The sequence below is a fragment of the Bubalus kerabau genome, chromosome 19, assembly GCF_029407905.1.
Source record: "Bubalus kerabau isolate K-KA32 ecotype Philippines breed swamp buffalo chromosome 19, PCC_UOA_SB_1v2, whole genome shotgun sequence".
NCBI lineage: Eukaryota > Metazoa > Chordata > Mammalia > Artiodactyla > Bovidae > Bubalus > Bubalus kerabau.
This window is the reverse complement of record NC_073642.1, coordinates 27,868,316-27,940,404: the sequence shown is the minus strand read 5'-3', so window position 1 is coordinate 27,940,404 and position 72,089 is coordinate 27,868,316. Positions and strand designations below refer to the sequence as shown.

At 42.5% G+C, this 72,089-nt stretch overlaps 2 protein-coding genes and 1 long non-coding RNA gene across 3 annotated transcripts; all 3 read right to left on the bottom strand.

The window, feature by feature from the left end:
- Positions 1–23,046: 23,046 nt before the first annotated feature.
- On the bottom strand, positions 23,047–49,547 carry LOC129633901 (uncharacterized). Its single transcript, XM_055555878.1, has 5 exons — positions 49,405–49,547; positions 39,662–39,887; positions 38,984–39,099; positions 34,752–34,859; positions 23,047–23,324 (listed from the first exon to the last, which is right to left on the bottom strand). Exons 1-5 carry the CDS (start codon positions 49,545–49,547, stop codon positions 23,096–23,098), a joined length of 822 nt encoding a protein of 273 aa, XP_055411853.1. The 3' UTR covers positions 23,047–23,095.
- Positions 49,548–49,977: 430 nt separating this feature from the next.
- Positions 49,978–51,461, bottom strand: LOC129634025 (uncharacterized). Its single transcript, XR_008705373.1, has 3 exons — positions 51,218–51,461; positions 50,239–50,325; positions 49,978–50,140 (listed from the first exon to the last, which is right to left on the bottom strand). It is a non-coding gene; the product is annotated as an uncharacterized LOC129634025 (long non-coding RNA).
- Positions 51,462–52,128: 667 nt separating this feature from the next.
- Positions 52,129–53,223, bottom strand: LOC129634024 (neugrin-like). Its single transcript, XM_055555989.1, has 2 exons — positions 53,031–53,223; positions 52,129–52,613 (listed from the first exon to the last, which is right to left on the bottom strand). Exons 1-2 carry the CDS (start codon positions 53,221–53,223, stop codon positions 52,129–52,131), a joined length of 678 nt encoding a protein of 225 aa, XP_055411964.1.
- Positions 53,224–72,089: the final 18,866 nt, after the last annotated feature.

Below are 72,089 nucleotides of genomic sequence, written 5' to 3'. Positions count from 1 at the left end.
AAGTGGCAGCACTTCTTCATACCCAACTCGGGTTCCACCTGCAACCAGAGCCTTAGGGAATGTCGACTTCCTGGACAGTGAATTAGAGTGGAAGGTGCCTGAGAAAACACCCAAGGACTTGTATCTCACCACTTCTTCCCCACTGAAGCTTCATCCTCCCCTTTAGCTTCACGCCTACATGGGGCACCGCTCCCTGGTGAGGTGCCAAGGAGGCTGCCCTCTCAGGAAGGAGTCTTGAGCTGGGGACCCCAGCACCAGGAGACCTGGGGTCTGGGCAATTTTCTGTATCCCTCCAAGTCAGAGGGTTGGGCCATTAGGATTTCAGTTCACTAGGTATTCTGGCCCCAGTTAGGGCAACCCAGACAGTACAGGTTCAAGAGGGCTCTCTATGAAGGGCACCCTGCTCGGCTGTCTCGACACCACCCCCACCCAGCCCTGGTTTAAGCCTACTCGGCTACCAAGATTCAGATAGCATCCTAAGTCAAGCACGTTGGAAGAAATAAAGTAGACATTACTTTTCTTTCCTTTATTTCATGCCAGTGCTATGTTGAAGTCTAGTCTATTTGCAGTTTTGTCATTGTCCACAGTGTACAGTGGACTTATTCAGCTACAACCCATGCATATGGGCTTTAGTACTTTTTATTGATTATTTTGCCATACAGTTTATTGAACAAGGTGGAGTAAAGTTCTCTGTGCTGAACATCAGGTCCCTGTGGAACATTTATTAGAGGTACAGTTTTTTTTTCTATGTGTGCAAGGAATGAAGGAAGGAGATAGTCCTTGTGGGTGTTCTATTACAGCTGCAGATTCCTTTGTGTATGTTAGAGATAAATATTTCTCTGGATACATGCACAGAAGGAAGGATGGAAGGTGGAAAATAATCCTTGTTGCTTGGTTAATATCGATACATATTTCTGGGGGTGTATTAGAGATCCTGGAGGAGGAAATGCCATCCTACTCCAGTATCCTTGCCTGGGAAATGCCATGGGCAGAGGAGCCTGGTGGGCTACTGTCCATGGGGTTTGCAAATTTTCTGACATGACTTAGAGACCAAACAACAACAAAAATGTTAGAGATAGACATTTCAGTGCATATGTGGAAGGAAGGAAGGAGATAATCCTTATATATAATCTATTACAGATACAGATTTCAGTGTATAGGGTAGTAACAACCTCCTAATTCCTTCCTGGCACTTTCTCTCTTTCTCTCTCTTTTTTTAAATCTTTGTGTTTGAATCTCAAAGTCTCTTTTTATGATGTAAATTATTTCCTCTGTATCTTTTTTTCTTTTTTTTTTCCCCCAATTTTGCCCTCCAGGACATCACCTGCTATTTTCTTCTTCTGTGGCTGACTTCACTTAGTGTATTTTCCTCCAAGGTACATCCTTGTGGGGACCACTGATATCACTTCATAATTTCAGTGGCGACATTTGAAGTCTGAGTAATAGCCCCTTGTATATGTACAACATTTCCTTAAGATTCAATCTGTCAGTGGAACTTTTCTTGAGTCTGTTTCTTGGAAGCTGGAAGTACCACTGCATTGAAGGTTGGGGTGAATGTGTCATTTTGAATGATGGTTTTTTGTAATGTAGGCCCAGGTGTGGGTATTAGAATCTTAGGTTTAGTTCTCTTGACCTTTTGGTACTGGCCTGTGCAGGCTGTCCCTTCAAGAGGCTGTTGCCAATGCTTGTTCCCGGGAACATGAAGGGGGTTTCCATCATCTCCTGGCTCTCTTCTCCATGTACTGTTTGAAGACTGTTAGGATGGCCATTCTGTCAAAAGGGATTTGATTTCTTGTTGTTGTTTTGATCAGCATCACCCCTGTAATAATTTGGGATGCTGAGCATCTTATCCTGTGGCTATTTGAGTTCTTTTTTCCTCTTTTCCTTTTTTCTTTCCTTAAAGGGTGTGAGGAAAATTGACCTTTTGAAATTGGCTTCTTGAATTTAGGTGTGTTTGGTGTTCATTTCTGCAATACCTGCTGCAGGACCTTTTCTGAGGGCAGCTGTCATTAACTGCCTTACAGGCCTTTTGAATTGGAGGTGCCGTAAGCGCTGGTGGACAAGTGTAGTTCCAGGAAATGTCCACCAAGTGGCAGCACTTCTTCATGCCCAACTCTGGTTCCACCTGCACCCAGAGACTTTAGGGAAAGTCGACTTCCTGGACTGTGAATTAGAGTGGAATATGCCAAGCGCTTGAGTCTCACTACTTCTTCCCCCTAAAGCTTAACCCCTCCCCTCCAGACTCATGTCTGCCTGAGGCACCGCTCCCTGCTGAGGTGCCTAGGAAGCTGCACCCTCAGGAAGGAGGCTTTGGCTGGGGACTCCAGCACCAGATCCCTGGATACTTGGTGACTTTACTCTGATCCTTGAGGCCAGAGAATCAGGCCACCATCGTTGGGGTGCACTAAGGATTCTATTCCCAGCCAGAGAAAGCAGACAGTGCAGGTTTAAGAGGAGTCTCTATGGAGGGCACCCTGCCTGGCTGTTTCAACTCCACCCCAGCCCAGCCCCCGGGACTCTAGTCTACTCAGAGTCCAGGGATGGAATAGCAGCGCAAGTGGCAGAGGTCGGAGGGCGTAAACTAACATTATGTTTCTTTTCTTTGGTCTCATGCCACTGCTATGTTGAAGTCTAGTCGATTTGCAGTTTTGTGCTTGTCTTCAGTGAACAACAGACTGATTCACTTATGACAGATACATACAGCATTTTGTACTTAAAATTTTTTTTTTTGCCATAGACTTTATTAAACAAGGTTCATAAACTTCTCTGTGCTGAATATCAGGTCCCTGTGGACTCTTTATTAGAAATACAGATTTTTTTGTACATGTGCAAGGAACCAAAGAAGGAGATAGTCCTTGTGGATTGTCTATTACAGCCATAGATTCCTATGTATATGTTAGAGATAAATATTTCTCTGTAAATGAGCATGGAAGGAAGAAAGTAAAAAGGAGATAATCCTTGTGGATTAGCTAACATAGATACAGATTTCTGTGTATACGTCAGTACCGACCTCCTAATTCATCCCTGGCCCTTTCCATTTTTTCCCCTGTAATTCTTTGTGTATGAATCTCTGAGTCTCCTTTTGTGTTATAAATTACCTCCACTGTATCTCTCTCTGTTTTCTTTTACTTTGCCTAGAAGGGACATCCTCTGCTATTTTCTTCCTCTGCTGCTGAATCCACTTACTGTATGACCCTCCAAGGTCCATCCTTGTAGTGACCAGTAGTTTAGTTTCATAATTTCAGTGGCAATTTTTATGTCTGAGTAACAGCCTATTGTATATATGTACTGCATTTCTTTAAGATTCAATCTGTCAGTGATGTTTTATTGAGTCTGTGTCTTGGCTACTGGAAGTAGTATTGCAGTGAACATTAGGGTGCATGTGTCTTTTTGAATGATGATTTTCTCAGGATTTAGGTTCATGTGTGGGAAATCAATATCTAGGCTTAGTTTTCTGGAAAGTTTTCTTTTTTTTTTTCTGGGATGGGGAAGCTGTCCTTTCTAGTGATTGTCGCCAATGTCCATTCCCACTGACCATGCAGGGAGGTTCCCTCTTCTCCCAGCTCTCTCCCACATTTATTATTTGTCGACTTGTGAGGATGGCCATTCTGACAGGTGGGATTTGATTTCTTGTTGTCGTTTTGGTCGGCATTCCTCCTGTAATATTTAGGGACGTGGATCAGCTTGTCCTGTGGCCATTTGGGTTTGTTTTTTTTTTTTTCTTTTCCTAAAGGGTGTGTGTGAGGAAATTTTTCCTGTTGCAAGCTGCTTCTTGAAAGTCGGTTATGTTCAGGATTGATTTCTGCAATACCCACACCAGGACCTTCCCGGGGGCAGCGGTCATTAACAGTCACACATGTGCCAGTAAACACCGGTGGGCAAGTTGTAGTTACAGGAAATGTCCAAATGGTGGCAGCACTTCGTCATACCCAACTCTGGTTCCACCTGCAACCAGAGCCTTAGGGAAGGTCAACTTCCTGGGCTATAAATTTGAGTGGAATGTGACTGAGCAAACCTCAAAGGCCTTGAGTCTCACTGCCTCCCCCTAAAGCTTTACCCCTCCCCTCAAGGCTCATGCCCACCTGGGGCATCGCTCCCAGCTGAGGTGCCTAGGAGGCTGCACTCTCAGAAAGGAGGCTTCAACTGGGGACCCCAGTGCCAGGGCCCTGGATACTTGGTGACTTTACCCTTGCCCTCAAGGCCAGAGGTTCAGGCCACCATCAGTGGGTTGCACTAGGGATTCTGGTCCCAGCCAGAGAAAAACAGAGACAGTACAGGATTGAAACAGATCTCAATGCAGGGCATCCTGCCTGGCTGTCTAGCCCCCACACTAGCTCAGCCCTGGAATTCAAGCCTAATCATGTTCTTGAAATCAAATAGCATCCTGAATCCAGCAGGTCCGAGGAAATAAACTAGACATTACTTTTCTTTCCTTTTCTTTCATCTCATGCCAATGCTATGTTGAAGTCTAGTCAATTTGTAGTTTTGTGCTTGTCCTCAGTGTGTTGCTGGCCAAAAGCTTGGCCTCTCTGTCCACTGAAACCAAATGAAAAATGCGGAGACAGAGTTTGGGGGAAATAGAAAGGTGGCTTCAATTCTCAGCTGGCAAAGAGTGGAACACAGTAGTCTCATGCCTCAAGAACTGTGCCCCCACTCCACAAGGAGTCTAGGGGCTTATATAAGATGAGGGACAAAGGTGACAGGATCTTGATTTCTTCCTCGTGCATTGTTTTATCGACTAAAAAATATAGTCACAATCTGAAAGTAGAGTTATTTTATTTGGTGCGAATGTTTAGGACCCCAAGCTCTGGAGACAGCATCTCAGTAGCTCTGAGAAAACTGCTCCAAGGAGGCAGAGGGTAAGTCAGCCTATATACAAGTTTGCAACAAAGAGAGCGTGCAGTCTGAAAATCAAAGATCAGATATCAGATTTTGGAATTTAGCATTCTATATATGGGAAGATGCAAGCCTCTGGGCTCAATAAATTCATTCCTTTCACATGCACCTCAGCTATCTGGGGCCAATCCTGTTTTCTTGCTCACCTTGCTTCTTACATTCCAAAAACAAGACCGGGAGCTGACTGTGGCTCAGATCATGAACTCCTTATTGCCAAATTCAGACTTAAATTGAAGAAAGTAGGGAAAACCACTAGACCATTCAGGTATGACCTAAATCAAATCCCTTATGATTATACAGTGGAAGTGAGAAATAGATTTAAGGGCCTAAATCTGATAGATAGAGTGCCTGATGAACTATGGATGGAGGTTCGTGACATTGTACAGGAGACAGGAATCAAGACCATCCCCGTGGAAAAGAAATGCAAAAAAGCAAAATGGCTGTCTGGGGAGGCCTTACAAATAGCTGTGAAAATAAGAGAAGCGAAAAGCAAAGGAGAAAAGGAAAGATATAACCATCTGAATGCAGAGTTCCAAATAGCAAGAAGAGATGAGAAAGCCTTCCTCAGTGATCAATGCAAAGAAATAGAGGAAAACAACAGAATGGGAAAGACTAGAGATCTCTTCAAGAAAATTAGAGATACCAAGGGAACATTTCATGCAAAGATGGGCTCGATAAAGGACGGAAATGGTATGGACCTAACAGAAGCAGAAGATATTAAGAAGAGCTGGCAAGAATACACAGAACAACTATACAAAAAAGATCTTCATGACCCAGATAATCACGATGGTGTGATCACTCAACTAGAGCCAGACATCCTGGAATGTGAAGTCAAGTGGGCCTTAGAAAGCATCACTATGAACAAAGCTAGTGGAGGTGATGGAATTCCAGTTGAGCTATTTCAAATCCTGAAAGATGATGCTGTGAAAGTGCTGCACTCAATATGCCAGCAAATTTGGAAAACTCAGAGGAGGCCACAGGACTGGAAAAGGTCAGTTTTCATTCCAATCCCAAAGAAAGGCAATGCCAAAGAAGGCTCAAACTACTGCACAATTGCACTCATCTCACACGGTAGTAAAGTAATGCTCAAAATTCTCCAAGCCAGGCTTCAGCAATATGTGAACCGGGAACTTCCAGATGTTCAAGCTGGTTTTAGAAAAGGCAGAGGAACCAGAGATCAAATTGCCAACATCTGCTGGATCATGGAAAAAGGAAGAGAGTTCCAGAAAAACATCTACTTCTTCTTTATTGACTATGTCAAAGCCTTTGACTGTGTGGATCACAATAAACTGTGGAAAATTCTTCAAGAGATGGGAATACCAGACCACCTGACCTGCCTCTTGAGAAACCTCTATGCAGGTCAGGAAGCAACAGTTAGAACCGGACATGGAACAACAGACTGGTTCCAAATAGGAAAAGGAGTATGTCAAGGCTGTATATGTCACCCTGCTTATTTAACTTATATGCAGAGTACATCATGAGAAATGCTGGGCTGGAATTAGCACAAGCTGGAATCAAGATTGCCGGGAGAAATATCAATAACCTCAGATATGCAGATGACATCACCCTTATGGCAGAAAGTGAAGAGGAACTAAAAAGCCTCTTGATGAAAGTGAAAGAGGAGAGTGAAAAAGTTGGCTTAAAGCTCAGTATTCAGAAATCTATGATCATGGCCTCTGGTCCCATCACTTCATGGGAAATAGATGGGGAAACAGTGGAAACAGTGTCAGACTTTATTTTGGGGGGCTCCAAAATCACTGCAGATGGTGACTGCAACCATGAAATTAAAAGACGCTTACTCCTTGGAAGGAAAGTTATGACCAACCTAGATAGCATATTAAAAAGCAGAGACATTACTTTGCCAACAGAGGTCCGTCTAGTCAAGGCTATGGTTTTTCTGGTAGTCATGTATGGACGTGAGAGTTAGACTGTGAAGAAGGCTGAGCACCGAAGAATTGATGCTTTTGAACTGTGGTGTTGGAGAAGACTGTTGAGAGTCCCTTGGACTGCAAGGAGATCCAACCAGTCCATTCTAAAGGAGATCAATCCTGGGTGTTCTTTGGAAGGAATGATGCTGAAGCTGAAACTCCAGTACTTTGGCCACCTCATGTGAAGAGTTGACTGATTGGAAAAGACCCTGATGCTGGGAGGGATTGGGGGCAGGAGGAGAAGGGGACAACAGAGGATGAGATGGCTGGATGGCATCACCGACTCGATGGACGTGAGTTTGAGTGAACTCTGGGAGTTGGTGATGGACAGGGAGGCCTGGCATGCTGTGGTTCATGGGGTAGCAAAGAGTTGGACACAACTGAGCAACTGGACTGAACTGAACTGATACTAGGTATTTGCAAACCTAAAATAGTCCTAAAAGCTTGGAACCCTGCTTTTATGGTTTCCATTGGTTCCTTTGGTTTAGATTTTCTATGTAGAAGCAAGTCATCATTTCAAATTATTTTCTCCTAATTCTGTTGTTTATGAATAAAAGGTCACACTTGAAAATAAAAGAAAATTCCTGCAAAAGATTAATGACTCAAAGAGCACATGAGCTGCAGGTACTTTTTCTTCTGTTTCATTTTTCTCCATAAAGAAAACATAAAACATAGGCCCACTGATTTTTTTTGCTTCTCTATTCAAACTGAGCTAGAATGAAATCAATATTCACATCAACAGTTTTTGAGGTTTGAAATGTCACTTTAGGGAAACAGGACTTGGAGAAAAGGGAATGTTCCTACACTGCTGGAGAGAAGCCACATCCTAAAAATAAGGCTAAAATTCAAATTGGATTTAATTATGACAGTATGTGGTTACATGGAGTATGAACCAAGAGTCTAAATATAACAGACAATATGTGAAAACAAATTTGATATCTCAGATGTGAGACTAAGGTTTCTTGTCAGATTTGCAGCTAGTATGCACACTTCATGTGTCTTTTTGAAGTATAGCTGTTTCTGGATGTTTGGCTAGAAGTGGGATTGCAGGATCATATGGTAACTCTATTTTTAGTTTTTTTGTGGAACCTCCATACTGTTCTCTACAGTGACTGCACCAGTTTACATTTCCACCAACAGTGTAGGAGGGTTCCCTTTTCTCCACACCCTCTGCAATACTTGTTCTTTGGAGATTTTTAAGTCATGGCCTTTCTGATCAGTTTGAGGTGGTACCTCATTGAAGTTTTGATTTGAATTTCTCAAATAATTAACAATGAGGAGAATTATAGGATGATTCTTTAATTTTCAGATGTGTAAAATAAATTACGTTTGACCTACTTGACAATTTTTTCACAGATAAGGATTTATGAAATATTTATTCCATTTGTTCTTAGTCTAACTATAGAGACATGTGTTACGTTACTCAAGGCGATGGGCTCTGTTTTGCATCTTAGAGCAGTTTTAAAGATGTGCACTGCTCCCTTCACAGGGAAGGCTTCTGGTGGGACCAATAAAAGCTGTTCCTTGAGCCAATACAGTCCCTGCCAAGGGGGCACATGGTGAGACCACCATGTCTACTGACACTTCCCACATCTCAGGCCCCAGTGTGACCATTCCATTTGAGGTTTAACAGTTTGCTCTGGTGATACAGCTTGACCTCTTTCTGTATGACTAGGTGAGTTGTTAATGACTTTTAAAAATTCTACTGGGGCTTCCCAGGTGGCACTAGTGGTAAAGAACTGCCTGCCACTGCAGGAGACATCAAGATGCTGGTTCGATCCCTGGGTCAGGAAGATCCCTTGGAGGAGGGCATGGCAACCCACTCCATTCTTCTTGCCTGAAGAATCCCACGGACAGAATAGCCTGGTGGGCTACGGTTCATAGGGTCACAAAGAGTTGGACACAACTGAAGCAACTTAGCACACAGACACACTCACCCTCAGGAAAGGTCCTGCAGCAGACACTGCAGAAATAAATTACAAACACAGCCAACTTTCAAGAAGCCAATGGCAAAAGGTAAATTCTCCTCACACCCTTAAGAAAAAAAAAAACCCCAAACTGCCACAGGACAATATGCTCAGCATCCCTAATTATTACAGGAGAAATGCCAATCAAAATGACAACAAGAAATTAAATCCAACCTATCAGAATGGTCATCCTCACAAGTCTGCAACAATACATGTGGGGGAGAGCTGGGTAGTGATGGAACCTACCCCACACTATCAGTGGGAATGGAGATTGCCAACAGCCCTAGAAAGTGCAGCCTCCACATGCTAGAAAAAGATCTTCAGAAAAACTAAGCCTAGAATCTGACATACCCCCATGTGGGCTTATATCTAAAAAACCACCATTCAAAAAGACACGTGCACCCCAACGTTCACTGCAGCCCTACTTACAATAAAAAAACACAGATGCAGGAAAATGTCCACTGACAGATTAAAGCTAAAGAAGATGCAGTACATGTATAAAATGAACTATGAAAAACTGCCACTGAAATTATGAAACTATGCCCCCGGTTGCCACAGGGATGGACCTTGAAGAATCTTACATAACAAGTTAGCCAGTCAAGGAAAGACAATAGTATCCTATCTCCCTTCTATGCAAGATGAAAAAAGAGCTGCAAAGGAACTAACTTACAACACAAAAAGAGACTCTGAGCACTCAAACACAAAGTCCCCCTCACCCAAAAAAGTGAAGGGCATGAATTAGAAATTCGGGGCTAACATATACACAAGAATATGTATCTGTAACAAATAATCCACAATGAGTATTTCCTACCATCCTTCCTTCCACATATACAAAGAAATCTGTACCTCTAACATATATACAGAAATCTGTATCTGTAATAGAAAATCCACAAGGATTATCTCCTTCCTTCCTCATATGCACATAAACCAATATCTTCAATAGATAATCCATAAGGAGTATCTCCTTCCTTGCTCCTCCCTCCCACATAAACACAAAATCTGCATCTCTAACATATACAGAGAAATCTATATCTATTAATAGACAATTTGCAAAGATTATCTCCTTCCTTCATTCTTTCCACATTTACACAGAAATTTGTCTAACAGATACTCCACAAACATCTGATGTGCAGCACAGGGAACTTTGCTTGAAATTCTGCAATAACCTCTAGGGCAAAACAATCCAAAAAAGAACAGATATGCTGTATATAATCATATGTCATAACAGAATCAGGTGGTTGTATACTGATGACAAGCAAAAATGGCAAATCAACTATATTCCCATATAGCATTGGCATTAAAGAAAAGAAAATACCTAGTTAGTTTCCTACCATCTCCCTTACTTGGGCTGCTATCCCATCTCTGGAGTCTGAGCAGCCTTGGAACCCATGACTGCTCTGGAATGGGGTCGAACAGTTGGTCAGGGTGTCCTCTGACTGGGACAAGAGTCCCTAGTACAACAAAAGGATGGTCGACCATCTGGCCTCAAACTCTGGAAAAGTAACCTAGACTCCAGGTCTATTAGTGCTGGTGCTGGGGTCCCCACTTCAAACCTCCTTCCTGACAGTGCAACCTCCTGGGCACCTCAGCAGGTAGGTAGCCCTAGGTAGGCATGAGTCTGGAGGGGATGAGTGAAGCTTCAGGGGGAAGAAGCAATGAGACACAGGCCCTTGGGTGTTTGCTCAGGCACCTCACACTCTAATTCACTGTCCAGGAAGCCGTCTTTCCTGAAGGCTCTGGTTGCATATGGAACCAGTGTTGGACATGAAGACTTACTGCCGCCTTGTGGAGATTTTCTATAACTACAACTTGACCACTGGTGCTTACTGGCATCTCCAATTCACAAAGCGGGAGGGACTGTTAAAGCTGCCATCAGAAAAGATCCTACAGTAGGTATTGGAGACATAAATTTCAAACACAACTGATGTTCAAGAACCCTAATTGTTACAGGTAAATTTTCCTCACACCCTTTAATCAAAAAAATAAAAAAAGGAAAAAACACCAAATGGTCACAGAACAAGATACTCAACATCCCTATTTATTACAGGATGACAACAAGTAATCAAATTCCACCTGAGAGAAGGGTTATCCTAACTGTATGCAAACTGTAAATGGGGGAGAGAGCTGAGAAATGATGGAATCCCCCTTCATGCTCCATGGGAATGGACATTGGCAACAGGCTCTAGAAGGGACAGGCTCCACAAGCAACAATGAAAAATTTCAAGAGAGCTAAGCCTAGGATTTTAATATCTACACCTGGGCCTATATTACGAAAAACCGTCATTCAAATGACACATGCACCCCAACATTCACTGCAGGGCTACTTCCAATAGCCAAGACACAGACCAAAGATACGTTCCATTGACAGATTAAATCTTGAAGAAATATGGTACATATATACAATGGGCTATTACTCAGACTTGAAAAACCCCATGAAATTATGCCAATGGTTCCCACAAGGAGGAACCTTGGAGGATCATAAACTAAGCAAAGTCAGCAGCAAAGGAAGAAAATAGCAGATGATGTCCTTTCTAGGTAAAATTAAAAAAAAAAAGATCTATAGGAAATATTTTACAATATAAAAAGAGACTCTGAGATTGAAACACAAAGAATTCCAAAATAAGGAAAAAGAAAAGGGCCAGGGATGAATCAGGAGGTCAGTACTAACATACAGACAAGAATCGATAATTGAAAAATTATCTCCTTCCTTCTTTCCTTCTACATAGGCACTAAATTCTGTATCTCTAACATACCCACAGAAATATGTATTTGTATTAGGTAATCTGCAAGGTTTATTTCCTTCTTTCCTTCCTACAATACACATATACGCAGAAACATTTCTAACATATACATAGAAATCTGTAGCTGTAACAGATAATCCACAAGGACTCTTTCCTTCCTTGGTTCCTTGCACATGTAAAAGACATCTGTAACTCTAGTAAATGTCCCACAGGGATCTGATGTTCAGCATGGAGAACTTTACTCGACCTTGTTCAATAACCTATATGGCAAAAGAATCCAAAAAAGTACAATTATGCTCTATGTATATGTCATAACTGAATCAGTCCATTGGACACTGAGGACAAGCACAAAAGGCAAATCAACCATACTTCAAAATAGCATCGGCATGAGAGTAAAGAAAAGAACAGGAATGAAAAGTAAAGCCCAGTTTACACCCACTGACCTCCATAATTTGGGATAGTATCCGATCCCTCGAACCTGGGTAGTGTTGAGTCCCATGGCTGGACTGGGGCCAGCAGAGTGCCCTTCATGAGACATCTTTTAAACCTGTTTTGCCTGGTTTTCCCTGGCTGTGACCAGAATCCAGAGTGCACCCAAAAGATGGTGGCCTGACCCTCAGGCCTAGGGGACCAAGGTGAAGTCACCAAGTATTCAGGTCCCCTGGTGCTGGCGTCCCCAGCTGAAGCCTCCTTCCTGAGAGTGCAGACTCCTTGGCCCCGCAGCAGGGAGCCATGCCCCAGGCTGGGATGAGTCTGGGTGGGGGGTTGGAGCTTTTGGGGAAGAAATAGTGAGACCTAAACTCTTGGGAGTTTGCCCAGGCACAGTCCAGTCTAATTCGGAGCCCAGGAAGCTGACTTTCCCCAAGGCTCTGGTTGCATGTGGAATCACAGTTGAGCATGAATGAGTGCTGCCTCCTTGTGGACAGTCTGTAACTACATGTTGGCCATGATTGCTTCCTGCTGCTGCTGCTGCTAAGTCACTTCAGTTGTGTCTGACTCTGTGCGACCCCATAGACGGCAGCTCACCAGGCCCCGCCGTCCCTGGGATTCTCCAGGAAGAACACTGGAGTGGGTTGCCATTTCCTCCTCCAATGCATGAAAGTGAAAAGTGAAAGTGAAGTCGCTCAGTCGTGTCCGACTCTTAGCGACCTCATGGACTACAGCCTACCAGGCTCCCCCGTCCATGGGATTTTCCAGGCAAGAGTACTGGAGTGGGGTGCCATTGCCTTCTCCCCGATTGCTTCCTAGCACCTCCAGTTCACAAGACCTGTGGGGCTCTTAATGACAGATACCTCAGGAAAAGCCCTGCAGCCAGTATTGTAGAAATAAATTCCAAACACAGCTGACTGTCAAGAAACCAATAGGAACAGATAAAATTTTCCTCACGCCCTTTAAGGAAAAAAATATAAAATAAAACACCCCAAATAGCCCAGGACAAGATGCTTATCATCCCTAATGATTACCATAGGAATCCCAATCAAAACAACAAGTAATCAAATACCATCTGACAGAATGGCCACCCTGATTGTATGCAAACAGTAAATGGGAGAGGATGGAACTCTCCTACATGCTCCATGAGACTGGATATTGGCAACAGCGCCTAGAAAGGTCAGCCTCCACAGGCAACAAAGAAAATTTTCAAGAGAGCTAAGTCTAGGATTTTAATACCCACACTTGAGCCTATATAACAACAAAAACCATCATTCAAATGACACATGCACCCCAACGTTCATTGCAGTGCTATTTCCAACAGCCAAGACAGACCAAAGAAACGTTCCGTTGAAAGATAAAACCTTAAAGAAATGTGGTACACACATACATTAGGATTTTACTCATACATGAAAAAAACACCATAAAATTATGAAATTATGCCACTGGTCCAGACAAGGATGGATGTTAGAGGATCATATATTTAGTGTACTCAGCAACACAGAAAAAACATAGCAGATGATGTCCCTTCTCCACAAAAAGAAGACATACAACACAGCAAGAGACCTTAAGATTCAAACACAAAGATTAAAAAAAAAAGGAAAGGGCCAGGTATGAATTAGGAGGTTGGTACTAACATATACACAGAAATCTGTATCTGTAATACATAATCCACAAGAGTTCTCTTCCCTTCCACATGTGCACTGAAATGTGTATCTCTAACATACTCACAGAAATCTTTACTAGGTGATTCACAAGGATTATTTCCTGCCTTCCTCCTTCCTTCTTGTCTTTTTTCCCTCCATGCACATATACAAAGAAATCTTTATCCCTATCATATACATAGAAATCTGTAGCTGTAATAGATAATCCACAAGGACTATCTCCTTCCTTTGTTTCTTGCATATATACAAAAAATCTGTATCTCTAATAGATACTCCTCAAGGATTTGATGTGCAGCCCTGAGAAATTTACTCTACCTTGTTCAACTTGCCCTGGTGCTGGGGATCCCAGCCCAAGCCTCCTTCCTGAGAGTGCAGCCTCCTAGCACCTAAGCACCCTCAGGAGTGTACTGTGGACCCCCAAGGGATTAGTCTGGTCACAGTGTTTGTGTGAGGCTTTAGGGGGAAAAAGTAGTGAGACTCAAGCCCTTTCCTGTTTGCTCAGGCACATTCCACTTCATCTCACAGCCCCAGAAGCCAACTTGCCCAAAGGCTCTGGTTGCCCCCAGGAACCAAGGTGGGCCTGAAAAAGTGCTGCCGCCTTATGGACATTTTCTGGAACTTCAATTTGATCACTTGCTCACAGGCACCTCAATTCCAAAGGCCCGGGGTTCTGTGAATGACAGCCACCCTCAGGAAACATCCTGCAGCCGGCACCGGAGAAATAAATTCCAAACACAGCCGACTTTCAGGAAGCCAATGCCCAAAGCTAAATTGTCCTCATACCCTTTAAGGAAAAATAAAAAAAGATAGAAAACATAAACCCAAACCTCCCCCACCAAACAAGATGCTCAGCATTCCTAATTGCTGCAGAAATGCCAATCGAAAAGATGTTGGGAAATCAAATCCTACCACTCGCAATGGCCAACATCACAAATCTGTGACAATAAATATGGCATAGAGTCTGGGGGACAAAGAATCGCCCTAAGCTCTCAGTGGGAATATACATTGGCAGCAGCCACTGTCATGGCCAATCTCCAAATGCCTGAAAAAAATGATCAAGTCCTGCTAAGCCAAGGACCCGACATTCCCCCACTTTGGCCTGAGAAAGCCATCGATCAAAAGGCACAAGCACCCCAACAAACCTCCAGCACGACTTCCAGTAGCTGAGACACACATCCACCAAAATCTCCAACAAGAAGTTAAAGCTTAAACAAGAAGTGTACATATATACAGCAGACTATTTCTCACTCATTAAAAATCACCACTGAAATTTGGGAATTAGGACCCTGGGAGCCACAGGGATGGACCTTGAAGGATCATACACTAAGGGGAGTCAGGCAGAGGAAGACTACAGTATATAAGGTACATTCCAGGCAAAATGAAAACAGACATACAAGTCAACAAATTTACAACCCAAAGAGAGACTCTGAGGATTCAAAGTCAAACATAGGGTTCCAGGAAAAAAAATAACTGAAGGGTTGTGAATGAAATGGGAGGTCTGTACCTACACAGACAGGAAAAGTATATCTGGAGTAGATAATCCATAAGGTTGATCCTCTTCCTTCCTGCTTGCTTCCACATATACACAGAAATATGTATCTCGAACCTATACACAGAAATCTCTTTCTTAAAGAGATACACCACAAAAATTAACTATCTTTCTTCTTTGTATCCACAGAAAAGTGTATCTGAGATACATAATTTCGAAGGCACCTATGCTCAGCACTTTGCTCATTATTCTATGGCAAAAGTCCAACAACCATAGACATACCCCATAGAAGTGTGATACATGAACCCCGTGACGTCCACTGACAACGGTCACAACATGGCAAATCGACAGTGCTGCGCTGCAGCATCGACATGATGTTAAAGAAAGGTAAGTAAATCAGTGCGTTTTCCATGATCTCCAACCTCCCTGACAGGGGATGCTATCCCGTCCCTGGAGGCTGAGCAGGCTTGGGTCCCACTTTGAGACTGGGGGTGGTCGACACAGCCTGGCCCGGTGCTCTTTGTTGAACCCTATTGAAATGTCTACCTTCTCTTACATTCTGGCTGGGGTCAGGGTTGCGCATGGCATCAAGGCCTCAAGGAATTTGCAGGCAAGGCTCAGCAAGCCTAGTCTTCTCATGATGCTGGGGTTCCCAGCTCAAGGCTCCTTCCTGACAGTGCAGCTTTCTAGCACCCAAGCACCCTCAGCAGTGTGCTGTGGACCCTGAAGGGATGAGCCTGGACCGGGTGTTTGTGTGATGCTTTAGAGGAAAAAGACCTGACACTCAAGGTCTTTTGTGTTTGCTCAGGCACATTCCACTCTCTTTCACTGCCCAGGAAGCAAACTTTCCCTAAGGCTCTGGTTACCCCCAAGAACCAAAGGTGGGCATTAAAAAGTGCTGCCGCCTCGTGGATATTTTCTGTAAATAAAATTTGATCACAGGTTCTAAAGGAGCCTCAATTCACTAGGCCTGGGATTCTGTTAGTGATAACTGCCCTGAGGAAATATCTAGGACGGATATTGGAGAAAAATTCGAAACACAGCTGACTCTCAGGAACCAACTGTCAAAGGTAAATTGTGATCATACCCTTTAAGGAGAAAAAAAAAAAAGACAAAACAAATGGAAAACTCCACCACAGAACATGTTGCTATGATTCCCTAAATGCTGGAGGAATATCAATCACAATGACAATGGAAAATCAAATTTCACCACTCACAATGGCCATCAGGCCATCATCACAAGTCTACAAAAAATAAATGCAGGAGAGAGCCTAGAGGAAAAACAATCGCACTAAGCTGTTGGTGGGCATATACAACGGCATCAGCCAGTATAGTGCACAGGCTTCGAATGACTGAAAAAATACTATCCAGGGGCTAAGCCTAGGATTTGACATTACAACACTTGGGCCTATATCCTGAGAAAATCACGTAGTTATGTTAAACACTGAACTTCAATTTGAAAACATATACTTAATGTATAGCTACAGCCACAATAGAAAATCAAGAAGAAAAAACTAGCAAAATGAAAATGGGATATTTCTTACACCAGGAGACACAACAGAGAAATTTTCTTGCATGAGACTATTTAAAAAAAAAAAAGACTAGTTTCCTCTTTAATCTACATTTCAAAAAGAACTAATTAGCCAAATAAGGCCAATTAATCTACCAACAAGATAAATACGGCCTAGAAAGCAGGTGAAAGACATTTTACCAGACACATTTTATCACATTGTGATAATTGGTACAATTAAAAAATACAGAAAAATTTTGATGATTTTCTTTAAAGAATAACTCAAAAGGAGTTCAGTCTGAAGATATAATTTTCATATTTTATATATGCCAATATTTTCCTGTATGAAATGTGGGAAATTTCATATTTCATTTAGGAGGATTTCATACTTCATGCAGGAAAATTGTGTCTATAATTTCCTCCATGAAATATGGCAAATTTCATATTCCATGCAGGAAAACTTGTGCCCATAATTTCCTGTATGAAATATGGAAAATTCCAATTGAAATTATACTATTTTCAGGAAAATGAATCTATATATTCTCATACTAAGTAAGGCATGATTGTCAGAAACATAAAATGACCATAAGAAATCACATTTGTGTAGAATCTAAAATATGACACAAAGGAACCTATCTATGAAACAGAAAGAGACTCACAAATCCAGAAACTAATGGATGTCTGTGGAGATTTGGTGTAGATATTGCCAGAATGGGGTAGAGGTTAAGACATAAAAATCACTATATGTAATGTAAGGAAAATAGTAGGATATAGTATGCAGCAGAAAGAAATATAGCCATGATTTTGTAATATCTTTAAGTGGAGAATATTCCATTAAAATACTGAATCACTATGTGGTATCCCATACTTCAGTGGAAAAAGAAATAGTGGATTGATAACTATAAACACAAAAAATAATCAAGAATGAAGGTTAGCAAAATAAAAATGGGAAAATTTTAGAAATAGAAATTCCCATCAAGAAATTAATTTGGATGAGATTACTAAAAATGTCCATTGGTTCATCCACGAGAATGAACAGCATGGAGGATCTTGAAAAAATGAAACACAGAAGTGCCTTAGGAAACAGCAATCACATTACTGGGCATAGAGTCAGGGAGAAGCAACATTTTCAAAGATAAGGGTACCCATGCCATCCCTGCCAGACCGGTTTCCATAGCAAGGACACTGCTGCAACCTAAGTGTGGAAGGACACAGAAATGAATAAAGAAAATGGGATATATACACACAATGGTTTATTAGTTAGCCATAAGGAAGAATGAAACAATGCATGTTCAGGCACAGGGAAGAAGGTAGAGATGATCATAGTAAGTGAAATAAGAGAGACAGAGAGTGACAAATAGAAAACAGATGATCTCAACAAACATCCTAATGGTGGTCATTAGAAAAGAATTCAAAACAGGGCCGAGTTACAAGAAGCCAGTCTTGAGAGGTAAGTTGAACTCACCCTTGAAAATAAATCACCTGAAAAGAAGTCAATGTTGCTAAATATTAGAAATACAAATTGAAACCCCAGGAAGGTATCACCTTACAGAAGGCAGAATGGCATTATCAGAAACTCAACAAACAATAACTGCTGATGAAGATGTGGAGAAAAGGGAATGTTCCTCCCCTGATGCTGGGAATATAAATTGGTAACAGACACTGAAGAGTAGAGTGAGGGTTATTAAAATAAAGAAAATGAGAATGAGGTTAGAATACTTCTCTAACACAACACATGAAATTAACTTCAAATAATACAGATCTAAAGTTTAGGAGAGATTCTATGAGAATCTTAAGGAAAACATAGGCAGGACATGTGATGATAAAAACTGCAAGGTCTTTTTTAATCCATCTCTCGGAACAATGAAAAAGACACTGAAAATAGGAAAACATGACCTCAATTCAGTTCAGTTCAGTTCAGTTGCTCAGTCGTGTCCAACTCTTTGCGAAACATGACCTACTTCAATTTAAAAGCAGGTACCCAGCAAAGAAACCTTAAGGAAAGACAAAAGCAATCCAGAATGGGAAGAAATATGTACAAACCAAGATACCCACAAGGAATTCATCTCTGAAACCAACAAACAGCTCATAATTTTGTAATATTTAAATAGAGTTTAGGACTTCCCAGGTGATGGCAACCCACTCCAGTACTCTTGCCTGGAGAATCCCACGGAGGGAGGAGCCTGGTAGGCTATAGTCCATGGGGTCACAAAGAGTCGGACATGACTGAGCGACTTCACTTTCACTTTCACAGGTGGTGTTAGTGGTTAAAGAACCCACCTCCCAATGCAGGAGACATAAGAGATGTGGTTTTGATCCCTTGGTCGGGATGATCCCATGGAGGAGGGCATGGCAATCCACTCTAGTATTCTTGCCTGGAGAATCCCAGGGACAGAAGAGCCTGGCGGGCTACAGTCCATAGCGTCACAAAGAGTCAGACATGACTGAACGACTAAAAGACACTATATGTATACACACATTTCCAGGCACACACACATGCACAAATGGAGTTTATTCTGTAAAATATTGAATCATTATGTTGTATCCAAAAACAAATAGAGTTATGTTAATTGACTGTAGTTCAATTAAAAAATACTTGATGGATAGCTACAAACATGAAAGAAAATCAAGAATAAAAAAGTAGCAAAATGACAGTGGAAAATTCTTAACAGAAGATCCACTCAAGAAATTAATTTAAATGAGATTACTAAAAATCACAGAAGCTGGATTGACCATTTTAATTGTTGCTTCAGAAAGAACTAATTATTCAAAGCAATCCAATTAATTTACCAACAAGATAAAGATGGTCCAGAAGGCCAGGATAAACCCACATTTTACCAAGCCCACATTGTGATAATTAGTACCATTATAAGATATAAAATTTTTTTGACCATTTTCTTTAGAGAATGATTCAAAAGAAATACATTTTGAAATACATTAAAAAATGTATTTCCCATATTTTCATATGTGCCCAGATTTTCCTGTAGGCAATATGGAAAACTCCAAATTCCATGCAAGAATATCTCCACCCATGTTTTCTTGAATGAAACATGCAACTTGCATATTTCCTGTGGGAAAATCTGTGACCATATTTTCTTGTATGAAATACTGGAAACTTCTATATATCCTTCAGGAAAATCTGTGTCCATATTTTCTGTATGGAATATGGAAAATTCCAATTGAAATAATGCTATTTTGAGGAATATAAAACTACATATTCTAAGCCATATACTAAGCCAAATTTCTCAGAAAGACATAGGCAACTACCATATGAAATAATATTTATGTTGAATCTAAATTATGACACAGATGAACTTATCTATGAAACAGAAAGAGACTCACAAATATAGAAACTAATGGATGCCTGTGGGGATTTGTCTGCGGGAGTTGCCAGACTAGGGTAGAGATTAAGAGATAAAAACACAATAAACAATGTAAGTAAACTAATAGCATATAGTATGCAGCAGAGGAAAATATAGCCATGATTTTTTAATATCTTTAAATGGAGTATATTCCATTAAAATACTGGATCACTATGCTGTAACCCAAAGCAAATATATTAGTATTAATCAACTGTAGTTCAATTTTAAAAGAGATAATGGATGGAAAGCTACAAACACAAAACATAATCAAGAAGAAACATTAACAAAATTCAAATGGGAACGTTTTAAAAATAAAGATCCCATCTAGAAATTAATCTGGAGATTATTAAAAATGTCCATGGTTCATCCAATAGAAAAAAACAACATGGAGGTTCCTTAAAACTAAAAATAGAAGTGCATTCAGAAACAGCAGTCACATGCCTGGGCATACAGTCAGGGAGAAGTGACATTTTCAGAGACAAGGGTACCCATGCCATCCCAGGCGGACTGGCTTCCATAGCAAAGACACTGCTGCAACCTAAGTGTGGAAGGACACAGAAATGAACAAAGAAAATGGGATACACACACAATGCTATATGACTCAGCCATAAAAAGCAATGAAACAATGGGATCTTCAGGCACAGGGAAGAAGGTAGAGATGATCATAGCAGCTGAAGAGAGACAGTGAACAAATGTAATATGATCTCACTTCTAGGTGGAATCTAACAATGGATACGTATGAGCTCCTTGAGCAAAGATACACAGCTCACAGACTTAGAAAAAAGAACTTATTGTTAGCAGAGAAGAAAGGTACCAGGCGCATAGAAATCAGCTATTTGAACTAACACATGCACACTACTATTTAGAAAATAAATCACAAGGACCCACTGGGTAACAAAAGGAACGATACTCCACTCTCTGTAATACCTATACAGGCATAGAACCCAAAATACAACTATACACATCTAAATATGAGTGAATCACGAACAGTCCCTGGTAGCTCAGTCAGTAAAGAATCTGCCTGCAATGCAGGAGACTGGGGTTTGGTTCCTGGGTCAGGAAGGTCCTATGGAGAAGTAAATGGCAATCCATTCCAGTATTCTTGCCTGGGAAATCCGAATGAAGGACAGAGGGGCCTGGTGGGATACAGCTGAGTTATTTCAAATCCTAAAAGATGATGGTGTTAAAGTGCAGTCAATGTGACAGCAAATTTGGAAAACTCAGCAGTGGCTACAGGACTGGAAAGGGTCAGTTATCATTCCAATTCCAAAGAAGCGCAACGCCAAAGAATGTTCAAACTACCACACAACTGCACTTATTTCACACAGTAGCAAAAGTAATGCTCAAAAGTTCCCAAGACACACTTCAACAGTACGTGAATGGAGAACTTCCAGATGTTCAAGCAGGATTTAGAAAAGGCAGATAAACCAGAGATCAAATTGCAACATCCATTGGATCATAGGAAAAGCAAGAGAATTCCAGAGAAACATTTACTTCTGCTTCAATGACTACGCTAACCTTTGACTGTGTGGATGACAACTAACTGTGGAAAATTATTAAAAGAGATGGGAATACCAAACCACCTTACCTGCATCATGAGACACCTGTATGAAGGTGAAGAAGCAATAGTTAGAACCAGACATGGAACAACAGACTGGTTCAAAATTGAGAACGGAGTATGTCAAAGCTGTATATTGTCACCCTGCTTATTTAACTTATATGCAGAATACATCATGTGAAATGCAGGGCTGGAAGAAGCACGAGCTAGAATTTGCCAGGAGAAATATCAATAACAAATATGCAGATGACACCACCCTAATGGCAGAAAGCGAAGAGGAACTACAGAAGGTGAAAGAGGACAATGATAAAGCTGGTTTAAAACTCAACATTCAGAAAACTGAGATCGTGGCATCTGGTTCCATCACTTCATGGCACATAGATGGGGAAACAATGGAAATCATGACAGACTTTATTTTCTTGGGCCCCAAAATCACTGCATGATTTTGGATGGTGATGCAGCCATGAAATTAAAAGACTCTTGCTCCTTGGAAGAAATGCTATGACAAACCTAGACAGCATACTAAAAAGCAGAGACATTACTTTTCTGACAAAGGTCCACATAGTCAAAGCTATGGTTTTTCCAATGGTCATGTGTGGATGTGAGAGTTGGACCATAAAGAAGGCTGAGTGCCAAAATATTGATGCTTTCGAATTGTGGTGTTGGAGAGGACTTTTGAGAGCCCCTTGGACTGGAAGGAGATCAAACCAGTCAATCCTAAAGGAAATCAATCCTGAATATTCATTGGAAGGACTGATGCTGAAACTCCAAAACTTTGATGTGAAGAGCCAACTCATTAGAAAAGACCCTGTTGCTGGGAAAGACTGAAGGCAGGAGAAGGGGACGACAGAGGACGAGATGGTTGGATGGCGTCACCAACTCAATGGACATGAGTTTGAGCAAACTCTGGGAGACGGTGAAGGGCAGAGAAGCCTGGTGTGCTGCAGTCCACAGGGTCATAAAGAGTTAGACATGACTGAACAACTGAACAACAAGGAATGAATCAAGTTGCTATGAATTAGAAAAAAAACAATCAAACACCCAATGCATTGTAATTCACCTATATTCTTAAGTTCAAATAACTGGATAAACACTATAAAGATAGAAACATATTCTGGCTCTATTCCCCTCATCCCGTGGTTACCTTGGCTTGTATCACATCTCTGGAGACTGGGCAGGCTTGGGTCCCAAGGTTGAATTGTGGTGGAGTTCAAGGACCTGGGAGGATGTGGCAGGCAGTGCGCCCCCATGATGTTCCTGGAGTGCCTCTTGCCCTCTCTGCAGGAGCCCTCAATCTCTAGATACGGGTGAAGTAAATTAAGAGCTTTGAATTAACATAGACACACTTATATGTACCAAATAGATGATCGAAAATGACCTACTGACTGAATAGCAGATGGATGTTTACTGAACACACTATAATCACCTAGATGGGAACAAGAACTTGAAAGAGAAGAGATAAACACCTATACATAAATGAATCAAGTTCCTATATACTTGAAAAATATAAATTCAGAAATCATCTTTATTAAAAATAACATAACATGGAAATTACAGGGGGAAAAATGTGTGGAGCTGAATAAAGCTGCCACCTTGAGGCCATTTTCCATAACAACTACTTGAAAAGCTGTGTTGTTGGGCATTGAGTATTGTCAAGGTCAGAGGGTCTGGAGGTAAAAAACAGCTGATCTCCACAAACGTTCTAGTGGTGGTTATCAGAAAAAATTTAAAACAGGACGAGTTCAAAGGAACCAATCTGGAGAGGTGAGCTGAACTCACCCTGGAAAAGAAATCACATGAAAAGAGGTCATCATCACTAAATATTAGAAATGCAAATCAAAACCCGAGGAAGGTATCATCTCACAAAAGGCTTAATCGCCATTGTCAGAAACTCGACAAACAATAACTGCTGATGAAGATGCAGGGAAAAGGCAATATGGAGAATTCTGTATTTCATGCAGGAGAACCTGCACCCGCGTTTTTGCTGCAGGAAATAGGGGGTATTCACAAGGACCTGATGCTAAGCACTCCGCTCAACTTGCTATTGCACAAAGTCCAAACACACAACAGCGATTCCCCATAGATATGCAATATCTGAATCAATGGCTGTACACTGACAACAATCACGATATTGCAACTCGACTATGCTGCGATGTAGTATTGGCAAGATGGTAATGGAGAGGAAAGAAAAGCAGGGCCTCCTCTTTTATAAATAACCTCCCTGACTTGGGATGCTATCCCATCCCTGGAGGCTGAGCAAGCTTGGGTCCCACTCCTGGATTGGGGAGGGGTGGATACAGCCTGGCATGGTGCCCTTCATTGAACACTTTTTAAAGGTCTATAATCTACAGCTCTCTGGCATCAAGGGCCTGAGGAATTTGAAGGCAAGATTCAGCTAGCCTCGACCTCTCCTGGAGCTGGGGTTCACAGCAAAAGCCTCCTTCCTGAGAGGGCAGCCTCTGAGGCACTGGGTGCTATGGACCTGGAAGGGATTAGTCTGGATGGTGGGTTTGTGTGATGCCATAGGGGCTTCCCTGGTGGCTCAGATGGTGAAAGTGTCTGCCTGCAATGCGGGAGACCTGGGTTCGATTCCTGGGTCGGGAAGATCCCCTGGAGAAGGAAATGGCAATCCACTCCAGCACTCTTGCCTGGAAAATCCCATGGACGGAGGAGCCTGATAGGCTACAGTCCATGGGGTCGCAAAGAGTCGGACACAACTGAGCGACTTCACTTTAACTTTCATAGGGGCAAAAAGTACTGAGACTCAAGCCCATTTACGTTTGTCCAGGCACAGCCCACTCTATTTCACACCCACAAAAGCCAACTTTCTCTAAGGCTCCGGTTGCCCCAGGAACCAAGTGTGGGCATGCAAAAGTGCTGCTGCCTTTTGGACATTTTCTATCAGATCAGATCAGTCGCTCAGTCATGTCCGACTCTTTGCGACCCCATGAACCACAGCACGCCAGGCCTCCCTGTCCATCACCAACTCCCAGAGTTCACCCAGACTCATGTCCATCGAGTCAGTGATGCCATCCAGCCATCTCAGCCTCTGTCGTCCCCTTCTCCTCCTGCCCCCAATCCCTCCCAGCATCAGAGTCTTTTCCAATGAGTCAACTCTTCACATGAGGTGGCCAAAGTATTGGAGTTTCAGCTTTAGCATCATTCCTTCCAAAGAAATCCCAGGGCTGATCTCCTTCAGAATGGACTGGTTGGATCTCCTTGCAGTCCAAGGGACTCTCAAGAGTCTTCTCCAACACCACAGTTCAAAAGCGTCAATTCTTCGGAACTCAGCCTTCTTCACAGTCCAACTCTCACATCCATACATGACCACAGGAAAAACCATAGCCTTGACTAGACGGACCTTTGTTGGCAAAGTAACGTCTCTGTTTTTGAATACGCTATCTAGGTTGGTCATAACTTTCCTTCCAAGGAGTAAGCGTCTTTTAATTTCATGGCTGCAGTCACCATCTGTAGTGATTTTGGAGCCCAGAAAAATAAAGTCTGACACTGTTTCCACTGTTTCCCCATCTATTTCCCATGAAGTGATGGGACCGGATGCCATGATCTTCATTTTCTGAATGTTGAGCTTTAAGCCAACTTTTTCATTCTCGACTTTCACCTTCATCAAGAGGCTTTTTAGTTCCTCTTCACTTTCTGCAACTACAACTAAAAAGCCTCTTGATGAAAGTGAAAGAGGAGAGTGAAAAAGTTGGCTTAAAGCTCAACATTCAGAAAATGAAGATCATGGCATCCGGTCCCATCACTTCATGGGAAATAGATGGGGAAACAGTGGAAACAGTGTCAGACTTTATTTTTTTGGGCTCCAAAATCACTACAGATGGTGACTGCAGCCATGAAATTAAAAGACGCTTACTCCTTGGAAGGAAAGTTATGACCAACCTAGATAGCGTATTCAAAAGCAGAGACGTTACTTTGCCAACAAAGGTCCGTCTAGTCAAGGCTATGGTTTTTCCAGTGGTCATGTATGGATGTGAGAGTTGGACTGTGAAGAAAGCTGAGCGCTGAAGAATTGACGCTTTTGAACTGTGGTGTTGGAGAAGACTCTTGAGAGTCCCTTGGACTGCAAGGAGATCCAACCAGTCCATCCTAAAGGAGATCAGTCCTGGGCATTCTTTGGAAGGACTGATGCTAAAGCTGAAACTCCAGTACTTTGGCTACCTCATGCGAAGAATTGACTCATTGGAAAAGGCTCTGATGCTGGGAGGGATTGGGGGCAGGAGGAGAAGGGGACGACAGAGGATGAGATGGCTGGATGGCATCACCGACTTGATGGACATGAGTTTGAGTGAACTCCAGGTGTTGGTGATGGACAGGGAGGCCTGGCATGCTGTGATTCATGGGGTCACAAAGAGTCGGACATGACTGAGTGACTGAACTGAACTGAACCAAACAACTTGATCACCAGTTCTCACAAGCACCTCAATTTACAAGGCCTGGGGTTCTGTAATGATAGCTGTCCTCAGGAAATGTCATGGTGTGGATACTGGAGAAGTAAATTCCAAACACAGTCGACTTTCAGGAAGCCAGCTACAAACAAATCCTAACCTCCACCGCAGGACAAGATGCTTAGCATCCATAATTGCTGCAGGAATGCCAATCAAAATGACAATAGGAAATCAAATTCCACCAGTCACAATGGCCATCCTCACAAGTCTACAAACAATAAATGTGGGAAGGAGCCTGGAAGTAAAAGAATCTCTCTAAACTGTCAGTGGGAAGATACATTGGCTACAGCCAGTATATGAACAGTGTCTGAATGCCTCAGAAAAAAAAAAAAAAAAAACCCACAAAGAAAACAACCAGCTACCAAGATGGGTAAACCTGGGATCTTACGTTCCCACCCTTGGGCCTATATGCTGAGCAAACCATTGATCAATTGCACATGAACCCTAACGAACACTGCAGGACTACTTTCAATAGCCAAGACACACAACCAGGAAAATCTCCACCAAGATTAAAGCTTAAGCAAGATGTCGTACATATATGTGGTAGACTATTTCTCACTCCTAAAAAACTGCCACTGAAATTAGAGAATTATGATGCTGGGAGCCACAGGGATGGACCTGGAAGAATCATGCACTAAGGGAAGTCAGTCAGACAGAGGAAGATGATGGTATATGATATACCTTCCAGGAAAAATAAAAATAGACATACAAGGAAACAAATTTACAACCCAAAGAGGGACTTTGAGAATTCAAAGTTAAACAAAGGGTTCCAGAAACAAAAAAAATTGAAGGGTCTGGAATGAGTTAGGAGGTAGAATCCTACATGGACGAGAAATCTGTATCTGTAATAGATAACCCACAAGGACTATCCTCTTCTTTCCTTCCTTCCACATATACACAGAAATCTGTATCTCTAACCTATACAAAGAACTCTATATCTCTAAGAAATAAGTCACAAAAATGATCATCTGAGATAGATATTCCACAAGGACCTGATACTCAGCACTTCGCTCGAACTTCTATGGCAAAGGTCCAAAAAAACACAATAGAGATACCCCATAGATACGTAATACTGAGTCAGGCGGCTGTACACTGACAACAATCACAACGTTGCAAATCAACTATTCTGCAAAGTAGCATCGGCAAGAGATTAAAGAAAAGGAACGGAGTGCCTGCTCTCTTATCTACCTCCCTGACTTGGGATGCAGTCCCATCCCTGGAGGCTGAGCAGGCTGGGGTCCCACTCCCAGACTGGGGTCCCACTCCCAGACTGGGGTGGGGTTGACACAGCCTGGCACAGTGCCCTTCATTGAGCCCTTTTTAAAGGACTACTATCTGCTATGTTCTGGGACCAGAGTCCCATGTGGCATGAAGGCCTCCAGGAATTTGAAGGCAAGATTCAGCTAGCCTCAACCTCTCCTGGAGCTGGGGTTCCCAGCTCAAACCTCTTTCCTGAGAGGGCTGCCTCCTAGACACCTAAGCACCCTCAGCAGTGTGCCCTGGACCTGGAAGGCATTAGTCTGGACAGGATGTTTATGTGAGGCTTTAGGGGGGAAAAGTAGTGAGTCTCAAGCCCTTTCCTTGTTGCTCAGGCACACTCCACTCCATTTCACAGTCCAGGAAGCCAACTGACCCTAAGGATCTGGTTGCCCCAGGAACCAATGTTGGGCAGCCAAAAGTACTGCTGCCTTGTGGAAATTTTCTGTAACTACAACTTGATCATGGGCGCACCCACAGGCATCTTAATCCACAAAGGCTGTGGTTCTGTTAATGACAGCTGCCCTCAGGAAATGCCATGGGGCGGGTATTGGAGAAATATGTTTCAAAACTAGCCAACTCTCAGGAAGCCAACTGCCAAAGGTAAATTGTCCTCACACCCTTTAAAGGAAAAAAACTAAAAAGCAAAACAAATGTCCTCCACAAGACAATATGCTCAACATCCCTAACGGCTGCAGGAATGCCAATCAAAATGAAAATCGGGAAATCAAATCCCACCACACACAATGGCCGTTGTCAAAATTCAACAAACTATAAATACGGGAGACAATGTGGAAGGGAAAAAATCTCCTAAACTGTCTGTGGAAATATACACTGGCTACAGGCAACCTCAGATATGCAGATGACACCACCCTTATGGCAGAAAGTGAAGAGGAACTAAAAAGCCTCTTGATGAAAGTGAAAGAGGAGAGTGAAAAAGCTGGCTTAAAGCTCAACATCCAGAAAATTAAGATCATGGCAACTGGTCCCATCACTTCATGGGAAATAGATGGGGAAACAGTGTCAGACTTTATTTTTGGGGGCTCCAAAATCACGGCAGATGGTGACTGCAGTCATGAAATTAAAAGACACTTACTCCTTGGAAGGAAAGTTATGACCAACCTAGATAGCATATTCAAAAGCAGAGACATTACTCTGCCAACAAAGGTTCGTCTAGTCAAGGCTATGGTTTTTCCAGTGGTCATGTATGGATGTGAGAGTTGGACTGTGAAGAAAGCTGAGCGCCGAAAAATTGATGCTTTTGAACTGTGGTGTTGGAGAAGACTCTTGAGAGTCCCTTGGACTGCAAGGAGATCCAACCAGTCCATTCTGAAGGAGATCAGCCCTGAAATTTCTTTGGAAGGAATGATGCTAAAGCTGAAACTCCAGTACTTGGGCCACCTCATGTGAAGAGTTGACTCATTGGAAAAGACTCTGATGCTGGGAGGGATTGGGGGCAGGAGGAGAAGGGGACGACAGAGGCTGAGATGGCTGGATGGCATCACTGACTCGATGGACGTGAGTCTGAGTGAACTCCGGGAGTTGGTGATGGACAGGGAGGCCTGGCGTGCTGCGATTCATGGGATCACAAAGAGTCGGACACAACTGAGCGACTGAACTGAACAGACAATAATATATGGACAGTCTCCAAATGTTAAAAAAAAAAAAAGAAAGCTATCAAGATCTAAGGTGGAAAAAGTGATGCTATCAAGAAGGGTGTGTGTGTGATGCATTAAGAGAAAAGACCAGTGAGACACAAGCCATTCAGTGGTTGCTCAGGCACATTCCACTCTATTTCACAGCTTGGAAGCCGACTTTCCCCAAGCCTCTTGCTTGCCCCCAAGAACCAGAAAGAAAGAAAGTGAAGTAGCTCAGTCGTGCCTGACTCTTTGCGACCCCATGGATAGTAGCCTGCACCAAGCTCCTCCGTCCATGGGATTTTCAAGGCAAGAGTACTGGAGTGGGTTGCCATTTCCTTCTCCAGGGAATCTTCCCAACCCAGGGATCGAACCCAGGTCTCTCACATTGTAGGCAGAAGCTTTACCATCTGAGCTACCAGGGAAGTCCAAGAACCAGAGGTGGGCATCAAAAAGTGCTGCCTCTTTGTGGACATTTCCTGTAACTACAACTGACCACAAGGGCTTACCGGCACCTCTAATTCACAAGGGCTGGGCGGCTGCTCATGACTCTGCCCTCAGGAAATGTCCCGGGGCGGGAACTGCAAGATATATTCCAAACACAAACAACTTTCAGGAAGCCAACTGTCACAGGTCTATTTTCCTCACACCCTTAAAGGGTAAAAAACCCCCAACAAACCCCATACCTCCACCTAGGACAGGATGCTCAGCACCCCCAATCATTACAGGAGGAATGCCAATCAAAATGACAATGAGAAATCAAATCCCACCAGTCAGAATGGCCATACTCATGTCTACAAACAATAAATGCAGGAGTGAGTTTGGAGTAAGAGGAAGCCTCCTACACTGTCAGTGGGAACGTACATTGGTAACAACCGCAATAAACGACAATGCATGCCCAAATAAAAGCTATCAAGACACTAAGCCTAGGATCTGACATTACCACAGCTAGGGCTTATGTTATTCTATATGAAATACAGAAAATTCTATTTTTATATATGAAATATGCAACTACATTTTCAACTGTGACACATAGAAAATTCTATTTTCATATATGAAATTTGCACCTATCTTTTCATTTATGAAATACAGAAAATTCTCTTTTACATATGAAATATGCACCTGTATTTTCATCTGTGAGATACAGATAATCCTCTATTCATATATGAAATATGCATCTATATTTACACCTGTGAAATGTAGAAAATTTTCTTTTCATATGTGAAATATACAAATATATTTTGTTCTGTAAAATGTGAAAAAATGTTTTCATATATGAAATATGCATATATATTTTAATCTATGAAATATAGAAAATCCTATTTCTATGTATGACATGCATTCATATTTTCACATCAGAAATATGTAAAACTTATGTTCATATATGAAATATGCACCCATTATGTTATATGAAATATAAAAAATTCTATTTTCATATAAAATGCACCCATAGCTTCACATATGAATTATCAAAAATTCTATTTTCATATATGAAACATGCACCCATGTTTTCATACATGTAATACAGAAAATTCTATGTTCATCTATGAAATATACCTCTGTGTTTTCATATATGAAATATTAAAAATCCATTTTCATCCATGAAATATGCACTCATGCTTTCATATATGACATACAGAAAATTCTATTTTCATATATGAAATATACACCCATGTTTTCATATATAAAATGTTGAAAATTCCATTTTGATCCACAAAATATGCACCTATGTTTTCATATATGAATTATAGAAAACTATATTTTCATTCACAAAATATGCACCCATTTCTTCATATATGAAATATTGAAAATTCAATTTTTCATCCATGAAGTACACACACATCTTTTAATATATGAAAATTCACACATACTTTTATGTAAGAAATATAGAAAATTCTATTTTTAGGCATGAAATATGCACACATTTTCATATATGATATATACAAAATTATATTTTCATTCATTAAATTTGCACTCGTGTGTTCATATAGGATATATTGTTGTTCAGTCACTCAGTCATGTCCAACTCTTTGCGACCCCATGGACTGCAGCACGCTAGGCTTCCCTGTTCTTTACCGTCTTACAAAGCTTGCTCAAACTCATGTCCATTGAATTGGTGATGCCATCCAACCATCTCGTCCTCAGATATGAAACATTCACCTGACTTGGGCTTCGATCCCATTCCTGGAGCCTCATCTGGCTGTTCTCATGGCTGGACTGTGGTGGGGTTGAATTGACCGGGCTGGTTGCTCTTCATTAAGGCCCCTCGTAAATCTGTACTTTCTGGTTTGATCTGGCAGGGACCACAGCCCCTAGGGAACACAATCGATGGTGTCCTGACACTGTGTCCTCGATGACCTTGGAAAAGTCACCCAGCTTCTACATCTTCTGGTGCTGGGGTCCCCAGGTCAAGCCTTCTTCCTGAGAGTGCAGCCTCCTAGGCACCTCATCAGGGTGCTGTGGTCCAGGTTGGAATTAGTCTGCAGGAAAGGGGTTAAGCTTTAGGGAGAAGAAGTATTGAGATTAAGCCCCTGGGTGTTTGCTCAGGCAACTCCACTCTAATTCACAGCCTAGGAAGCCAGCTCTTCTTTAGGCTCCTGTTGCCTGAGGAAATCCGAGTTGGGTGTGGGGAAAGTGCTGCCGCCTTGTGGACATTTTCTGTAACTACAACTTGACCACCTGCCCTTACTGGTACCTCTAATTCAACAGACCTTGGGGACTGTTAATGACAGCTACATTCAGGAAAGGTCCTAGGGCGAATATTGCATAAAAAAATACAAACACAACTGACTTTCAAAAAATGAACTACAACTGATAAATTTTTCTCACAACCATGAAGGAGGAAAAAAAAAAAAAGAAAAAAACTTACTGCCACAAGACAAGATGATGAGCATCCATAATTATTACAGGAAGAATGCCAACCAAAATGACAACAAAAAATCAGATCTCACCAGGTTGGCCATCCTTACAAGTCTACAAACAATAAATGCAAACTAAGCCTACCATCGGGCTGGAAGAAGCACAAGCTGGAATCAAGATTGCCGGGAGAAATATCAATAACCTCAGATACACAGATGACACCACCCTTATGGCCGAAAGTGAAGAGGAACTGAAAAGCCTCTTGATGAAAGTGAAAGAGGAGAGTGAAAAAGTTGCCTTAAATCTCAACATTCAGAAAACTAAGATCATGGCCTCTGGTCCCATCACTTCATGGGAAATAGATGGAGAAACAGTGGAAACAGTGTCAGACTTTATTTTTTTGGGCTCCAAATTCACTGCAGATGGTGATTGCAGCCATGAAATTAAAAGACACTTACTCCTTGGAAGGAAAGTTATGACCAACCTAGACAGCATATTCAAAAGCAGAGATATTACTTTGCTAACAAAGTCCGTGTAGTCAAGGCTATGGTTTTTCCGGTAGTCATGTATGGGTGTGAGAGTTGGACTGTGAAGAAAGCTGAGCGCTGAAGAATTGATGCTTTTGAACTGTGGTGTTGGAGAAGACTCTTGAGAATCCCTTGGACTGCAAGGAGATCCAACCAGTCCATTCTAAAGGAGATCAATCCTGGGTGTTCTTTGGAAGGACTGATGTTGAAGCTGAAACTCCAATACTTTGGCCACCTGATGCGAAGAGTTGACTCATTGGAAAAGACCCTGATGCCGGGAGGGATTGAGGGCAGGAGGAGAAGGAGACGACAGAGGATGAGATGGCTGGATGGCATCACCGACTCGATGGACGTGAGTGTGAGTGAACTCCAGGAGTTGGTGATGGACAGGGAGGCCTGGTGTGCTGTGATTCAAGGGGTCGCAAAGAGTCAGACACGACTGAACGACTGAACTGAAGCCTACCATCTGACATTCCCACAGGTTGGCCTGTATCCCAAGAAAATCATCTTTCAAGCAGCCATATGCACCCCAATGTTCACTTCAGCACTAAAGTAGCCTGAACACAGACCCAGCAAAGTGTCCATCTTCAGATTAAAGCTTAAAAGCAATGTGGTACATACAAAAAATGAAATATTACTCAGCCATGAAAAACTACTACTGAAATCATGAAATTATGCCACTGGTAGTCACAAGGATAGACCCTGGAGGATCAAACACTAAGTGAAGTCAGCCAGACAGAGGAAGACTATAGCATGTGATGTCCCTTCTAGGTAAAAGAAAAAGAGATTCAAAGGAATTCAATTACAACATAAAAAGAGACTCTGAGAATTCAAATACAAATGGAGAATTCTGAAAAAATAAATAAATAAAACCAAAGAAGAGCCAGGGATGAATTAGGAAGTCAGGACTAACAAATACACAGAAATGTGTATCAGTAGTAGATACTCCACAAGGATTATCCCTTTTCTTTCTTCATTTCTTCCACAGAAAACTATATATGTAACAGATATTCCACAAGGACACGATATTCAGCACAAGGAACTTTGCTCCATCTTCTGCAATAACTTCTACAGCAGATGAATCCAGAAAAGAATACAGGTTATGACATACATGTCATAACTCAATCAGGTGGCTGGATACTGACAACAGTCACGTTGCACACCGACAATACTGCAGCGCACATGAAATTCAAGAAAAGAATAAACATGAAAAGGCTTGCCTAGTTTATTCCTGCTGACTTTCCTGACCCAGGCTGCTATCCCATCACCTCAGCCTGAACAGGCTTTGGTCCAAAGGCTGGACTGGGGTGGGGTTGAAACCACTAGACAGTGTGCCCTTAATTGAGCCCCCTCTTAAACTTACACCTTCTGGTTTGCTCTGACAAGGACCATAGTCCCTAGTGCACCAAAGGATGCTGTGACAACCGTATGGCCTCAAGGATCTTGGAAATGCCACCTAGCTTTCAGTTCTCCTGGTGCTGGGTTTCACAGCTTAACTTCTTGAGTGCAGCCTCCTAGCACCTCAGCAGGGTGCTGTGGCCCCCGTTGGGATGAGTCTGAGGAAAGGGGTGAAGCTTTAGGGGGAACAAGTAGTGAGACACAGGGCCTTGGGTGTTTGCTCAGGCACATTCCACTCCAGTTCACAGCCTAGGAAACCAACTCTTCCTTAGGTTCTGGTTGCCCCAAGAACCAGAGTTGGGAATGAAAACTGCTGCCACCATGTGGACATTTTCTGTAACTACAACTTGACCACCCGTGTTTATCTGCCAGGCTCCTTGGTCCATGGGATTCTCCAGGCAAGGATACTGGAGTGGGTTGCCATGCCCTTCTCCAGGGGATCTTCCCCACCCAGCAATCTAACCCAGGTCTCCTGCATTTCAGGCGGATTCTTTACCATCTGAGCCACCAGGGAAGCCTGACCTGTGCTTAATGGCACCTCCAATTAGACTTGAGGGCTGTTAATGACAGTTGCCCTCAGGAAAGATCCTAGGGAGAATACTGCAGAAATAAATTACAAACACAACCCACTATCAAAAAGTTAACTACAACAGGTATATTTCCCTCACAACCATGAAGGAGAAAAAAAAAGAAAAAACCATACTTTCACAGGACAAGAAGCTCAGCATCCCGAATTATTACAGGAAGAATGCCAAACAACCACAAGAAATCAAATTCCACCAGTCAGAATGACCACCCTCACAAGTCCACAAACAACAAATGGGGGACAGGGCCAGGAGGAGAGGGAACCCTCCTACGTGGTTGGTGGGAAGGCACTCTGGCAATAGCCACTAGAAAAGACAGTCTTCACATGCCAAAAAAAAAAAAAAAAAAAAAAAAAACTTCCAAGGAAACTACACCTAGGATCTTACGTTCCCACACCTGGGCCTGGTATCTTGATGTCCTGATAAAACCATCATTCAAAATAACACATGCCCCCGATGTTCACCGCAGCACTACTTACCGTAGCCGAGACACACAACCATCGAAATGTCCACCGAAAGAGTAAAGCTTACAGAAGATGTGGCACATATAGGCATGTGGAACTTTGCTTGACTTTCTGCAGTAAATTCTATGGAAAAAGAATCCAAAGAAGAACAGTCATCCTGTATGTATATGTCCATACTAAATCGAGTGCTGTACACTGACAGTAAGCACAAAACTATAAACCGACTATATTCCAACATAGGATCGGCATGAGGAAAAGAAAAAAACCGATGCCTAGTTAATTCCCTGCAACCTCCCTCTCTTAGGCTGCTATCCCATCCCTGGAGCCCGAGCAGGCTGTGTCTCATGTTTGGACTGGGATGCGGTTGAGAAAGCCAGGTGGAGACAACCAAAATTTTAAGAGACATGGGTCTTTCAAAGAGATGGGCGTGCGATTTTGGCCCAGTAGGTACAAGACAGGGAAAATCAAGTTAATTGTAGAAGAACAGATGAATGGATACAGACAATGGGGTACATACATACAATATTTCTCAACAATAAAGAAATAGGAAATAATGCCATGTTCAGCCAGGGGAAAGAAAGTAGAGATGATCATTCCAAGTGAATTAAGGCAGACAGGGAGAGATGAGTATCCTATGATATAGTTTCTAGATGGAATCTAAAGATGGATATAAATGAACTTCTTGCCTGGAGACACTGCCTCATAGACTTAGAAATTTCCAGTCACCAAGATATAAAGATGGGGGCCATGGAGAAATGAGTAACTTCAGACTAATATATGCACAATGCTGTTTATAAAATAAATGACCAGGACCCACTGTATAATGTTAGCAAGGAAACTTACTCCACACTCTGTAATAACTAATATGGAAAAAACCCAAAATATATACACATTTATGTATTAGTAGAAATGAAACAAGTTGTGGTAGAAGGGAAAAAACACACCAACAAGGCAGTAATTCACCTATATACTCCAGTTCAAATGGTGGAAAAAAAGAAAAAGAAATGCTGACTCTGATCAGAGACACGGGTGTAAAGAACAGACCTTTGGACTCAGTGGGAGAAGGCGAGCATGGGATGGTTTGAGAGAGAATAGTGTTGAAACATGTACATTAGCACGTGTAAAACAGACAACCAGCTCAAGTTCTATGCACGAAGCAGGGCACCCAAAGCTGGTACTCGGGGACAACTCAGAGTCATATGCTGGGGAGGGGGGACTCAGGATGGGGGGATACATGTATACCTGTGGCTGATTCATCTTGATGTACAACAAAAATCATCCAATATTGTAAAGTACTTATTTTCCAACTAAAATAAATTTTAAAAATTAAAAAAAAAATAAGGCTAGTGTCACGTCCCTGGAGCCTAATTGGCTTGCAGTGTCCTGGAACTGAGAGAGCTGGGAGTATGTAGCAGGCTGTGTGCCTCCACAATGGACCTGGAGTGCCTGTTGTCCTCCAGATGCAGGCGGAATAATTTAAGGGATTGGAATTAACATACATACATTCAGTTCAGTTCAGTCGCTCAGTCGTGTCCAACTCTCTACGACCCCATGAACTGTAGCACCCCAGGCCTCCCTGTCCATCACCATCTCCTGGGGTTCACTCAAACTCATCCATCAAGTCTGTGATGCCATCCAGCCATCTCATCCTCTGTTGTCCCCTTCTCCTCCTGCCCCCAATCCCTCCCAGCATCAGAGTCTTTTCCAACGAGTCAACTCTTCGCATGAGGTGGCCAAAGAACTGGAGTTTCAGCTTTAGCATCATTCCTTCCAAAGAACACCCAGGGCTGATCTCCTTTAGAATGGACTGGTTGGATCTCCATCCATGGGATTTTCCAGGCAAGAGTACTGGGGTGGGGTGCCATTGCCTTCTGCATACACACATTAATGTACATCAAATAGACAATCAACAAGTACCTTCGGAATAGCATAGGGAAGTTTATTGAACATACTCTATAATCACCTATATGAAAAAAGAATCCAAATGAGAATAAATATTATGTATTGATATAACTGAACTGAGTTCCTGTACACCCGAAACAAACACAAATCACTAGTACAGCTCAATATAAGCAACAGCAACAAAAACTTGCCCAAACAATAAAAAATTGCCCAAAGATCTAGATGCACATTTCTCCAGAGAGGTCATAGAGACGGCCATAAAGCACATAAAAAGATGCTTAGTATCACAAGTTCTTAAAGAAAAACAATCAAATGTACAACAAAGTGTTACCTCCCATTGATCAGAATGGCCATATCAAAAAAGCTACAGCAGTAAATTCTGCAGAGGGTGTGAAGAGAAGGAAACCCTTCTACACTGTTGGTAGGATTATAAAATGGTACCCCAACTAGGAAGAACATTATGGAGGGTCTTTAAAAACTAAACACAGAGGTACCAAGTGATGCAGCAATTTCATACTTAGACTGCTGCTGCTGCTTCTAAGTCTGACTCTGTGAGACCCCACAGACAGCAGCCCACCAGGCTCCCCCGTCCCCGGGATTCTCCAGGCAAGAACACTGGAGTGGATTGCCATGTCCTGCTCCAGGGGATCTTCCCAACCCAGGGATTGAACCCATGTCTCCTGAAAGTCTCCTTCATTGCAGGCGCATTCTTTACCACTGAGCCAGCAGGGAAGCCATAAAACAGGTGCTGAAGGGTCTTAAGTCACAAGTCTGACAGGGCTGTAAATGAAACCTCTCAAGAAATGTCCTGGGGTAAGTAATGAGAAAAGAATTCCATATAGGGCCAAGTTTCGAGAGGTGAATTGTACTCATAAGGCATAAAACAATAAAAGCACAAGGAAAGATACTCCACATCAGCAATTATTAAATCAATGCCAAACTACAATGAGGTTATCACCTCACACTGGTCACAATGGCCATCATCAAAAAGATCTACAAAGAATAATACTGCAGAGGATGTACAGAAAAGGGAATCCTCCTACAGTCTCAGTGGGAATGTAAATAGTGAGGCCACTATGGAAAACAGCATGGAGGTTCCCTGAAAAACTAAACATAGAGGTATCATATGATCCCGCAATCCCTTTCCAGGCTTAGATCTGGAGAAATTCATCATTTGAAATGACATGTGCACTCCAATTTTCAGGGTAGCACTATTCACAACAGCCAAGACATGGAACTCATCAAAATGTCCAGTGACAGAAAAATGAAGACTACGTGGTACATCTATAAACTGGAATACCACTCAGTCAAAAAACAGAAAAAATAATGATATTGGCAACAGCATAGATGTACCAAGAAATTATCATAAGGTAAGGCAGGGAGAAAAAGACAAATATCCTAAGATATCATGTATACACAGGATCTATAAATTCATACCAATAAACTAGAGTACAAAACAGAAACAGACTCAGACTGAAAACCAAATTATGATTATCAAAGCAAAGAAAGGAGGGATAAATTAAGAGTTTGGAATGAAAATATACATACTGATATATATCAAGTTGATAATGAAAAAGGACCTATGGAATAGAACAGGCAACTCAACAGAAAAAGATGGTAATATCCTATATGAGGCAAAAAACAGTAAAAGGATAGATACATGTCTATGTATAACTGAATGAAGTTCATATATACCTAAAACAAACAAAACACCAGAAATCAACTCTGTTCCAATATAAAATAAATCAAATTACCTGAGCTTGGTCCAGGGGACACCAGACAGTGGTGACCCCTATGATTAGATATGGGATATGCTGATATTAACACGACACCACCAAAGGTTTTCACTCAGCAGAACACAGAGCAGCAACCCGCCTGACCTCATGTGAATGCGACAAGATGAAGAGAAGGAAAAGGACCACAGGTTATTCAGGGCAATACTCTCAATTCAGATGCTGGGCATCTCCGAGGGGACAGGACACACTGCAGGGAAAGAGCAGACATGTGCTCTCCGTGTACACAGGATCCTGACCCACATGGATGGGGTGAGAGCCACACAATCCCCAGAGCCTGCACTGGGCCACACTTCCACACACTCCAAGGTGACACCACCTCCCCAGACCCTGCACCTGGGGTCGCACGACCCTTGGTTAGGACACCAGGTCTCTGCTGGGTCCCTAAGGTGGAAACGAGTGGGCTCCTGTAATCTCCTAGGATGGTAGAAAGAAATGTGGGGTCGGTCTCCTCTCCCGATGCTTTTCCCAGAGAAGTCTTCCTCTCTTCCTTTTGGTTCTCTGTGATATTAACTGTTTTTACAGCTATCTTAATAATGTTGAACACACTACCTTGGTTCTGGCAGGCTTGGTCGTTTCTTGTTCCACTGAGGTGTTGAGAAAACACGCCAGGCGCAGGGCTGGGAGACGAGGGGCAGGTCTGCTCTCTGCTCAGGATGGACAGTCGACTGGAAGGAGATCACAGCAGCAACCTCACCTGCTGCCTATTGGCTTTTTGCCTGATTCCTGTGCCCTGAAATCAACTCACTAGGTGAACCTGCCTCCCTTCTAAACCTGAAGGTACTGGAAAAATGGAATAGTTACCTCCAAGGGAAAAGAGGCAAACAGGCACAGGTCTGTATAAAATGAACACCGTAAAGTATTAATTCCTGCACACAAGTGAAGCTCTCATGTACTCTTCCCTTTTTATTAGCTTTGTGTGTGTGTGATCGCCCCATACACGTGATCCTGACCCATGGAGATGGGGTGAAACTCACATGGTCTCCAGACCCCCTAGCTGGGGTCACACGTCCCCTCGGTCAGGACAAGGACACCATGGCTGTGGTCAGACAGCCCCCAATGTGTAAACAGGCCAGGTCTCTGGGACCCCCTGAGATCCTAGAAAGAAGTGTAGGGACCATCTCCTCTCCCCACAATTGTCTTTGAGAAGTCAGGCCCCTCCTGTTTTCACTTTTGTTCTGTGTGATTTTTTGCTGCTTTGAAAGCTCATGCTAGAGGCGAACACACTACCTTGGTTCTGGCAGGCTCTGTCTTTCTTGCCCCGCTGAGGTGCTGAGAAAACACGGGAGAGCTGGGCTGAAAGACGAAGGGCAACTCTGTTATCTTCGGAGGAGAGAGTCGACTGGAAGAGATCACAGCAGCAACCTCACCTGCTGCCCATTGACTTTTTGCCTGATCCCTGTGCCCTGGAATCAATTCACCAGGTGAACCTGCCTCCCTACTCAACCTGAATGTGCTGGAAAATTGGAATGATTACCAGGTAGCCACCTGACGGGTCTCCAGGAGCCCCAGGGAAGGTGAACCTGGGAGAGAAAGACTAGGAGCCTGACCGCAGCACTGACCCCTGGGAGGGCCAGGGAAGCCCACTCAGAGGAGAGCACGGTCACCAGAGAAGCCCACCTCAGCCCCAGATCCCAGACATCTGAGCGCTGACGCTCAGATGCAGGCACGGAGTTTCCCAGACAGAGGCCAGGCCAGGCCTGTACCTGGGTCCCCACGTCCCAGCGCACACGAAACAGTCAGGCCTAAATGTTCTCAATGCAGAAAGTGCATGGTCTCATCTAAACAGCATCAGTGTAGACAGGACTTGAACAGTAAAATGAAAGTGTTATCATGTCTGACTGACACTTGTGACCCCGTGGACGGTAGCCTGCCAGGCTCCTCTGTGCATGGAATTCCCCAGGCAACAATATTGGTAGTGGGTAGCCATTCACTTCTCCAGGGGATCCTCCCAACCCAGGGATTGAACCCAGGTCTCTTGCATTGCAGGCAGATTCTTTTCCATCTGAGCTACAAGGGAACCCCTAGACAAGATTTAGGGAGGCCTGAATCTACCATGTAGACAGAACTTGGTTGGGTTTAAACTAGCGTTAAAGCTGCTCTAGGAGGCACCGGCCACACCCACGCAGGGTCTCTCACCGTTGGACTGAGGGCTCACCCTCATGTGGGAACTAGGATGTACATCTCTCAAAGAAATCATCACTGGGCTCCACACTTCACCCACACCAGGAACTGAAAGAACCTTGGTCATCAAACATTTCAACAGGCAAAACAAAACTGTTACCAATTTCTGTGGCCCCGTGATGGTCCAGATCCTGGGGAGAGCCAAGATATTCTTAGAGTGCAGCCCAGAGTCTGGTAAAGACAGACAGGAAGTGGCCTGATTCCAGCATCCCAGGCTTCTGGCAGGAGGTGGACACTGGAAGCCTTCTGGAAAAGCTTGTTATTTATCAGAGTAAAAATATACTCTTGAAAAAACAAGCATACTAGTTATTATTTGCAAACCTAAAATATTCTTAAAAGCTTGGCATCCTGATCTTTGTGGTTCACATTGGTTCCTTTGTGTTCAGATTTTCTGAGTAGAAGCAAGCCATCATTTCAAACTAGTTTCTTCAAATTCTGTTATTTGTTATTATATGAATGAAAGATCATGCTTGAAAACAAATACAAGAAAATTCCTGCAAAAAATGAGTGGCTCAAAGAGCCCACAAGTTGCATGTACTTTGTCTTCTAACAGATTCCTTTCTCTCCCTAAAACCTGAAAAAACTGGCCCCCTCATTTTTTTGCTTCTCTGTTCAAACTGAGCTAAAATGAAATTGATAATCATATCAACAAGTAAGAGTTTCTGAGTTTTGAGATGTCATACCAGGGTAAGAGGGGCTGGAGAAAATGGAACATTCCTATGCTGCTGGTAGGCAAACCACATCCTTAAATCTTTGTTTCTAATTGTATTTAATTACCACACTACATGGTTACATGGAGTATGAACCAAGAGTCTAAATATAGCAGACAATGTGTGAAGACAAATTCGATATCCCATATGCGAGAATAAAAGCTACTTGTTTTTCCAGCAGTTGTATATGGCTGTGAGAGTGGACCAAAAAGAAGGTTGAGCAGTGAAGAATTGATGCTTTCGAAGTGAAGTGCTAGAGAAGACTCTTGAGTCCTTTGGGGTGCAAGGAGATCAAACCAGTCAATATTAAAGGAAATCAACCCTATATATTCATTGGAAGGGCTGATACTGAAAATAAAGCTCCAATATTTTGGCTACCTGATGCGAAGAGCTGACTCAATGGAAAAGACCCTGATGCTGGGAAAGACTGAGGGCAAGAAAAGAAGGGGACAACAGAGGATTAGATGGTTGAATAGCATCACTGACTCAATGGACATCAGTTTGAGCAAACTCTGGGTGATGGTGAAGGAAAGGGAAGCCTGGCGTGCTGCAGTCCATGAGCTCACAAAGAGTCATACATGACTGAATGACTGAAGAAACGTTTGTCATAGCTTGTATTCCAAGGAGCAAGTGTCTGTTAATTTTATGGCTGCAGTCATCATCTGCAGTGACTATGGAGCCCAAGAAAATAAAGTCTGTCACTGTTTCCACTTTTTCCCATCTATTTGCCATGAAGTTATGGGATGAGATGCCATGATTGTAGCTTTTTGAATGTTGAGTTTTAAGCCAGATTTTTCACTCGCTTTTACCCTCATCAGGAAGCTCTTTAGTTGCTCTTCACTTTCTGCCATTAGAGTGGTATCATCTGCACATCTGAGGTTGTTGATATTTCTTCTGGTAATCTTAATTCCAGCTTGTGATGCATCCAGCCCAGCATTTTGCATGATGTACTCTGAATATAAGTTAAATAAGCAGAGTGACAATATACAACCTTGACACACTCCTTTCCCAATTTGAAACCCGTCTGTTGTTCAATGTCCAGTTCTAACTGTTGCTTTTGACCTGCACACAGGTGTCTCAGTAGGCAGGTAAGGTAGTCTGGTATTCCCTACTATTTAAGAATTTTTCACAATTTGTTTTGATCCACACAGTCAAAGGCTTTAAAGCAGAAGTAGATGTTCTTCTGGAATTCCCTTGTTTTCTTTATGATCCAATGAATGTTGGCAATCTTCATTTCCTCTGCCTTTTCTAAACCTAGCTTGTACATCTGGAAGTTCTTGGTTCATGTACTGTTGAAGCCTAGCTTGATGGATTTTGAGTATTGCTTTGCTAGTGTGGGAGATGAGTGCAACTGGTAGTTTGAACTTTCTTTGGCATTGCCTTTCTTTGGGATTGGAATGAAAACTGATCCTTTCCACTCCTGTGGCCACTGCTGAGTTTTCCAAATTTGCAGGTATATTGAGTGCAACTTTAACAGCATCATCTTTTAGGATTTGTGTAGGTCAGCTGGAATTCTATCACCTCCACTAACTCTGTTCATAGTAATCCTTCCTAAGGCCCAAATGACTTCACACTCCAGGATGTCTGGCTCTAGGTGAGTGATCACTCCATTGTGGTTATCAAGTTGGTAAGACCTTTTTTGTATAGTTCTGTGTTTCCTTACCACCTCTTCTTAAATATCTTCTGCTTCTGTTAGGTCCTTGACATTTCTTTCCTTTATTGTGCCCGTCTTTGCATGAAATGTTCCCTTGGTATCTCCAATTTTCTTAGAGATCTTTAGTCTTTCCCATTCTATTGTTTTCCTCTATTTCTTTGCATTGTTCACTAATGAAGGCTTTCTTATCTCTCCTTGCTATTCTCTGGAACTCTGCATTCAAATGGGCATATCTTTCCCTTTCTCCTTTGCCTTTTTTCTCAGCTATTCATAAGGCCTCCTCAGACAACCATGTTGATTTGTCGCATTTCTTTTTCCTTAGGGATGGTTTTGATCACTGCCTCCTATACAGTGTTATGAACTTCCATGTGTTCTTCAGGCACTCTATCAGCTCTAATCCCTTGCATCTATTTTTCACTTCCACTGTATAATCATAAGGGCTTTGATTTAGGTCTTACCTGAATGGCTTAGTGGTTTTCCCTACTTTCTTCAATTTAAGTCTTAATTTTGCAATAAGGAGCTCATGGTATTGTTTTTGCTGACTGTATAGAGCTTCTCCATCTTTGGCTGCAAAGAATATAATCAATCTGATTTCAGTATTGACCACCTGATGATGTCCATGTGTAGAGTTGTCTCTTGTGTTGTTGGAAGAGGATGCTTATTATGACCAGTGTGTTCTCTTAACAAAACTCTCATTAGCATTTGCCCTGCTTCATTTTGTACTCCAAGGCTAAGCTTACCTGTTACTCCAGGTATTTGTTGACTTTTGACTTTTTCATTCCAATCCCCTATGATGAAAAGGACATCTTTTCTCTGGTGTTCTAGAAAGTCTTGTAGGTCCTCACAGAACTGTTCAACGTCAGCTTCTTTGGCATCAGTGGTTGGGACATAGACTTGGATTACTGTGATGTTGAATGGTTTGCCTTGAAAATGAAGTGAGATCATTCTGTCATTTTTCACAGAATGTCAAATGTAATTTTTGACCCTTAAAAAAGAACTACATGAAAAGATGTCAACATTGTTAAATATTAGAAGTGCAAATAGAAACCACAGCCAGCTATCATGTCACACCAGTCAGAGTGGCCATTCTCAGAAACTCTACAAACAATAACCGCTGTTGAAGGTGTGGAGAAAAGGGAGTATCCTCCCCTAATGCTGGGAGTATAAACTGGTAACAGACGTTGTGAAGGATGGTGTGATGGTTCTTGAGGCAAAGAAAACGAGGTTAGAATACTCCCTAACACCATACACAAACTCCAAAGAATATCAAGATCTAAATGTGAGGACGGATACTGTGAAAGTTCAAGGAAAACAGAGGCAGGACACACAGACATAAATCACAGTGAGGGCTTTCTGGATTCACCTCTTAGATGAATGAAAAATAAACCAAAAATAAGAAAATGGGACCTAATTAACCATAAAACATTTGTACAGCAAAGGAAACCCAAAATGAAAGACAAACGAAGCCCAGAATGGGAAGAAATGTTTGCAGATGAAGATATCCACAAGGAACACATCTCTGAAACACACAGACAGCTCATACAGCTCAATATCAAAAGCACAGACAACCCAAGACACAAATGGGCCAAACACAGAAGTGGGTATTTCTTAGAGGAAGACATGCAGACTGTGATTAGGGACCTGAGGACATTCTCAGCATCACTAATTCTTACACAAACACAAAGCAAATCCAGTGAGGTATCCTCACACAGGTCAGAACGGCCATCTCAAAATATGTTCAAAAATAAATGCTAGAGACGGTGTGGAGAGAAGAGAATGTTCCTGCACTGTGGTTGGAAATGTCCAATGGAGATCCTGTAGGGAGAACAGTATGGAGAGTCTTAAAAAACAAAATAGAGAAGTACCTTCAGACCCAGCAATCCTGTGCCTGGGTATACATCCAGAGAAAACCAACATTTTAAAAGACACGGGAACACCCACCATCTGTAGCCCACCAGGCTTATCTGTCCCTGGGGTTTCCCAGGCAAGAAGACTGGAGTGGGTTGCCATGCCCTCCTTCAGGGGATCTTTTGAACCCAGGGATCGAACCCAGGTGTCCTGCATTGCAGGCAGATTCTTTACTGTCTGAGCCACAAGGGAAGCACCCCTACACACTCCATTGCAAACTAGAGGATAAAAAAAGAAAAGAAAAACAAAAACTGACTCTGTTCCCCTCAGCCCATGGTTTCCTTGGCTTGTTTCAAATCTCTGGAGACTGGGCAGGCTGAGCTTCTAAGGCTGGATTGTTGTGGGGCTCAGGTCCTGGAAGGATGTGGGAGGCAGGGTGCCCCATGATGTTCCTGGAGTGCCTCTTGGCCTCTGCATGAGCCCTCAATCTCCAGATAAAGTTGGGAAAATTAAGAGTTTTGAATACCACAGGAAGTTTACTGAGCAGATGGTAATCATCTAGACGTGAAAAAGAACAAGAAAGAGAATAGATAAATGTCTATATATAACTGGATCAAGTTCCTTTACCCCTGAAACAAATGCCACATCGTAAATCACCTCTAAAATCATCTCTATGCCAATGCTAAATAATAAGAAAATTACAGGACTGGAAAAAAAAAAAAAAAAAAAAAGTTGGACATAAAGTAATACTGCCACCTTGTGGTCAATGTCAGTAACAACAACTTGAAAAGCTGTGCTGATGGATATTTAATATTCACAGGGTTCCTGTTATTTAGTTGCTCAGTCATGTCCGACTCTTTGCAACCCCATGCACTGCAGCACATCAGGCTTCCCTGTCTTTGACTATATCCTGGAATTTGCCAAAACTCATGTTCATTGAGTAGGTGATGTCATCTAACCATCTCATCCTTTGTCACCCTCTTCTCTTCCTGCCCTTAATCTTTCCCAGCATCAGGGTCTCTACCAACGATTAGCTCTTCGTGTCAGGCAGCCAAAGTACTGGAGCTTCAGCTTCAGCATCAGTCCTTCCAATGAATATTCAGGGTTGATTTCCTTAAGGACTGACTGATTTGATCTTGCTGTCAAACGGACTCTCAAGAGTCTTCTCCAGCACCACAATTGGAAAGCATAAGTTCTTCAGCGCTCAACATTCTTTATGATCTAACTCTCACATCCATACATAACTACTGAAAAAACCTTAGATTTGACTATTTGGACTTTTGTCGTAAGTGAAAAACAACTAACCTCAAGACATGTCCTAGTGGTGGTCGTTGAAAAAGAATTCAAAACAGGGCAGGCATACAAGACCCATCTCAAGAGGTAAGTTTAACTCACACCCTTTAAAACAAATCTCATGAAAAGACACCAACATGGCTAAATATCAAAGAAATGCAAGTCAAAACTGCAGCGAGGTATCACCACACAGCAGTCAGAATGGCCATTCCTAGAAACTTGACAAACAATAACCGCTGGTGAAGGTGTGGAGAAAAGGGAGCGTTCCTCCACTGATGCTGGGATGTAAATTGCTAACAGACACTGTGAAGGATAAATAGATGGATACTGATACAAAGAAAATGAGGATAAAGTTAGAATAGTCCCTAACACCATACACAAAATAACTCCAAATAAAAGATCTAAATGTCAGGATTTATAAAATCTTGAGGAGCCATAGCCAGGACATACAGTAACATAAATTGCAGGAAGGTCTTCCTGGATACACCTCTTAGATGAATGAAAAATAAACCAAAAATAAGAAAACAGAAACTAATTAACCATAAAAGCATTTGCACAACAAAGGAAACCCAAAATGAAAGACAATTGCAACCTGGAATGGGAAGAAATATTTGCAAATGAAGATACTGACAAGAAATTCATCTCCAAAACATACAAGGAGCCCCAAATAGTTCAATATCAAAAACACAACAACCCAAGACACAAATGGGCCAAACACAGAAATGGATATTTCTTGGAGGAAGACATAGGTATTGTGATTAGGCACATGAGAACATGCTCAGCATCTCTCATTCTGACACAAAGGCAAATCAAAAGTCTGATGTGATACTACCTCACATCAGTCAGGATGGCCATCTCAAAACACCTACAAGTATGTCTCTTGCATTGGCAGGCAGGGTCTTTAACACTAGTACCACCTGGGAAGCCCTATTCCAATATAAAAAAAAACCAATGACAGTTTAGAAAAAGGGTTAAAAAAGAAGAAGAAAAAAGAAAGTGCGGCGCGAAAGAAAGTGTGGCCATATTGGTAACTACAACTATAAAAGTTGTGTTGACTGACGCTTAATATTCACAAGATCCGGGAGTGGGAGGGAGGTGTAAGTAAACAATTGCCTTCCAGGAGTCTCCTGCTGTGGCTGCTGCTGCTAAGTCGCTTCAGTCGTGTCTGTGCGACCCCATAGATGGCAGCCCACCATGCTCCCCTGTCCCTGGGATTCTCCAAGAACACTGGAGTGGGTTGCCATTGCCTTCTCCAAGGCATGAAAGTGAAAAGTGAAAGTGAAGTCGCTCAGTCGTGTCCGACTCTTCACAACCCCATGGACTGCAGCCCACCAGGCTCCTCCATCCATGGGATTTTCCAGGCAAGAGTACTGGAGTGGGGTGCCATTGCCTTCTCCTAAGGCCAGGCAAATCAAAACTACCATGAGAAGTCCCCTCACACAGGTCAGAATGGCCACCATCTAAAACATCTACAGAGAATCCGACTGGCAGAGCATGGAGGCAAAAGGGAACACTCCTACACTCTTGGTGTGGATGTAAACTGGTGCAGGAACAATAAAAACCAGCAAAGAGGTTCCTTATAAACTAAACATCCAGAAACTGTAAGGTCTGACAATCCCACGTCTGGGCTTAGACCCAGAGAAGATCAGAATTCACAATGACCTGTGCACCCTTCTTTTCAGGGCAGCACGGTTTACAATGGCCAAGAACTAGAATTGCTGCTGGCCAAAATCTTGGCTTTCTCTGCCAGGTGAAGCCAAATAAAAAATATGGAGACAGAGTTTGGAGGAAATAGAAAGTGGCTTTAATTCTCAGCTGGTGAAACGGGGAACGCAGTAGGCTCGTGCCTCAAGAACTGTGCTCCCCATGAGGAGTTTAGGGACTCATATAAGAGGAGGGCTCGCAGTCAGTGATGAGGAACAAAGGTGACAGGATCTTGATTTCTTCCTCTTCCAAACTATATTAATGATATATAGTTTGATATATATCAGTTAGCATAGGTTATTAGCAAAGTCTTAATTTATCCCTCAATTCTAAGATTTTTTTTGGTAATCATAAATTTGTTTTCTAAGTTTGTGAGACTGTTTCAAAGATAGTCATAAACTGGCATCAATAACCCAGTAATTGAGTCTGGCAGTTCGGTGGCCTTCTTTCTGATGTGCAACTACAAGGGGAAGGGTGTTGCAAGAGTAAACACTAGATAGGGATGTATTTAGCACAGAGTCAAAGGAAAATAGGTGCAAAGTGTGGCTCCTGCAGAGTTAGGGGGCAGAAAAGCAAACTCACTTACAGACATGCAGAGTTAGAGCATTAAAGTAAAAAAACTAGGAACTTTCAGGCCTGCTCACTGTTTCTTCATCTTCTTTGTTCTTAAGAAATAAAAAAACTCATTCCTCCTTTTTTCCTTTTCACTGCAACAAATTCAACCAAGAAATCCATTGACAGGAAAAAGAGGACCGAGTGGTGCACCTCTACACTGGAACACTACTCAGCCGTGAATCAGAACAGAATAACGCCATTGACAGCAGCGTGGATGGACAGAGTGATCACCTCACTCAGTAAAGGAAGTCAGAGAGAGAGACAAATATCACAGGGCATCACTGACAGTTGAATTCTTGAAATGAATGCAAATGTCAGATATTGCATGATACAAACAGACTCACAAACTTAGAAAACAAACTTATGATTACCAAAAAAAATCTTAGAATTGAGGGATAAATTAAGACTTTGCTAATAACCTATGCGAATTAATATATATCAAACTATATATCATTAATATAGTTGTTTGATACAATCAACTAATCCATTGAATAGTACAGGGCAGTCTATGGAACACATTTTAATCATTTATATGAGAAAGAGAACCCCCAAAAGAACTGATAAACGTCTGTGTCTAAGTGAATCAAGCGCCCATACACCTGAAACAAACACAATATCAGAAATCAATTCTACTCCAAAGTAAAATAACAATGAATGCCCAGAAAAAGGAAAAAGGAAAGTGGAACATGAAGAAATGCTGCCCCCTTGCGCTGTTTTCTGTGACAGCAAGTATACAAGCTGCCCTGATGGGCCTTTATATTCCCAGGGACCCGGGGCTGGGAGTAAACAACTGCCCTCCGGAAGTCCCCCAGGGCGGTCACCAAAAAAGGATTCAAAACTGGGCAGGTGTTCAGGGAGCCGCCTTCAGCAGGTGCCTTTAACTCACATCCTTTAAGAAAAGTCACACGATGTCACCATCGCTAAATATTAGAGAAATGCAAATCACAACTACAAGAAGGAATCACCTCCCACCAGTCAGAGCGGCCATTGTTAAACACTCCACAAACGTTAAATGCTGCAGACGCTGTGGAGGAAGGGGAACCCTCCTCCTCTGCTGCTGGAAATACAAACTGGTGACAGCCACTCTGGGGGACAGTGTGCTGGTCATTTCCGATGTGCCCAGCTCTAAGCGGCAGTGAGCAGTAGCTGGAAGCAGGGTCTTAGCTTCCCAGACTGGGAGTCCTAACCACTGACCACAGGGGCCAGCTGTCAGGGCTAAGGTCCCTTGTCTTGCCTGCCTGGTCAAGGATGAATTCAGGTGAGGAGGCAGAAGGTAAAGAGTAAAGTAAAAAGTTTATTGAGAAAAAAAGTACATGTGGGAAGATCCACAGGTGAGCTCAGAGAGAGAGAGTTGTGCCTTTGGAAGTTTATATCCTTTATAAGAGGCCAGTTATCTGGGTCTTTGTCTTCCCTCAGGCCGATCATCTTGCTTTGTAATCTTTGTAACCCCCCCTCCCCCGCCACCGGTTAATTTGTCTCAGCACCCTCCCCTGGGGTGCACATACAAACCTCAGCCAAGATGTATCTTGAAGTGGGAGGCTTCTAGGAGGAGCATGACTCCTTATGGCCTGGAATTATCCTCTGACTTGACTCCAAGGAGCCTTTCTGTGCATTGCGAGTGTAGTGTTCTCCCTAATCCTTTACTCAATCAGGGCTTTGCCTCTCTTTGTCCTTGCCAAGATTATTCCCTTGAGGTGTTTACTAGAGACAAAGACTGGCTACTTACTCTGTTTCTATTGTTACTTCAATTTCTGAGAGCATACAGGGGGCTGGTTTTAAATTCCTCAACTGGAACCCACCTATGTTGCTTCAGGAAATGCAGAGCAGAGGCTGGCTGATTGTGAATTTCCAACCTGGAGCCCATCTATCTCCTACCTCACTGGTTCCTTGAACAGCGAAAATGAGAATGAAATTAGAATATTCCCGAATGCCATACACAAGAATAAGCTCCAAATAAGATAAAGATCCCATTTTAGTATGGCTCAGTGGTAAAGAACCCACCTGTCAATGCCACAGACTCGGGTTTGGATCCCTGGGTGGGGAAGATTCCATGGAGAACGGAATGGCAACCCACTCCGGTATTCTTGCCTGGGAAATCCCATGGACAGAGGACCCTGGTGGGCTATAGTACATTGGGTCACAAAAGAATCAGACACGGCTTAGCAACAGATTTTCAAGATAAAGGTCTAAGTGTAAGGTAGGTCTCTTGAGACCCCATAAACTGTAGCCCGCCAGGCTCCTCTGTCCAGGGGATTTCTCAGGCAAGAATACTGGAGTGGGTAGCCATTCTCTTCTCCAGGGGATCTTCCAGATCCAGGGATGGAACCTGCATCGCCTGCATTGCAGGTAGATTCATTTACCAACTGAACCACCAGGGAAGCCCCATCTCCTGGAGGGGGCTGTTTGTAAAGACCTCAACCCAGGCATTGCTGGGAAGGGCTGGGTGGCTCGTCTAGGTCAGCCAATCCTCACCCCTCAGGGGCTCACAGTTGCAAAAATGGGCCTTGTTGTGCTGGCCAGGTGCAAGGAACAGAAAAGTGTAGTCTTGAGGGTCAGGATGGACCTGGGCCTGAAGCTCTGGCCTGATTTCTAATCATTTTTTCTGGCCCACGAGTGGGAGAGAATTTCAAGGAGGCTTTCTCCTAAGGAGAGGGACCCAGGAGTCAGGAAGAAAAGGGATGGTGGGTGGAGACAGGGGCCCAGGGTCCTGGTGCAGTGGAAGCCTCTGGAAGACGTGGTGGAGGGAGGCCACACAGAGTGAAGCCCAGGGTCACCAACCTGTCCAGGAGCAGCTGTTAGTTAGTCCAGATCCTGCTCTGAGGTGCTCAGAGCCAGCTCTGCCCAGGAAGAGGGCTGGGGGTGCTCTGCAACAAGGGCTCTGTGCAAGGTTCCTGTGTGCTGAGTCCTGCCCAGACGGGCCTCCTGCCCTGGGAGGGATGTGTGAACTGGCTCCCTCTCTTTGCAGCTGGCACAGAGCTGCTTAGGATGCAGATTTAAATTAGCTGAGGACAGAGGTCAGGAGCAGGGTCAAGGGTCCAAGCTCGCTATGCTCACCACATGACACGAGGTGTTGAGGCAAGGAATACAGCTGCATTCTGAGGGCTGGCTGACCAAGAGGATGGCTGATTAATGTTTCCAAATAACCATCTTCTCGGGGGCTGGATGCCAGGTTCTTTTATGAATTAGAGATAGAAGAGGTGAGGAACAGACTAAAAAGGCTGTTAATCTTGCAAATACCTTGTAGAATGGCAAGTCTCAGGAAGGGAATGTGTTAATTTCTTCCTTCCTGCCATCCACAGGTGGACAGAGTTCTGAACAAAAGCACTTTAGTTTAACAGTCAGGCAGAGGGGCAGGATTCTCGGAGGCAGGCCACTATGTGTGACTACAGTAACAAAAGTAACAGAGAGCAAGTCAAAGAGCACATGCAAGACGGGCGAGTCCTGAAGATGCATGTGGATCAGAGCAGGGGCTGTGCTCCAGGAGGCTGGACTGTGCGTGGCTGGTCACTGCCCCACTCCCAGGCACTTCTGCCCTGTGAAGTCCTCTGCCCTTTGTCAGATTCAAACCTTTCATCCCACATTCCATGCTCATCATTTCCCCCGCTTCCAAGGTGGGTAATTCATACACAGAAACCCAGGCAGAACCAAATATTCTTGGCCGGCTGTGTGTCACGTGGCACGTCTCTGGCTCAGATTCTGTACAGGAAGTTCCCATTGCTGTTGAAAAACTCTCGTTCCCTCTGCACAACTCTGTTGCTGAAGATCTGGTCACTTGGGTCCCCTGCCTTCAGCTCTTCCAACCTCTGGTTGCTGGGCAGTCCATCACTGTCAGTTCCTCTCGCTCCCCCACAATTGCTGGTGGGGTGACCTAGAGCAGCAGCAACAGGCACTAAACACTTGCCCTCCTCCAGGCCCTGGACTCCTTTATTCCTTTCCTTCTGTATCCTTGGTGTATCTGTACTGTGAGTGTTCAATTCAATGGCTTTCAAAGCTATGCTGTGACCATGGCCTTTGGATGAGGCTTCATCCCCAGACATCAGCAAACAGCCTGATGCAGACTGGCTTGCAGAAAGTCGTTTTGAGGAATCCAGGGCCTGGGAGCTCCTGGAATGAGTGGGCAAGTCCAGTTTCTTAAGGACTTTTTGATCCTGCTTCAGTTTCTGTTCCAATGTGGTTACTGGAAGGTGAACACGGAGAAAAAGAGAGTGAGCTGGGCTTTCAGGCAGAGAAAGCTTTATTATAGGAAGAGAGAAAGTAACTGGCTTTAGAGAGAAACTAGTGATCTCCCTTCACAGCCAACCCTTCTTATACCCTATCGATGGGAAATTGTGCCCCAAAGGGAGGGGGCCTTAGGTTATCTTTAGCCTGAAGCTGGGGTCTTGTGATCACATAGTCAGAGGGGTCTCACAGGCGGGTGGTCACGTAGTCTTGAGAAACTGGCACCAGCAGGGAAAAATGGGACACTGTCTTAAGGAAAAACAGGACGCTACCAGGGCAATGTGGCCACTATGACTTTATCCCTTGTTTGCCAGGTTACTGCAATGGACCATTTTTAAATAATATGCTCTGAACCCCTTGTGGACCCTAACAGGTACAAATTTGCTTTCTGAAACCCTTCGGATCACATCAGTGCTAACATCAAAGACTTCAGCCAGTCTGGGAACTGACCAAGACTGCAAATTCCCTGTGTAAATACCCATGAAAAAAGAAGCAGATTTGCCATTTGTGAAGACATCTCCTATCAGAACAGTTAACGGATTATGTAACACTAGAGATAAATACATGAAAAGAAGGCTTGGAAAAACTGCAAATGCAGTCTCTGTCTTGTGCCACTAAATGACTACGGCCTATTCTTCTGTGCTGAGAGCAACACCCAACTACTCTTGGTCATTTCATTTCATATCAGCTGGATTCCTCTCACTGCATGACAGGTCCCAGTTAGATCCTGATGATGCAAGAAGACGGTCTTTCCCTTCAGAAAACACACAGTCCAGACATCCCTGACAGTGCAGTAATGAAGACTGTGCCTCCAATGCAAGGAGCTGGAAGATCCAATGGAGGTGGAGTTTGATCCCTGGTTGGGGAACTAAGATCCTACCTACCCCAGTAGGCACCCCAAAACAAAACAAAACACAAAAAAGACTGATGTGTGATTGAATGGTATAATGTGTAATAAATACCCAGCTCAGGGCCTGTTCCTAAGTGGACATTCAAAAAAAAAGAAAATACAATCTGGTGGTAGAGACAGATGTATTAACACCCAGCAACACTATGAGAAGGATCCCACCAAAGGATGCTGTGAGAAAACTGGGGAAGGAAAGGCAGGGACAGGCTAGTGCCACGCCTGCGTGGTGGCCCAGGAATTGCTTCAGGAAGTCCAGGCTAGAGCTGGTCTGAAAGCTTGAGCAGTTGTAACAAGCTGGTACAGGGGAGGAGAGAAAGAGAGGGTCAAAGGAACTGATGGTAGAGCAGGCAGCAGGTGAAATACAAGGAAGCACCTCACCTTTGTAGGGAAGAGCACAATCTGTGTGACAGTGGGAGCTGGAGCAAGGCCAGGCCTCGCTTAGGCATTCTGGAGTTTATCTCAGAGCAACAGTGAACAAGAAAGAATTTCAAGCAGCAGAATGCCGTGAGCAAGTTTTCATTTTGAAGCCCAAACCAGTGATAGTGAAACAGGAGCAGTCATTAATTAGATTCCTTGAACTATAATCTGTATATTAATGAATAATAACCTATAACTTGCTTTCACTGACCAAGTGTGTTTTAAGTGTTCCTGCAAACTGCATACCCTCCTGGCTTCACAGCCTAGAAAATATATCACACAACTCCTCTAACTGCCCCCTGTAGACAACACTTCTGATCAGGGGTCAGTGTAGTAATAGTTGATTAAATTGTTGTTCAGAATACGGGGTTAGTGTTGCCCAGCTCAAACAAGTTGAGACCATTGACCATTCAACTGGGCCTGCACAAGTGTCCAGTGGGTGCCCTTTCATTGTCAAGGGCCAAAATCTCCATCTTGAGATCATGATAATGTAGCCCATCATTTTCTTAATGTGCATCCTGTGAAGAACCATGTAACTCAGATACCTCTGTGCACAGCTCCAATTACTTCACCTTTTTCTAACCTTCAATAACCTTTCCTGAAGCTTCAAACCACCCTGCTTCTCTTTTTGAATTTTATTTATTTGGCTGCTCTGGGTCTTAGGTGTGGCACTTGAGATCTAGATCCCTAACCAGGAATTGCACCCGGGTCCTCTGCATTGGGAGCATGGAGTCTTAGCCACTGGACCACCAGGAAGTCTCCCACACTGCTTCTTTACCCCATAAATATCCTAAGCACCTCCTTCAAGGAGGCCAATTTGAGATTTGTTCTCCTGTCTCCTTGCTTGGCTGCCTGTACCCCTGTAATCCCTTTCTCTGCTGCAGACCTCAAGGTCTCAGCCCTGACTTGCTGTACAAACGAACATGATTCAGTTACCTGGTTCAGTAACAGTGGGGTATTTTTGTTCAAGACCAAAGATGAAAAGATCAGGCATCAGGCAAGAGGCTGTCAGTAATTCAGGCAGTCTGAACTGAGGCAGGGGCACTGGGAGCAGAAGAGAAAACAGACTTGAGAAATATTTTAGGAAGACCAAATGGTTGTACTTGGTAAGGAACTAAATACTGGGTTAAGAAATAGGCTGAGAGTCAGTATTTTTAGAGTGGGTGATTGGTGGGACTATTCAGGGATATAGCAAAAACAGGAGCAGAATGAAATTGTCAGAGAACAATGATGAATTCTATTTTGAACACGTTGAGTTTGAGGAGCTTGTGTGACAGCCAAACAGTGAAGTCTAGTGCACAGCTGACTATAGATTCAGAACAACAACACAGCCCAGACAGGATAGATCTGGAAGTCGTAAGCCAACAGCAGGAATGGTTGAAGCCACCTGGCATCAGACAGGGAAATATCCAGAGCGAGATAAAATGACCCAGGACACAACTCTAAAAAACTGCAATACTTAAGGTACAGGAGGAAGAAGGGAAGCCCAGGGAGGAAACAGAAAACCAGTCCTGCCAATAGGTGAGTGGTCCCCTGGGTCAAGGGAGAATTTCAAGAATGCAGACAGGGTAAAATGCTGAGAAGTGTTAGGCAAGCTAAAGTGTTGACAGTCAGTTATGCCTAGCACTGAGGGATTCACTGATATATTTGTGAGCAGTTTTGTCATGATGAGACAAACAAAAAGGAGAGCAGGCAGTCAGGGAGCCAGGGGGCAACAGAAGGAGGAGGAGGAAAAGGGAGTGTAGTGTAGCCTTGACAGCTGGGTTTTGTTTTGTGTGTGTGTGTGTTGTGTGTGTGTATAATCCAAATGTTTGACTTAAGCTTTGCTTGCCAAGGCCTGCATTTTGAAGATGGCTGTCTTCAATAAACACACTGCCAGCCACACAACTAGATAAAAAGCCGGGCTCCTCCCATCCCCACCCCCCACCTCCACACTGAGGCCCCTTTGTTTTAAAGATTATGGTTGACTTCAATGATTAACCACTTGGGCCACTTGCTTTTTCTCTTCCTGTGCCTTAAATTCCTGTTAAATTCACCAATAATGAGTGAGCCCTCAAAATCCTAGGCTCCACCCCCCAGTGCTCAACCCCAATAAAAGTAGAACTCCAGGCCCTTGTTCTCTCTACCCATGACTGTGTGGTGTGGCCTGAGGTTTGCCATGTAATTTCCAGGTCCTGTAAGTGTTAAACTTCCCCACCCCCCTGCCAACATTTCTTGATAGTTATTGAAGGGCATCTTGTAATCTTAAGACCCACAAGGGCTGGTCCAGCCACAGCACTGGTTATTGATAGACTGAGCCTGACCCACAACACCAACAATATTAAATTGACAAATCGAGGTCCCTGAGGAATTATGTAGGGATTTGACCTAGAGCACCCAGAGGACTGGTCCTAGACAAGTGAAGGATGGCCACTTCCCCAGTGATATGAACAGAGTACAAGACTGAGAGTAAGGAGGAAGCCAAGATGCTTTAATAACTTTTTACCGAAAGGCCTGACTTTCTCTGAATAAAAAGATATTTACTGGTTCCCAAAGGGGAGGTGATAGATAAGAAGAAGGGTTGAAAAGGCTGGTATTCAATACATGAGAGGAAGCTGAAAAAGAGAGGTGTTACAGGCTTATAAAATCTTGGTCATCTCTATAAAACCCCCCTTATTCTAAGTCTCAACTCCAGAGTTATTCTGATGAGAATGAAAAATGGAATATGACCTATGGAGGACTATTGAACAACGTTTATCAAGATGACAAGGATCTTTCCTGTAGCTCAGACGGTAAAGAATCTGCCTGCAATGCAGGAGACCTGGGTTCGATCCCTGGGTCAGGAAGATCCCCTGGAGAAGGGAATGGCAATCCACTCCAGTATTCTTGCCCGGAGAATCCCATGGACAGAGGAGCCTGGAGGGCCACAGTCCATAGGGTCGCAAAGAGTCGGACACGACTGAGCAACTAACACTATCGTGACAAAGTTTGGTTTTGGACTTCCCTGGTGGCTCAGATGGTAAAGCATCTGTCTAGAATACGGGAGACCTGGGTTTGAGCCCTGGGTTGGGAAGATCCCCCGGAGAAGGAAATGGCAATCTACTCCAGTACTATTGCTTGAAAAATCCCATGGACAGAGGGGTCTGGTAGGCTACAGTCAATGGGGTCACAAAGAGTCGGACACGACTGAGCGACTTCACCCACTTCACTTCACTATCAAGATGCAAATACATTTACCTACTTCTGGCAGATATGTTGTAGACTTATGTGTACACAAAGTTATGCCCTGGAGCACCATTTGTTAAAGCAAATGAGTGGAAACAATTCAAGTGTCCACTGTTAGCAAGGAAGTTAGAAATGAGCAATGAGGGGAGGCCTGGCTGAAAGGATGTAAATCCCCATGGACTGCAGCAAGCCGACTTCCCTGTACTTCACTAGCTATCCGGGTTTGTTCAAACTCCTGTCCATTGAGTCAGTGATGCCATCCCACTGTTTCATCCTCTGCCACCCCCCTTCTCCTTCTCCCTCAATCTTTCCCAGTATCAGTGTCTTTTCCAATGAATCAGCCTTCGTATCAGGTAGCCAAAGTATTGGATTTTCAGCTTCAGCATCAGTCCTTTCAATGAATATTCAGGGTTGATTTCTTTCAGGAAGCCTCAGTAGAAGGATTTTGAGCATTCCCTTGCTAGCATGTGCAATGGGTGCAATTGTGTGGTAAACATTTTTTGACATTGCCCTTTTGGGATTGAAATGAAAACTGACCTTTTCCAGTCCTGTGGCCACTATGAGTTTTCCAAATTTGCTGGCATATTGAGTACAGCACTTTAACAGCATCATCTTTTAGGATTTGAAACAATTCAGCTGAAATTCCATCACCTCCACTAGCTTTGTTCTTAGTAATGCTTCCTCAGGCCAATTTGACTTCACACTCTAGGATATCTGGCTCTAGGTGAGTGATCACACCATTATAGTTATCCAGGTCATGACTTAGTTTGGAGTAATAAAATTCATACAGAAAAAAATGATTTAAAATAAGTAACAAGATGGTGAAAACCAGGAGAGATCTTTCTGACTCAGATGAGAAATTCAGAGTAGTAAACAAAAAACAATGGGCAGAACTTCCCTGGTGGTTCAATGGCTAAGACTCTGCACTCCCAATGCAGGGGACTCAAGACTGATCCCTGATCAGAGAACTAGATCCCATATGCCACGAATAACTAAAACCTCACAGCCAAATAAATAAATATTTTTTTAAAAAAGCAATGGGTATCTTTGTTCACATAAGTTTTTTTTAAATATGGAAATAGTTGTATGAAAATTCAAACTTCTTTAAGAGTATATACCATTATAACATTTTAGACTGTAAAATATGTCTTGACCTTTCCTCTAATAAGAGGCTTTGTGTTAGTTGTTCAGTTGTGTCCAGCTAGCCCAGCAGGTTCTTCTGTTCATGGAATTCTCCAGGCAAGAATACTGGAGTGGGTAGCCATTCCCTTCTCCAAGAGATTTTCCCAACCCAGGAATGGAACCCAGATTTCCCACATTGTAGGCAAATTCCTTACTCTCTGAGCCACCAGGGAAGCCCAATAAGAGGCTATAGAACAATGCAAAAGGCTCCAGCTTGCCTTACTAGGAAATAGTTGGGGGTGTCATTAATTCACTGGATATTTGTTCTGTAGTGCTGGGCACTCTTTTAAGTGAGTGATGACCACTCAAAGGTCTTGCTCTCATGGAGCATACGTCCAAATGGTTAACAATAAAAGATGACAATGATGAAGCAACGTGAAATCTGGAAAATTCATGGATGCTCAAATCCCTTTCATAAAATGGTGTAGTATTTGCATAAAACCTACACACACCTTCCTGTATACTTTAAATCATCTCTGAATTATTTATAATAACCTCAGACATGCAGATGACACCATCCTTATGGCAGAAAGCAAAGAGGAACTAAAGAGCCTCTTTTTAAAAAATTTATTTATTTTTTAATTGATGGATAATTGCTTTACAGAATTTTGTTGTTTTCTGTCAAACCTCAACATGAATCAGCCATAGGTATATATATATCCCCTCCCTTTTGAACCTCCCTCCCATCTCCCTCCCCACCCCACCTCTCTAGGTTGATACAGAGGCCCTGTTTGAGTTTCCTGAGCCATACAGCAAATTTCACTTGACTATCTGTTCTACATATGATAATGTAAGTTTCCATGTTATACTTTCTATATATCTCACCCTCTCATCCCCTCTCCCCATGTCCATAAGTCTATTCGCTATGTCTGTTTCTCTATTAAGTTCAGTTCAGTTCAGTCGCTCAGTCATGTCCAACTCTTTGTGACCCCATGGACTGCAGCATGCCAGGCCTCCCTGTCCATCACCAACTCCCAGAATTTACTCAAACTCATGTCCATTGAGTTGGTGATGCCATCCAACCATCTCATTCTCTGTCGTCCCCTTCTTCTCCTGCCTTCAATCATTCCCAGCATCAGGGTCTTTTCAAATGAGTCAGTTCTTCCTTTCAAGTGGCCAAAGTATTGGAGTTTCAGCTTCAGCATCAGTCCTTCCAGTGAATATTCAGGACTCATTTCCTTTAGGATGGACTGGCTGGATCTCCTTGCAGTGCAAGGGATTCTCAAGAGTATTCTCCAATACCACAGTTCAAAAGCATTAATTCTGTGTAGGAACTGGTTTGTTATCTGCTTATTATTTCTGAAGGAGAGTGTGACAGCAGAGATAAAAGTAGCTGCTATTTGATTTGATATAAAAACACATGTCTGGAGAGAAAACAGAAGGAGTTAAAGATTAGACAAAGACTTTAGGAAAAAAGTAGCCAGGAGGGCAACTCTTTCTCCTTTGAACCCATCCTACACACACACACACACACACACACACACACACTCACACACACACACTCACACATACACATTCACCTGGGGCCTGAAAGATGGTGAAATGCCAGGAGGGAAGTGATGAACAGAGGAGCCAGCAGAGGCTGGGGCAGGGCACACTAAGTGTAGCAACTAGGTCACTTTTACAGATTGTCTGACCTGGCTTTAAGTACGGACCCTGACCACCATGTGAGCCCAGAGGCCATGGCTGTTGCCTTTTTAACCACTGTTCTTCTGACCACAGGCAACACTTTGCCCATTAGTAATTGAGCAAGAGGGTTTCCCTGGTGGCTCAGCATAAAGTATCTGCCTGCATGCAGGAGCCACAGGAGACTCAGGTTCCATCCCTGGGTCAGGAAGATCCCCCTGGAAGAGAGCATGGCAAGCCACTCCAGTATTCTTGCTTGGAGAATCCCATGGTCAGAGGAACCTGGTAGGTACAGTCCATGGGGTTGCAGAGGACATGACTGAAGTGACTGAGCACACATGCAATTAAGCAAGAAGGATGCCCTTTGCATCTTAACCACTTAAAATGCTTGACATCATCCCAGGACACTTACATGTCTACTGAAGCCCATGACCCTGGTCACCAAGTTTAGTGAGGCTAGGGATGATGTGTAAAGGACATATTCAGAGCTGGGTTACTCAAACTCAATCCAGGGCAAGAAGTAGAGATGAACACTTTTTAAGATCGCAGATGGCTACTCACAGCCTGCTATTCTGTTGTTGTTCAGGCACTAAGTCATGTCCCACTCTTTGACACCCAATTGACTGCATCCTGCAAGGCTTCTCTGTCCTCCACTATCTCCCAGAGTTTGCTCAATTTCATGTCCATTGAGTCAGTGATGCCATCCAACCATCTCATCCTCTGTCGTCCCCTTCTCCTCCTGCCCTCAATCTTTTCCAGCATCAGGATCTTTTCCAATGAGTTGTCTGTTCGCATCAGGTGGCCAAAGTATTGGAGTTTCAGCTTCAGCAACAGTCCTTCCAATAAATATTTAGGGTTGATTTCTGTCGATCATTTGTTTTGATCTCCTTGCTGTCCAAGGGACTCTCAAGAGTCTTCTCCAGCACCACAGTTCGAAAGCATCAAACCTTCTGCAAAGAGGCAGCCAAGAGATGACCCTCTTCTTTCCATCAGCACCAAGCATTTTGCTGAGGTCATGAAGATACCCACCTTGTCTCTTCAGTGGCCCGTGGTTGCCATCATTCCCAATCTAAGCTGTGAACTTGAGGCTTTCAGAGGTTGCAGAGTGGTTGGTGCTCCCTTGATCTGGTCCTGTGTGTGTCTATCATGTAGACGTTCCCCAAAGCTTCTGGCATACTGAGGTCATTTTCCCTTGCTAAGTCCTCAGACTGGTTTTCTCTGCCTGTTTCCATACTTCTCTGGTTATTTCAATGAAACTTGGAAGGCACAGGCTTTACCCAGGTGGACTAAATTCCTTCTCTTGAAATTGGACTGAGCATTAAGTTTCTCCTTAAGGGAAATTCATCTGTGCATTGAGTTGTCACCCTAACTTCATCATGGTTTGTAAAATGTTTTTGAAGTTTCTGGAATTCGAGTGATGGTACAAACCCTTCCCCATCCATGGTCGTTTTAAGGTGAATGTATGAGAAGCGTACGTTTATGAATATGTGGCCTCAGATTGCCATGTCTCCGTGTTTTCACCAGATTCAAGAGATTTCATTTACATTCCAGCTCTAAGTCGACAAAGTGGACAGGATATCTGTTCTGGGATAATTTCTGCTATTTTAGACATGACTTACAGATGCTTTCTGAAGAATTCTGACATTGATAGAAACCAATAAAACTTTTAAATGAAAAGAAAGAAAAGACATTCTCTTGTGCAGTGCCAACAGGTACAACTGCCTGCTTTATTTTCTCCACAGCTGTGTGGACAGCAAACTAAAATTCATTCCCCTCTTTGTACCTCCTTCAACTCTTTCCTTTTTTTATTGGCACTTTGCATGAGAGAAAATGCAGAGTTAAGAAGGCATTTTAGGATCTTTCTCTATGCCAAATTTGCTTGCAAATTCTGCTTCTTCTGGAGAATAAAATGGAACACTCTTGACATTGCCAATATTCCTGACTGTAAGATCACTTAAGATATTACTTTCCCTCTTAGCAATCCCTAAAATTTGTTCTCCTCCGTGATTTGAGACAGACCTTTGCCAATTTGCTCTCTCTCTTTTTTTTCCCACTTTTAATATATTTCCATGCCAAATACAAATGTCTGTGTGCAAATCATCCAGAAGTATTCATATCCTAAAATAAAGCTCCTTTTCTTTTCCTGTGAGATTAAAGCTGAAAGTAAAGTTTAGGGACAAGAGCATGAAAACACCAAGCCCAAATAGACTGTTTTCATTTGTCTCTGCTCGCTTAGTATTACAGGGGGTGATTTTTTCAGTCTGTCCTGACCACACGGTGAAACTTCTTGCAGGCTGACATGGAGCAGGACATGCAAAGGAAGGACGTGGGTTTTTTTGTTGTTTGCCGGTTTTCTTTTTTGACTTTTTATTTTATATTGGAGTATAGCTGATGAAAAATGTTGTAATAGTTTCAGGTGGACAGAAAAGGGAATCAACAATACATATACATATCCGTTCTCCCCTAAACTCTCCCATCCAGGCTCCCACATAACACTGAGCAGAGTTCCTTGTGCTTTACAGCAGGTCCTCATTAGTTGCATGGGTGTGTGCTAAGTTGCTTCAGTCGTGTCCAACTCTTTGTGACCCTATGGACCATAACCCTCCAGGCTCCTTTGTCCATTGGATTCTCTAGGCAAGAATACTGGAGTGGGTTTCCATGCCCTCCTCTAGGGATCTTCCCAATTCAAGGATCCAACCTACGTCTCCTGCATCTCCTGCATTGGCAGGCAGATTCTTTACCACTGAGCCACCTGGGAAGCCCATCCTATAGTTTCCAAAATTATTCATTTGGGATTTATTTTAGGGAATGATTACTGGAAAAGGTCAGTTTTCATTCCAATCCCAAAGAAAGGCAATGCCAAAGAATGTTCAAACTACTGCACAATTGCACTTATCTCACACACTAGCAAAGTAAAGCTCAAAATTCTCCAAGCTAGACTTCAAATGTACATGAACTGAGAACTTCCATATGTTCAAGCTGGATTTAAAAAGGCAGAGGAACCAGAGAGCAAATTGCCAACATCCACTGGATCACTGAAAAAGCAAGAGAGTTCCAGAAAAACATCTATTTCTGCTTTATTATTGACTATGCCAAAGCCTTTGATTATGTAGATCACAACAAACTGGGAAAATTCTTAAAGAGATGGGAATACCAGACCACCTGACCTGCCTCGTGAGAAACCTGTATGCAGGTCAAAAGCAACAGTTAGAACTGGACATGGAACAACAGACTGGTTCCAAATTGGGAAAGCAGTGTGTCAAGGCTGTATCTTGTCACCCTACTTATTTAACGTATATGGAGAGTACATCATGAGAAATGCTGGGCTGGATGAAGCACAAGCCGGAAACAAGATTGCCAGGAGAAATATCAATAACCTCAGATATGCAGATGACACCACCCTTATGGCAGAAACTGAGGAGGAACTAAAGAGCCTTTTGATGAAAGTGGAAGAGGAGAGTGGAAAAAGTTGGCTTAAAAATCAACATTCAAAAAATGAAGATCATGGCATCCGGTTTCATTACTTCATGGCAAATAGATGGGGAAACAATGGTAACAGTGACAGATTTTATTTTCTTGGGCTCCAAAATCACTGCAGGTGGTGACTGAAGCCATGAAATTAAAAGACGTTTGCTTCTTGGAAGAAAAGCTATGACTAACCTAGATAGCATATTAAAAAGCAGAGACATTACTTTGCTGACAAAGGTCCGACTAGTCAAAACTTTGGTTTTTCCAGTAGTCATGTGTGGATGTGAGAGTTGGACCATAAAGAAAGCTGAGCACTGAAGGATTGATGCTTTTGAATTGTGGTGTTGGAGAAGACTCTTGAGAGTCCCTTGGACAGCAAGGAGATCCAACCAGTCAATCCTAAAGGAAATCAGTCCTGAATATCCATTGGAAAGACTGATATTGAAGCTGAAATTCCAATACTGTGGCCACCTGATGGGAAAAACTGACTCATTGGAAAAGACGCTGATGCTGGGAAAGATTGAAGGCGGGAGGAGAAGGGGACAACAGAGGATGAGATGGCTGGATGGCATCACTGACTCAATGGACATGAGTTTGGGTAAACTCTGGGAGTTGGTGATGGGCGGGGAACCCTGTTGTGCTGCTTTCCACGGGGTCGCAAAGAGTTGGACACAACTGAGTGATTGAATTGAACTGAACTGAACTGAACTGTTGTCAAGAGCTGACCTCAGCCAGGCACTGTGTTCATTGCATTATATCTGTGACCTCACTTGATCTTCACAACTCCCCTCCCACAAATAGGAACCATGATGATCCACTTTTTACAAACCTGACAAGTGTGAGGCAGCTTAGCGGTGTGCTCACGGCCATACCACCAGTAAGTGATCATTCCCAATGTGTGCTCGTACCATTAAGCTTTTTGGTTTCTTAATGGTGAACTAATGCATTTCTTTTAAAGTGCCTTAATTTGTCTCATCTCACTTTAACCTATTAAGCTTTCAGGATTTCATAATCCCTTTTATCTCTCATTTTTACAGTCCTTTAAATGTGTGTCTATTTGTCCATTAAATATTTTACATATTTTATTATTTACCCTTTAATAATTTAAACGCAGCATCATGTTTATGTCCTTTGATGTCTAAGTTTTCATTCCCAGCAATGAGCACTTTTCATGGCACAGAGAAAAGTTCAAATAAATGTTTTTTGGATATTGAGTCAGCTTCTAGCGTTCATATTTTTGTTTTGTTAATCTTCTTTATAAGTTTCCTTTTAATTATTTATCTTCTTTTAATTTTTATTATTCACCCTTTGGTAGTTTAACTTTGACACAATTAGTTCACTGCAAGTTCTGAGCAAGTGGTTTATCTCTTGTGATTGTTTTAATTTCTCCATAGACTGCTAATGTTTTAAGCTTTTAATATTAAAGTTCAAGGTCCTGATATAGCATTATTTTGCCCCCACCCCAATTTCCTTATATTTAACTTTTAAATTCTTAAGTTTTGTTTTCCTTAAATTTTCAGTTTCTTTCTTTTCCTAAGTTACCATGCTGTCTCATCTTTTAATTTACTTATTTTTAATTAGTTCTATGAAAACACTTTTCTTTATGACATATGCCACAATATGTTTTTATTAATAATAACTCTAATATCAACTAACAGTTTTTACTGTATCAGAAACTGTAAATTGCCTTTCATAGTATCTCATTATTTACTCATTTTTTTGTTCCTGTTGTTTATTCACTTCAATCATGTCTAACTCTTTGCAACCCCATGGACTGTAGCCTGCCAGGCTCCTCTATCCATAGGATTTCTCAGGAAAGACTACTGGAGTGGGTTGCCATTTCCTTCTCCAGGGGATCTTCCAGACCCAGGGATCAAACCTGCATCTCCTGCATTGGCAGGTGGACTTTTTTTTTTTTTTTTTAACCACTGAGCCATATGGGAAGCCCCTTTCTAAATGATATCTGTTCAAAATTTTGCCTATTTTTCTATGAGCCATTTTCTTTTTCAAATTCATTAGTTAAAATTATTTATATATTCTAGATAGTACACATTGTCCCATCACTTTATTAATGAGCCTTTTGTTAAACCAAATTCTTAATTTAATGTAGTGAAGTGTATCAGCTTTTTTCTCTGGAGTGTGCTTTGTGTCTCTTGGGTAAGAATTCCTCTCATATGTCAAATTCATAACCATATTCTCTTATACTTTATTTTAAACGTTTTGTAGCTTTGTCTTCTACATATAAGACTTCATCTATTGAAGAACTAACTTTTGACTTTGTTCTTTCTATTATACACTTTATTTCTACTTCATTAATCTCTCTTTCCATTTGGTATAAACATTGATGATCCTAAACTAAACATAAGATAAAAATGAGCCTATACACAAATAAAAAAATTTCAAGTTCTGAAGTACTTTTGTTTAGAGGATATAAAAGGGCTTTCTTAATCCATATACAAGTATAGATAATGACACCTCACTTAATTCTTCAGATGATGGAGAATTACCAAGATCTACCAAACCTTTTAGTGACTAGAACTGCATCATAAAAATATAACTCTGGGACTTCCCTGGTGGTCCATGGTTAACAGTCCAAGATTCCAGTGCTTCCACTGCAGTGGGCATGGGTTCAATCCCTGGTCAGGGAACTAAGATCCCACACACTGTGTGGCAAGGCCAAAAAAATTAAATAAATAAGTAATAAAAATATAACTCTGGCTGAAGTAAGTGAGATCATGGAATTCTGAATGATGTCACTGACAACAGGCAATCAAGAAGAGGATTTAGCCCGGTCTTATTGGGTGTGATGTATGCCAGAGAATGGGCCAGTATTCAGTTTCAATGTAGTAGAGTATACACTTAGTGACTATTAATGGGGAAAGGAAGCTCAATAAACTGAAGCTTGTGCTTTTGATTTTGAAAAATAATTTTTTTTCAGTAGATGCCTACTTTTTTTTTTTTTAATTCTAGTATTATTACTGTACAATGCTGTGTTAGTTTCTGGTGTAAAATAAAGTAAACTGGCTGTTTGTATACATATATCCCCTTCCTCTTGAGCCTCCCACCCAACATCCCCCATCCCACTAGGTCATGACCTTCTTGGTCATCACAGAGCACCAAGCTGACTTCCCTGTGTTAACAACAGCTTCCCACTAGCTGTCTGTTTTACATATGGTAGGGGCTGCTCTCTCAATTCATCCCTCCCTCTCCTTCCCCCACTGTGTCCACAAGTCCCTTCTCTGTGTCTGCGTCTCTATTCTTGCCCTGCAAATAGGTTTTTTGAAATTCTGAAAAGTAAAAGGAAGGAGAAGAAGGAAGAGGAGAAGGAAGAGGAGAGGCAGGAAGAGGAGGGAGCTGTAATTCTAGCGGTCCCATTAAAGTTAAACCTTGTACATACATTATAGTCAGTATGTGTTTTGCTTTCTCACTGTGGGAAGTTCCCGTTAGTGCTTAATGAAAGCACTGTAATAGCTGCAAAGAGAATATGATCAGCCTCAGAAAAAGATGCAGGGAAGCCAAGACACAGTGAAAGTCTCACCATTAGATTGTTGGTGAGCAGACAGGGGAAGAGATGGTTCCACGGAAACAAGGACAAAAAACACAGCCCTGTTGAGCATCAGCCCACTCTCAGACCACATGAGCAAGAGGGAGAGTAACTGATCAACTACTACATAGAGTTGAAGGAGAAATAGCAGCCCCAGCAGATACTGTCCTGTTCCCCAAGGTAAACGGTGGTCAGTTTGGAAAGGAGGATGGAAATGAAGTAGCCCATGGAGCTGGAATAACATCCTTCTGGTGAGAAGGACAGCATTTTCTACAGGTAATACACACCCTCACAGGTAACACCTGGGGGATCCTGGACTATCTCATTGTTTGAGTTTGGTTTTGAATTTCCAAAAACGTTGTTCACTCTTTAAGAAATAAGATGTAGAAACCAAGGTGGGCTCAATATGTGTCAGGTCTTAGCAAGATTGGATTCTGAGCTAGATGGTGTAGCTTAGACATGTCATTGAGATCCAGGTCAGAATCACAAAATTGACAGACTTTTTCTAAAATTGTACATATACATATATAGATATAGATGATATAGTTATAGATAGGGGCTTTCCAGGTGGCTCAGTAGTAAAGAATCTGCCTGCCAATCAGGAGACGCAGGTTCCATCCCTGGGTCGGGAAGATCCCCTGGAGAAGAAAATGACAACTCACTCCAGTATTCTTGCCTGGGAAGTCCCAAGGACAGAGATGCCCTGGGGTCACAAAATGTTAGACAAGATTTAGCAACTAAACAGCAACAACATAGGTATATATGTGTAGATATAGATATAGCTTTCTCATTCTGTAGGTTAGTGTTTATGCACACAGAATTTGGTATTAGATAATTTGAATTTAAAATCTAAATACTAACTGTTGGCAGGTTGTTTAATTGTATCAAAAAAGGAAGGGCATCATAGATGTATCTAATTTACAAGGTTGTTGAGGAGATTAAATGCACAGAAAGAGGCAGGAAATAGTTAAGATCTCAATTAATATTATCTGTGATTAATTTACCATTGTCTTTGAATACCAAATGTGTGAGGCATTTAACCTACATTTTATTTGGTCTTCGTAATAACCATCAAATTATGCCAAATCACTTTAACATTCAGTGAACCAGGTTCAATTTGTTAAATAAATCCTTGATTATTCAGTTAGGAAATTGGGGGAATCACAGTTTTAATCTGGGTCTATTTGATTCAGAAACCATTGGAAATTTTCACTACATGTGGCTGAATTATATTTCAAGTGATCCAGAGAATTTATTTCAAAATGAAGTAGTGCCTAGATATGGATTAATTTATTAGGTACTAAGTTCAATTTCTGTCTGAATATTGTTTTTCCTGCTTTAATAAAGAGGTGAGTTTTTAAAGGAAATGTGAAAAATCAGGAATGAAAGGAGCAAACATCATGGATTAATAAACAAGTGAATTGAACTTACTCTTTAAAATATAATTTTATTGTAAAAGCTTTAAAATATCAAATGATAGAGAGAAGGTGTGTGTGTGTGTGTATGTGTGTGTGTTAGTCAGTCAGTCATGTCTGACTCTTTGCAGCCCCATGGACTGTAGCCCACCAGGCTCCTCTGTCCAAGGAATTCACCAGGCAAGAATACTGGAGTGAGATGCCATTCCCTCCTCCAGGGGATCTTCCTTACCCAGGGGTCAAACCCAGGTCTCCTGAATTGCAGGGAGATTCTTTAGCATCTGAGCCACCAGGGAAGCCCATGATACAGAGACCAGTATTGTGAAATCTCATGTATCTATAGCCGGATTTGACGCATGTCAACAATTTTCCATATTTTTTAAGAAGCAAAGCACTGGTAGAGTTGAATCTTTAATCTCATTGTCCAGTTTGCTTTTCTTCCCCAGTAGTAAAGACCTCATCTTAAAGCTGGCATATATCTTTGTCCAGCTTCTCTCAGCAGAAATAATCATTTCCTTGATTTTAAATTTCATAGATCAGACTGTACATATTCTACAACTTGCTTTTGCTTGTCCAATAGCTGTTATAGTTAATATATGTTTTATATATAATTGTAATGTATTCATCTTACTGTATTATAATATCCATACAAAATGTAGTATAGTTATACATTTTGCTACAAATTAGCTTGTTCCACTATTGTTGGGCCTTGGAGCTGTTTTCAGATTTTGCATTATGACAGTTTCAGTGTGCACCTTGGTGAGTGTCTCCTTGAATATGTGTCTCTAACTGTGGGGTGCTAGGGGCCTAGCACATTTCCTTCTTCAGGTAAACTTAGTATTTCCTGGATATTGTAACTCTGTTCCAAAAGTTTACCCTTATAAAGAGAGTCTGTGGTGTACATTTTGTACACTTTTCCCATGACTTTCTTAATTTGCTTACTTGTTTTCCCCCTACCTTCTAACTCCTTCCCAACTATGTTGTTCAGTTGCTAAGTTGTGTTCAGCTCTTTGTGACTAAAAATAATTCTTTTTAGAGAATTGCTCTGACATCACTGAATATTAAATAACCTAAACTTTCCCACAGTAGGCAAAGTAAAGCCATCCCACTACTTTTTTATGACATTTAATAAATATGTGAATTTTGCAGTATCCTATAATCTAACTCAATTAGAGAAGAGTACACAGTGGTGACCAGGTGGTCCAGTGTCCCGTTAAAAGATGCTCTCTGCTCCATCTTCCCACTGAAGCTGTCCTGTGCTCTGTATTTCCTAGAAAGAAAACTCAATCTTGTAAACTTGAGAAACATTGCCATGTTTCATTTCACTAAGACAGTGAGTCTTCAAGTAGTTGCATGAAATTTAATCTGGAGGAGAATAAAAATCTCCAATGCATTTTCTGTCTGGTCTGTAAGGAAGACAGAATGTGCACACTTTTTCCTCAGCCTTCACCAAGGCTATGTGTTGTTGAACATAACCTAAGAGGAGAAATTGGGTCTAAATCACACGGCTTTTCCTCAAAGGAAATTTTTCTGTCGCAGGTGGTCTGACGACTCTATTTCTAGCACTGTGAAATCTTCTGGTTTTTCCTGAAGCCAGGCAACCAACCTTTTATCCTGTTAATGTGTACTTTCAACTTTATTAACAAGAATGACTTACCAAACAAGGTTTTTGTGTAAAATCAATGGCTTTCCTTCACTGTGACTCTTGTAGGCTGAAAAAAATGGAGCCTGATGTTCTTATCGCGTGTATTTCTTAGAAAGCTAGGCAGGGATGTGTGAGCTTTAAAAATGGTTATTAAGAAGAGCTAGTGCACATTTTCGGAGAAGGCAATGGCACCCCACTCCAGTACTCTTGCCTGGAAAATTCCATGGATGGAGGAGCCTGGTGGGGTGCAGTCCATGGGGTCCCTGAGGGTCGGACACGATTAAGTGACTTCACTTTCACTTTTCACTTTCATGCATTGGAGAAGGAAATGGCAACCCACTCCAGTGTTCTTGCCTGGAGAATCCCAGGGATGGGGGAGCCTGGTGGGCTGCCGTCTATGGGGTCGCACAGAGTCGAACACGACTGAAGTGACTTAGCAGTAGCAGTGCACATTTTCATCTGCATACATAATTTATGCTAATAGCATATATTTTCTGTGGGTGTGAACAAAAATCAAAGGCTGAATCATGTTATTGGGTAGATAAAATCAGGACACCGTGTCTGGGGCATTTTCCTCTCCTGCGATTTCAAACTTGTAATCGAAAACCTAGAACAACTGAGCAATGATTATAAATGTGTGCTACATGGCAGAGATAACTGCTTTTGCACTTTGTCTGTTATTTGCTAGCATAATCTTCTCTCAGTGTGGATTTCTTCCCAAATGACTTCCAAATGAGTATTTAAAGTCACTGTTTACAACTCACTATAAGCTCCCACTTCACTGCAGTCAGGCAATATTAGAACACTTTATGCACCGGCATGGCATTTCTCAAATTCTGTGTGGAAAGAAACAAAAGTCTTTTTCTGCCCAATGCATCATTAACTAATCATCTTGGAAAAGATAACAAAAGTGAATTGTTATAGATAAAATTTAAAAGATACAAAACAGCAACTTCCCTGGTTGGTCCATCAGTTGACACTTCGTTTTCCAGTGCAGGGGATGTGGGTTTGATCCCTGGTCAGGGAGTTAAGATCTCACATGCCTCATGGCCAAAACACCAAAAACATAAAAAACAAAAGCAATATGGTAGCAAAATTCAACAAACACTTAAAAAATGGCCCACATCAAAAAAAATTTTCTAAAACAAAGATACAAAATATAATCCTCAGAGATTTGTTTAAATGTTTAAACAGACATAAAATTACTCACTCTGTCCGATTGCTGTAAAAGTTCTAACACTTACTCCCAATTTCTATATTTATCTCACTGCAGGTCAGTGAAAACTATTTCAGGAGGGGCTCATATTCACAAGCCCTATTTTGAGAAGCACTGCCTTAAATATGGAGAAGGCAATGGCAACCCACTTCAGTACTCTTGCCTGGAAAATCCCATGGACGGAGGAGCCTGGTAGGCTGCAGTCCATGAGGTCGCTAAGAGTTGGACTCGACTGAGCGACTTCACTTTCACTTTTCTCTTTCATGCATTGGAGAAGGAAATGGCAACCCACTCCAGTGTTCTTGCCTGGAGAATCCCAGGGATGGGGGAGCCTGGTGGGCTGCCATCTATGGGGTCGCACAGAGCCGGACACGACTGAAGCGACTTAGCAGCAGCAGCAGCAGCAGCCTTAAATAACCAAAGAAGGCAATGGCAACCCACTCCAGTACTCTTGCCTGGAAAATCCCACGGGCAGAGGAGCCTGGTAGGCTGCAGTCCATGGGGTGGCGAAGAGTTGGACACGACTGAGCGACTTCACTTTCACTTTTCACTTTCATGCATTGGAGAAGGAAATGGCAACCCACTCCAGTGTTCTTGCCTGGAGAATCCCAGGGACGGGGGAGCCTGGTGGGCTGCTGTCTATGGGGTCGCACAGAGCCAGACACGACTGAAGCGATTTAGCAGTAGCAGCAGCAGCAGAAAGTTAATAAAAATGTCCCCATCTTTATCTAAACCATGTAAGCTTATTGGAGCTGTTAATTTGCCCTTGACTCTTTTTCTGGAGAGCTAACTGAGATAAGAGAGCCCC

What these genes read in the sequence shown, in the direction of transcription:
- LOC129633901 (XM_055555878.1), bottom strand. Translation starts at nt 49,547, where the DNA reads ATGACCAGCACACTGTCCCCCAGAGTGGCTGTCACCAGTTTGTATTTC. An exon ending in CAGAGCCTGCCAGAACCAAG is followed by an intron (nt 39,100 to 39,661) that starts GTAGTGTGTTCG and finishes ATCTCCTTCCAG; the next exon opens with TCGACTGTCCATCCTGAGCA. An exon ending in GGTTGTGTGTCTCGGCTACG is followed by an intron (nt 23,325 to 34,751) that starts GTAAGTAGTGCT and finishes TTTCTTTTCCAG; the next exon opens with GGTGAGTTCAGCTCACCTCT.
- LOC129634024 (XM_055555989.1), bottom strand. Translation starts at nt 53,223, where the DNA reads ATGTATTTATCTCTAGTGTTACATAATCCGTTAACTGTTCTGATAGGA. An exon ending in TTCAGAAAGCAAATTTGTAC is followed by an intron (nt 52,614 to 53,030) that starts CTGTTAGGGTCC and finishes ACCTTCCAGTAA; the next exon opens with CCACATTGGAACAGAAACTG.